Source organism: Neoarius graeffei, chromosome 2 (assembly GCF_027579695.1).
Source record: "Neoarius graeffei isolate fNeoGra1 chromosome 2, fNeoGra1.pri, whole genome shotgun sequence".
Lineage (NCBI taxonomy): Eukaryota > Metazoa > Chordata > Actinopteri > Siluriformes > Ariidae > Neoarius > Neoarius graeffei.
This window is the reverse complement of record NC_083570.1, coordinates 4,168,137-4,239,617: the sequence shown is the minus strand read 5'-3', so window position 1 is coordinate 4,239,617 and position 71,481 is coordinate 4,168,137. Positions and strand designations below refer to the sequence as shown.

Sequence of the window (71,481 nt, the reverse complement as noted above, 5' to 3'; positions counted from 1 at the left end):
TTCTTGAGATCTCGAATTAGTTGTGTTGTTTTCTCGACATCCTGAAATAATTATGTCGTTATCTCAGGATAACAAGGTGAATAAAAAAAAAAGGATTATATGAAGGGTCTCTCTCGGCTTCCGAGGTACCGGTATATATTCTCAAATCACTTGTCTCTTTTTTGTTTCTGTTTAACATACCATTCTGACAGTTTGGCCATATTGCTGTGTTGAACAGCCTGTTGCACCTTCCATTAAATTGTTCACTATTCTTGCTTTATTTATTCAGTTGTGGGAAATAGTTAGTAAGGTTGATTCTGACCGAGGCTATGTTGAGGTCACATATCTACTTTTTAAGTTCATGCTATAGTGCATACAATTTTAGAGATATAGCCTACATGTGGGCGGCACGGTGGTGTAGTGCTTAGCGCTGTCGCCTCACAGCAAGAAGGTCCGGGTTTGAGCCCCATGGCCAGCGAGGACCTTTCTGTGTGGAGTTTGCATGTTCTCCCCGTGTCCACGTGGGTTTCCTCCGGGTGCTCCGGTTTCCCCCACAGTCCAAAGACATGCAGGTTAGGTTAACTGGTGACTCTAAATTGACCGTAGGTGTGAGTGTGAATGGTTGTCTGTGTCTATGTGTCAGCCCTGTGATGACCTGGCGACTTGTCCAGGGTGTACCCTGCCTTTCGCCTGTAGTCAGCTGAGATAGGCTCCAGCTTGCCTGCGACCCTGTAGAAGGATAAAGTGGCTAGAGATAATGATAATGATGATGAGCCTACATGTGCATATGCATTCTTCTTGGTGTTCTCACAAACAGGTGAAATAAATCAGTTTAAATTTGGCCTATGGACATAGCCTGGCCTATTCTCAGCCATTACAAAATCTGTTGTCTGACCATAATTTAACTGATCTGTATACCACTATGCTACTAGATAACAAAAATGCCTGCTTGTTTTATTTCATGTGAGATGTTGATAAATGTGAGCTTCAACAAAATGATAGAGCACCTCTCTGAGTGTCACGTTTACGTAAAAAAAAGGTGTGCGTGCACGAGCATGGTCACGCGCAAAAGTGTCCCGGTTTCAGACTAGAGAAATCTGGTCACCCTATACTACAGTGGTGCTTGAAATTTTGTGAACCCTTTTGAATTTTCTAGATTTCTGCATAGAAAAAGTGTAGTGGTGCTGTGGAAGACGGCTGCCTCTCCAGTAGCTCTGTAGTTTTTAGTTCTTTAAACCTCTTTTTTCCACCTTTTTACATTTCTGCTCTTCTTATGAAGACATAGTGTTTTTCTTCATATCACATGGATATTTTTAACTTTAACACGCAACCAGGAGCCAGTTTTCTTGCTTATTCGAGAAAGGAACTGCTGGCCGTGAAAACAATGGGACGAGCCAGGATATGACACCCCATCCCGGTGGAGCTGAGGAGGAGACCCAGTGGCTGCAAAGCCAGGGCTAAGCTGAAGGCTAGGCTAGTGGACAACCGGCGGTGCTGCAAACCATCCAATCCCTCCGTTATTATGGGGAATGTGAACTCGCTGCTGAACAAGGTCGACGAGCTATCCGCACTGAACAACCAGCGGATTTACCAGGGGAACAGCTTATTTATCTTGATGGAGACATGGCTAACACATCTCGTACCGGATGCTAACGTGGACCTGCGGGGATTCACTGTTGTGAGAGCTGACAGAGACACTAAAGCATGCGGGAAAGGCAAAGGTGGGGGACTCAACATTTATGTGAACAACCACTGGTGTAACCCGGGACATATCTCTGTAAAGACAATCTTATGTTGCCCAGACTTGGAGCTGCTAGCCATTAGCCTGCGGCCATATTATCTGCTGAGGGAGTTCAGTCACGTGATCACCACCTGTGTTTACATCCCTCCAAGGGCAGACGCAGCTGCTGCATGTGAGAGGATTCACTCTGTCACAGCAAGGCTGCAGACACAGCACCCTGAGGCATTTATGATCGTTTCTGGGGACTTTAATCATGCTACTTTGGACTCTACTTGGGCTGCTTTTTACCAGGCTGTGGACTGTCCAAGTAGGAGCAATGGAACAACTGACTTGCTGTATGCTAATGTGAGGGATGCATACAGAGTCACACCCATCCCCCACTAGGGAAGTCTGACTACAACCTGGTTCGTCTACAGCCGAAGTACACCCCCCTGGTCCAAATTAGCTCCATCAGGAGGTGGTCCCCTGAAATGGAAGATGCCCTCAGAGACTGTTATGACACCATGGACTGGGATGTGCTGCTTAGCCCACACTGTGAGGACATAGAGGGCCTGACACACTGTCTGACGGATTAGCTCAACTTCTGTGCAGATGTGGTCTCCCCTGCTAAGACTGTACGGTGTTACCCTAATAACAAGCCATGGGTAACACAGGAAGTCAAAGCTGTCCTCAACAGGAAGAAGGCCACCTTCAGGAGCAGAGACAGGGAGGCAATGAAAGCAGCACAGCAGGACGTGAAACGTTGCGTGAGGGAAGCTAAGGACAGCTACAGGAGAAAGGTGGAGCAGAAGCTGAAGGAGAACAGCATGAGGGAGGTCTGGGAAGGTGTGAAAACCATCACAGGCCACAACACAAAGACCAGAGTCGTTGAGGGGACAGTGGAGAGGGCAAACGAGCTGAATGACTTCTTCAACCGGTTCAACCACCCACCCTCCCCCTCACTGCAGCCATCTCTCCCTCTTCCCTCAACACACCTCCCCCCAGTCATTGCAGCAGCCTCCCCCTCCCCCCACCTCAACACAGACTCCTCCATGCATTACTGCAGACCAGGTCAGAGGTCAACTGAGGAAGCTTCACCACAGGAAAGCAGCAGGCCTGGACAAGGTGTGTCCCTGACTACTGAAGACCTGCGCTGCTGAACTGGGTGAACCACTCCAATGCATCTTCAACCTCAGCCTGCAGCAGGGGAGAGTACCCACCCTCTGGAAGACATCATATATTGTTCCAGTTCCCAAGAAGAACCAGTCCAGCTAGCTGAATGACTTCCGACCGGTGGGACTCACTTCACATCTGATGAAGATGTTGGAGCGGCTCTTCCTCAGCCTCTTCAGACCCCAGGTGTAACATGCCCAGGACTGTCTGCAGTTTGCATACCGGGCAGGTGTTGGTGTGGAAGATGCCATCCTCTACCTGCTACACCGAGCCCACTCGCATCTGGATCAGGGAAATGGCACAGTGAGGATCCTCTTCTTGGACTTCTCGAGTGCCTTCAACACCATCCAGACCCTTATGCTTCAGGACAAACTGAACAGGATGTGAGTGGACCCCTGCCTGGTCACCTGGATCTCCAGCTACCTCACCAGCAGGCCACAGTACATCAGGCTGAAGGACATCATGTCTGGCACTGTGATTAGCAGCACTGTAGCACCCCAGGGCACAGTGCTGGCCCCTCTTCTCTTCACCCTGTATACCGCAGACTTCTGCTACAACTCAGAGCTGTGTCATGTTTAGAAGTTCGCCGATGACAAAGCCATTGTGAGGTGTATCAGGGACAACAGAGAGGAGGAGTAGAGGAGCCTGGTGAGGGACTTTGCTGTTTGGTGCAACAGGAACTATCTGCAGCTCAACACCTCGAAGACCAAGGAGCTGGTCATCGATTTTGGGAGGTCCAGACCAAGGTCATTACCAGTTCTGATCGAGAGAGTCGAGGTGGAGGCTGTGGATTCCTACAAGTACCTCGGGCTGTGGCTGGACAGCAAGCTGGACTGGACTTGCAACACCAACCAATTGTACAGGAAAGGACAGAGCAGGCTATACTTCCTGAGGAGGCTGCAGTCCTTTAACATCTGCAGGAAACTCCTGTGGATGTTCTATCCGTCTGTGGTCACCAGTGTCCTGTTTTACACCGTGGTGTGCTGGGGGGGCAGCACATCCAAGAAGGACACATCCAGGCTGGACAAACTGATCAGGCGGGCCAGCTCTGTGGTTGGCATGAAGCTGGAGTCTCTGGTGACAGTGGCAGAGAAGAGGTCTATGGACAAACTACTGAACATCACGGATGATGCCAGTCACCCTCTGCACACCGTCATCAGCAACCAGAGGAGCCTGTTCAGCATTCTGTGACAGAATGCTCCTTCCCAAGTGCAGGACTAACAGACTTAAAAACTCCATTGTCCCTCACGCCATCAGACTGTACAACTCCTCTCGGGGGGGGGACAGGAGGACAGAGGACGGGAAGGAGCAGTAGCCTAGCTTGACAAAAAGCAATACTGGACAATGTGCAATAAAAATGTGCAATACCTCTCCTGCTGGACTTTTTTCAAATCTTTTTTTAATATATATGTATATGTAAATACTTAATTTATTTATCTAGAAGTTTTCTAAAGACTAAATTTATCTAGAAGTTCTCTCTTTTTTCTATTCTGTTCTCTGTTTATCCTATAATGATGCTACTGAAATTTTAATTTCCCTGAGGGAACCCTCCCAAAGGGATCAATAAAATTCTAATCTAATCTAATCTAATCTAATCTAATCTAATCTAATCTAATCTAATCTAATCTAATCTAATCTAATCTAATCTAATCTAATCTAAATATGACCTGAAACATCATCAGATTTTCACACAAGTCCTAAAAGTAGATAAAGAGAACCCAGTTAAACAAACAAGACAAAAATATTATACTTGGTCAATTATTTATTGAGGAAAATGATCCAATATTACATATCTGTGAGTGGCAAAAGTATGTGAATGTTTGCTTTCAGTATCTGGTGTGATCCCCTTGTGCAGCAATAACTGCAACTAAACATTTGCGGTAACTGTTGATCAGTCCTGCACACCGGCTTGGAGGAATTTTAGCCCATTCCTCCATCCAGAACAGCTTCAACTCTGGGATGTTGGTGGGTTTCCTTACATGAACTGCTCGCTTCAGGTCCTTCCACAACATTTCGATTGGATGAAGGTCAGGACTTTGACTTGGCCATTCCAAAACATTAACTTTTTTCATTTTTAACTATTCTTTGGTAGAATGACTTGTGTGCTTAGGCTTGTTGTCTTGCTGCATGACCCGCCTTCTCTTGAGATTCAGTTCATGGATAGATGTCCTGACATTTCCCTTTAGAATTCGCCACTATAATTCATTGTTCCAGCAATGATGGCAAGCCGTCCTGGCCCAGATGCAGCAAAACAGGCCCAAACCATGATACTACCACCACCATGTTTCACAGATGGGATAAGGTTCTTATGCTGGAATCCAGTGTTTTCTTTTCTCCAAACATAACGCTTCTCATTTGAACCAAAAAGTTCTATTTTGGTCTTATCTGTCCACAAAACATTTTTCCAATAGCCTTCTGACTTGTCCACATGATCTTTAGCAAACTGCAGATGAGCAGCAATGTTCTTTTTGGAGAGCAGTGGCTTTCTCCTTGCAACCCTGCCATGCACACCATTGTTGTTCAGTGTTCTCCTGATGGTGGACTCATGAACATTAACATTAGCCAATGTGAGAGAGGCCTTCAGTTGCTAAGAAGTTACCCTGGGGTCCTTTGTGACCTCGTCGACTATCACACGCTTTGCTCTTGGAGTGATCTTTGTCGGTCATGCACTCCTGGGGAGGGTAACAATGGTCTTGAATTTCCTCCATTTGTACACAATCTGTCTGACTGTGGATTGGTGGAGTCCAAACTCTTTAGAGATGGTTTTGTAACCTTTTCCAGCCTGATGAGCATCAGCCATGCTTTTTCTGAGGTCCTCAGAAATTTCCTTCGTTCATGCCATGATACGCTTCCAAAAACGTGTTGTGAAGATCAGACTTTGATAGATCCCTGTTCTTTAAATAAAACAGGGTGTCCACTCACATCTGATTGTCATCCCATTGATTGAAAACACCTGACTCTAATTTCACCTTCAAATTAACTGCTAATCCTAGAGGTTCACATACTTTTGCCACTCACAGATATGTAATATTGGATCATTTTCCTCAATAAATAAATGACCAAGTATAATGTTTTTGTCTCATTTGTTTAACTGGATTCTCTTTATCTACTTTTAGGACTTGTGTGAAAATCTGAAGATGTTTTAGGTCATATTTATGCAGAAATATAGAAAATTCTAAAGGGTTCACAAACTTTCAAGCACCACTGTAAATGACTTAGCATTTGTATCCAAAAAACTGTTTACTTTAGTATTTGCAGGCAACACAAACCTGTTTATGTCCCACTGAAATTTTGATGTCCTAGTTAGCTCCATGAATTCTGAAATGAGTGGGGTAAAAAAGTGGTTTTGAGCAAACAAACTGTCCTTAAATATAAAAAAAAAACAAATTTCATCATCTTTGTGGGAAAAAGTAAAAAATAGTGTCATAAAAATGCCAGAATATATATTGACAACATACAGAGACACGCTTCTTAGGTGTTTTAATAGATGAAAAACTTGCATGGAAAAATCATGTTGAGCTCATTAGCAAAAAGATAGACAAAAATATCGGAATAATACGAAAGGTTGGAAATTTACTATCACAAAAAACACTTATGATTCTATACTACACCTAGATTTGCCCATACCGAACATACTGTAATATTATATGGGCAAGCACTTATCCAACAACGCTAAAGCCACTGCTCTTACTACAGAAACGCTTTATTAGGATCGCTTCAAATGTGTCATATACATTCCCTTCAACAAATTAGTTTCATGACTTAAAAGGATTAACAATATATGACATTAACAAATTACAGATTAGTCTTTTTGTTCACAAAATCATCTATGGAAGTTGATGTTTACCAGCACATTACAGAGAAAGTATTATATATAACTCAGATATCCACAAACACAACACAAGACAGTGCAATAACAAGACCAATTCGAACCAAATCTAATCAGCGACAGTTTACTTTAATGTATAGACGACCCTTTGGATGGAGTAGTCTAAAAAAAAAAACAATTACAAAACAGTATGTCGCTGCCCCTTTTCAAGAAGCAACTGCTAAAGGAAATCTTGAATAATCCAGCTACAAAATTACACTGATCTCATTCCAAATCCTTGTTATCGATTAATTGTTCATAATTGATGATGTTTTCATGCTTAATTTTAGATTTGTTCAGTAAGTTGATCTGAAGCTTATTCCTATCATTTTATTCAGCAAATCGATGTCATCATTGGGGCGGCACGGTCGTGCAGTGGTTAGCGCTGTCGCCTGACAGCAAGAAGGTCCGGGTTCGAGCCCCGTGGCTGGCGAGGGCCTTTCTGTGTGGAGTTTGCATGTTCTCCCCGTGTCCACGTGGGTTTCCTCCGGGTGCTCCGGTTTCCCCCACAGTCCAAAGACATGCAGGTTAGGTTAACTGGTGACTCTAAATTGACCGTAGGTGTGAATGTGAGTGTGAATGGTTGTCTGTGTCTATGTGTCAGCCCTGTGATGACCTGGCGACTTGTCCAGGGTGTACCCCGCCTTTCGCCCGTAGTCAGCTGGGATAGGCTCCAGCTCGCCTGCGACCCTGTAGAACAGGATAAAGCGGCTAGAGATAATGAGATGAGATAATGAAAAGTATATATTGATTTCACAATGTAAATATTATTCCTGTGCATTAGATAGTTTACATAGAAGGTTCTTTTTTTATCATTGCGATGGTGAAGACCACTGAGTGAAAATGTGTGTAATTAAACTATACACCTACTGTATATTGCACAACTTCTGGTGAACAACCTCTCAATTCACTATCATACTGCGCAGTTTATTTCGTTGTGCAAGACAGTATATGGTTCTTTTTCACTGTGGCGGGGGGCGTGGTCAAATGCCAGTTGGTGAGTGGAGCACGAGCCCGGTGAAGATGCTGTGTGTGTGTGCACAGTGTAAATCTCTTCCCCTGGCTGAAATCATGTCGGTGCAGTGGCACACAGTTTATTTTGAAATTGCTGAAAAGCGTGTTTTGTGTTAAGTGACAGTTTAAAAAATAAAAACTAAAGTGACATTGATCCCGCCTGCCTGTTTCAGTGTCCACTATATCAGCGAAGCCGTTACATTCATCTTTTTGATTTTTGTGTTTGCTGTTATTATTTTGGTCCTGTGTTTCCTTTCCTTCGCAATACAGAGTCTTTTCTTCCCACTTTCTGTTACTGTAGTCGGTCTTCCATGTTTCATGCGCACACTCACGTCTTCCATTGTTCTCTCAGGTTGCAAATTTGTATCCCACAACAGGGAAATCCCAACACCTCATGCACGACACAGCATGTTGGATAAAGTCACGGTGAGGCAAGAAAAAATGGCGGAGAATTTAGGGCCACATGGCTCTAAATTCATTAATTGTTCTTTTAGGAAAAAAAAGTAATAAAATTTGAAGTCTGAATCTCGAATTCAGTAGCTTTCGGTCCACTAAAATAATTGGGTATCAGGGAAAATTCTATTTATGGCCTAAATTCGAAAAATCTGAAAGGCAGTCTACTTTAATTATTATACATTTACATGATACATGTTTTAACTTAAATATTAAAATGAATGTTTTGTGCAGCTGGATTGTGTTCTAGTGAAACAGACGACTGAACAACAACGTGCAGGAATTTTACAGAAAACACTCCACACTTTTTTTTTTTTTTACTATGGATCACACAATCTCACAGCAGAACCATAATGCCAGTAGAACGCGAACCCAGGAACTTTGCCGAACCCAAACCCAGTGAATAGAGGCTGAGTGAATGTGGTGTAGACTCTGTGGAGGAGCTTCATTGCATCAGAGACGCTGTAGAAGGACAGAGTTCCTGCACTGTGATCCACATACACTCCTATTCTGGAGGGTGATGGAAATTTGAGCTCAGTCTTAATGTTGTTGTGCCAGAAAGAGAAAGAAGAAGAACACCGCAAACTCCAGGACTGATTGTTGCCTCCAAACCTACACTCATTACCCTGTCCTTTCCTGCTGATGTCTTTATATGAGACTGATATGTCCACACCACCAGCCCCGCTCCACTCCACCTCCCAGTAACAGCGTCCACACACACTCTCCTTACACAACACCTGCTCCCAGTAATCAAATCTCTCTGGATGATCAGAGTAACCCTGCTCCCTCCCACTGTCATTCACCGCTCTGTTCTTCTCAGACAGAATGAGGTGACGATGTACCGTGTTGGGATCCAGAGTCAGATAACAGAAATCTAAAATAAAAGAGAAAAACAAACTGAACAATGTGAACATGTTGGGTTTAATTCACACAGTATATTTATGTGAAGTGTGTGTGTTAGATGTACATTTCAGAAACTCTTCTCTGCTCTGTGGTTCTGGTTCTGAAATGATCTGAACTGCTGCAGCTGTGGAGAGAAAAATAGAAACATGAGTTTGTGTAAAATATGGAAAGAGTTTAAAGTGATCCAGTCAGTTTATTCATTTTAAATCAGTGTTTTAGTTCAAAGTGTCGGGTGAATAAAGTGTCTGCAGAAAAGAAAGCAGGAGCATCGCTAAGAAATAACACATCACTGTGTTTCTCCAGCAGGAACAGCTCCTCTTACCATGTGGAGGGATTTTGTTGAATTCCTCCTCACAGAATTCCTCGAGTCTCTTTTTCAGATCTGAGAGAGAATTCCTCACTCCATCAAATGAGAGATGCTGACGGACAGTGATGCTGGATGTGAGAAAATCTGGTCTTTGGAAGAGAAGAGACCGACTTCCAGAAGCTAAAACCTACAGAAAGCAAATGAAATGTAAAACCCACTTGTGATGTCAGACAGGGACATTTATTGTTCCCTTAATGAGAGGTGTTTTAGAGAGTGTGTGAGGAACAGCTGGCTCTGTAGATCAGACAGTGAGTGTTACCTGGAGGAAATGGATGTGATCACGTGTGTGTGAAAGCTGCTCCAGCTCAGTGACTCTCCTCTGAAGATCAGCAATCTCCTGCTCCAGTTGCTCCAGGAGTCGTTCAGCTCGACTCAGTTCAGCCTTCTCCTGATCTCTGATCAGCTCCGTCACCTCCCAGCGCTTTTTCTCCATGGAGCTGATCAGCTCAGTAAAGATCCTCTCACTGTCCTCCACTGCTGTCTGTGCACTGAGCTGTAAGGGCACACATACACACAAGATTTAAAGCTCATCTATCATTCCCTCTCTTACTGGGACTGTAAATGACTCGTTGTCCATGTTGTGTGTGTTTCTAGGAGCAGCTCTGTCTCTGCTCACTGCTCACCTTTATAGTGTTCACAGCCTGTTTCAGCTCCTGCACCTTCTTCTGCTTCTCCTGGATTCTCTGCTGGGATTTCATCTGCTCCTCCTCTAACTCACTCTGAGGACAAATAAAATACATTCAGCTTTTTATACAGTACGAGCGAACTGGTTCCATATTAATGTCAGTTCACAGTACATTCATGTTTCTTACAGCTGTGAATGTTATGTACTGTGTGTGTTTTTTCTTGTTTTTGGCAGTGTGGGTGTGGTCAAGCACCAGTTAGTGAATAGAGGGTGGGGCCAGGGAAGGTGAGTGGCAAAGTGATCTCACCTGTTGGTAACTGATGTGTGGGTGTCTGTTTTGCAGGAATGACAGAGTCATGAAAAAGAGGGGGAGAGCGAAGAAGTGGTTGTCTCCTGACTGGAGAACATGTATATATGTGTGACAAGACATAATGTTAAAGCTGAAAAGCCAAACTGACAAATAAAAGAGACTGTGTTCAACACCATTTCCCGCCTGTCTGCACTTCAGTATTCCACCCACCTCAGGGACATATAACAGTGGTGCCGAAAGCCAGGAATACTGAAGTTAACCACCAGTGGATTCCTCCCCGCTCAAGAATGTCACCTATGCCCTTGCTGCTACCCAAGAAAGTCAGTACCAAGCCCTGATCACCCTCCGCAAGGAGCAAGAGCAGCGCTGAATCCAATCGAAATGTTGTGGAAGGACCTGAAGCGAGCAGTTCATGTGAGGAAACCCACAAACATCCCAGAGTTGAAGCTGTTCTGTATGGAGGAACGGGCTAAAATTCCTCCAAGCCGGTGTGCAGGACTGATCAACAGTTACCGCAAACGTTTCGTTGCAGTTATTGCTGCACAAGGGGGTCACACCAGATACTGAAAGCAAAGGTTCACATACTTTTGCCACTCACAGATATGTAATATTGGATCATTTTCCTCAATAAATAATTGACCAAGTATAATATTTTTGTCTCATTTGTTTAACTGGGTTCTCTTTATCTACTTTTAGGACTTGTATAAAAATCTGATGTTGTTTTAGGTCATATTTATGCAGAAATATAGAGAATTCTAAAGGGTTCACAAACTTTCAAGCACCACTGTAGCTGAATGAACACTAACCCCACCGCCACACCCCAAAATCTAGTGAAAAGCCTTCCGAGAAGGGTGGAGCTCATTATAACAGCTTTGTTTGTTTGTTTTGCCAAAATATTCTCTGCGTGTGTGAAATGTTGAAATGTTGAGTAACTGGTCTGACCAGATTACGACTCTCACCGAAGAGAGATTTAACACTGTTAACCAGAACACATACAATTTTAATCAGTTTTTACAGAATCCTTCTGATTGATTTGGAGGTGGAAGATTTTACATTGTACAGTGTCTGTGAATTCTTTTATCTCCATTTTAAACCCTGAGGTCACCCAAGAGTGTCCCTTTTGTTCTCCGAGAGAAACTGTTTTTTATGTCTTTTTACATTGCGTCAGGTTGCAGTCACTGTTTTATTGGTTGGGGGACATTTTAAGATCATTTGATATGAATTTTACCTTTCAGCTTTTTATTTTTGGTTTTAAATATGTCCGGAGAAACAAATCCATGTGTCAGCTGGTTACTGTTAACCCTGGCCAGGCCAAAATGGCAATCTACTGAAGTAGAAAAAACAAAATGGCACAAAACACAGACTGTGACCCTGAGAGAATTCTGTCCAGACTGACTAAATCCAGAGTTTTGATTGATTTTATTTTTTTTAAGAGTATGGGTGATATGGAAATGTTTAAGACAGTGTGGTGTTGTGAGGAGGCTCTGTGCTCGGTAGTGGAAGAAGAACTTTGTTTTACACAAAACCTGCATTGCAGAATCACTGCAATAACTTAACTCACACTGTGCACTGTTATATTTAGCCAAATTTATTTAAAATGCTTTATTAAATATTTATTTATTAATTCACATTAATTTTATTATCTAATGCGACTTTTGTAAAAAATAAAGGATCATAAAAAGTAAAAAAAAAAAAGTGTGTGTGTGTTCACCTGCCTCGCCCTGTCACAGGCGTTGGCTGAAATGTTCACTAACTGGTTTGACCAGATTACGACCATTACTGAAGATAAATTTAACACTCTGTTCACCAGAACACAGACAATTTTAATCAGCTTTTACAGAATCCTTCTGATTGATACAAACATTGAAATTAAAGTTCAAATCATATCACTGACTAAAGCACCTGTTTCTAGATGGGAAACTATAATTAAGATGATTTAATTCTGGAAAGATTTCTAGTTCTCACCTGTTTCTCAGCTCTTTCTACTGTGGCTGTGACGGTGTCGTGACCTTTGTGACGATCCATTGTACACAAATAACAGATGCAGGCTTGATCAGTCTGACAGTAGATCTCAATCAGCTTGTTATGTTCAGAGCAGATCTTCTCTTGGAGTTTTGCTGAGGCTTCAATTAATGTGTGTGTTTGCAAAGTAGGGTCTTCAAGATGAGGTTTCAGATGAGTTTCACAATAAGAAAATACACAGATTGGACAGGACTTGATGGCTTTGTGTTTTCTCCCGGTGCAGATATCACACTCCACATCTCCAGGTCCAGCATAACAGTGAGCAGGAGAAGCAGCTTGGACTTCAGTCTTCTTCAGTTTCTCCACCACTTCATCCAGCATGTTGTTTCTGCGTAGAACAGGCCTTGTCGTGAAAGTGTCTCTGCACTGAGGACAGCTGTAGACGCCCTTCTGATCCTCCTGATCCCAGCAGCCATTAATACACACCTTACAGAAACTGTGACCACAGGGGATAGTCACCGGACCCTTCAGGAGATCCAGACACAGTGGACACATGAACTGGTCCTGAGCTACTGAAATACTGGCCTCAGCCATTTTCCTAAAATCGCACTGAGAGAGAGATCAGTTTTGTTTTGTCTGAAAGGAGTGACTTCCTTATTCTGTGTGTGTGAGACAAAGGGGAGAGAGAGACAGAGTGATAGAGAGAGGAGGAGCACAAACACAAAGAGGTCATTAACACTCCTCTATTAACCATTTCATCTGTCTTCAGTGCAGAAATATAACCCATGTAGCCGCACTGATTAGGATTAATTTCATGAAATACACATGGATAATGATGGCCAGATGAAGCTTCAGGAAACACTGAAGCCCATCCATAACTGCTTATCCTGTGCAGGGTCGTGGGTAAGCTGGAGCCTATCCCAGCTGACTATGGGTAAGAGGCGGGGTTTACCCAGGACAAGTCGCCAGGCCATCACAGGGCTGACACACAAACAACCATTTACACTCCCATTCACACCTACGCTCAATTTAGAGTCACCAGTGAACCTAACCTGCATGTCTTTGGACTGTGGGGGAAACCGGAGCACCCGGAGGAAACCCACGCGGACACGGGGAGAACATGCAAACTCCGCACAGAAAGGCCCTCGCCGGCCCCGGGGCTCGAACCCGGACCTTCTTGCTGTGAGGTGACAGCGCTAACCACTCCACCACCGTGCCGCCCTGCAATCACAAGATTCATTAGTGTAATGAGTCTCTGATATTTAATGAAATTAATATCTAATAAATAATAATAGCTGATATCTGTCAAGCCAAAATGACCATTCATTTATTTCTAAAACAGCTACAAACAAGATGTGTGTTATTTTGCAGTTTGTATCTACAATACTTAATGAAGTAATATTACTACTGATACTACAAATCTCTGTTTTACACAAGTTTTCCACACAAATGAAGATAAAGAACCCACTTAATGACCTAAAACCCTGATTTGGAACAGAGTGTGTGAGGGTTTCTGAAATACATGAGGGTGCAGATCCACTGAGAGCTCTGTAAACCTGTCAGAGAGTTTATGATGGAAGATTTCAGGAAATAAAAGACAGAGATGAGAATTGTGTGAACAGTAGTTTCACCAGCAGAGGGACAAATGAGCAGTAGTGAAAATGCCCAAATGCCATTATCTGTCTTTAAGCACTTTAAAAATAGAGATTTTTGGTGATTTTGTGTAAATTTTGGCACCTTTTAGTGAGTCTGTGCTGTTAAAATCACTGTAGCGGCGAGTGTTTGTGTGTATTCGGTACATTAGTGATGTTTAAAGCTTGTTGGTGCCTAATGCTAACCGGTTAGCCTGTGTGAGTAGAATGGTGATGTATGATGGAGTGCAGTAGCTTTACATGGTGAACATTTTACAGTCTCTCTGTCACTAGTATTGGGAGTTATTGCTAAAGATAATATAGTTCATAAATCTGAATGAACTGAATCTTGTGTTAATTATTTTTATTTCAGTTGTTTTCCATGAGTGTGAATGTGTATGAGGAGAAAATTAGTAGCAGGAGTGGAGTAAAGTCTTTAACTGAGTTTATAAAACACTATAAAGCACAAACAAATCTCCAAACTTTTATTGCCTGCATTTTCATTTCTATCATTACAATGAGCTCTTTATAAATCTTAAAGATACAAATCATTTTTTTTTCCTTTTCACTGGATATCAAGTCAATTATTCTTGTTTCTGTGCTTTAATTGTATTTAAAACTTCCAATCAAATCCATTTTAGTAAAATGTAGAGCTGCAACTACAGATTATTCTGATATTCAATTCATCTGTCAACTATTTTTCATTAATTGATTATTTGTATTAAAAATGAATAAACAATATTTAAAATATATATTTGCAGCATTTTAATCAGCTCTAGTACAGAACTCTTTCTGAACTCGGCTGAATTAAATAACAGTTCACTAACTACAATACAACCTTCCTGACATTTATCAGATAATCTCTAACAGGATCAGAATATTATCAAGTGCTCACATCAGCCGAATGAGAGTCAGACTCACGCAAGGTGATGGTATTATGTATAACCCTGTTTCTAAAAAGTTTGGACACTGTAAAATATAAATAAAAACAGAATGTGATGATTTGCAAATCTTGGAAACTTTATATTTCATTGAAAATAGTACAAAGACAACATATCAAATGTTGAAACTGTGAAATTTTATTGTTTTTTTGAAAAATATACACTCATTTTGAATTCAATGCCAGCAACATATTTCAAGAAAGTTCAAGAAAGAACAAGAGCATGTTTACCACTGTGTTGCATCACCTCTACTTTGAACAATACTCTGTAAACGTTTGGGAACTGAGGAGACCAAGTGCTGTAGTTTTGGAAGTGAAATGTTGTCCCGTTCTTCCCTGATATACAATTTCATTAGCTCAACAGTTCGGGGTCTCCTTTTGTCATGTTTTTCGTTTCCTAATGCACCAGATGTTTTCAGTAGGAAACAGGTCTGGACTGCAGCAGGCCAGTTTAGCATCGACTCCTTTACTCTGAAGCCATGCAGTTGTAATATGTGCAGATTGCAGTTTATCCTGCTGAAATTAGGAAGATCTTCCCTGAAAGAGATGTCATCTTAATGGCAGCATGTTGCTCTGAAACATGTTTATATCATTCAGCATTAATGATGCCTTCCCAGATGTACAAGCTCCCCATGCCATGTGTACTAATGCCCCCTCATACCGTCACAGATGCTGGCTTTTAAACCATGCACTGATAACAAGCCGGATGGTCCCTCTCCTCTGTAGCCTGTAGGACGTGGTGTCCATGATTTCCAAAAAGAATTTCCAATTTCTCTTTGTCAGAATAGAGGAGAGTTTTCCCCTTTGCATCAGTCCAATAAAGTAAAAGAGCTCAGGGCCAGAGAAGGCGGCAGTGTTTCTGGATGGTGTTTGTATCTGGTTTTAACTGGGATTTGTGGATGCAGTGATGAACTGTTTTCACAGACGATGGTTTTCAGAAGTGTTCCTGAGCCACAACATGGAACTTAATGTGTTGTATGAAAACTGAAACTTGCAAATTAGATAATTTGAGCTTTATGAGGTGCTGCACAGAATTGTTACCAAATTATAAAAGAATCATTATTATCGTTGTAATGCTGGAGTGAGTGTTTATACAGGATAAATTGTGATGCATTTAACTCAATTTCATTTCCTGACGTCAGTCTCGAAAAAAATTTGTGGGGGGTTTTGTGTGTGTGTGTGTGTTTTCAGATGGACATTTCAGAAAACCTTCTCTGCTTTTTGGCTGTGGTGGTGAACTCATCTGCTGAACTGCTGCTGCCGTGGAGAGAAACAGAAATAAAGACAAAAGCATCATCAGGTTGTCTAAAAGTTGGAAAAAGGTAAAGGTGATCGTTCATTAATACATTTTTAAGCAGTATTTTAGTGAAAGTATTTTGGTCAGGGGAGCAAACTGGCTACAAAAATGAATCAGGAATAAATAAACCTCTGAGCTAGTCCTCATGCTAATGTAATGCAGATCAAGTAATCAAGTTTATTGATTGATGGGGCATAAAGGCATATGGCTGTTGCTGAGCAAGTAAAGTAAAAACAAAATACTGTGTTTCTCCAGCAGGAACAGCTCCACGTACCATGTGGATGGATTTGGTTGAATTCCTCCTTACAGAATTAACCTCGTTGGATTTTGTTCAATTTCTTTTAAATGAAGTCCTAAGGAAAGGTACAAATATTAGCCCCACCCTTAAATCACCATCAGTCCACCCCTACACCTGAACATCATTAAATTTTCATACAAATTGAGTTGTGTGAAATGTTAGAAATTTGCAAATCTGACACCGTATCAGTTAGAATGTCTGGGTTTCTAATTCCATTAGAGATAATCATTCATTTTTACTGCAAATGAATAACTTTAAACAATGATGGCAGATGAAGCTTCATGAAACACTGAAGCTTTCCAGCTAATTGCGTTGAAATGGTTCATTTTTTCAGGCTTCACTTCTTCACGAGAGAAACCTGCTGGTCAAACTATTAATCATATAATCATCTAGACAATACACAGGCTGGTGCACAGCAGTTCATCAAACCAGTCTGATATAAAGATACGTTCGTAAGTATATTCTAAATATCGATATTTTGAAGAATGTTGAATTTCTGGAATTTCTTTTCCTCCTTATACACATCCGTTTGTCCCAATTGTGTTTGGAGGTATGTTTTAAAAGTATAAGTTTAAAATTGCTGATGTTTCTCAGAACTAACTGGAAGTCACTGTTGTAATCTGTGTGTAAGGTAAACCCTATTTTGAGTGCTTCTCATTGTAGGAGGTTCACGAGTCTGACTCAAGGCGCATAAAACTGGATGCTATAAATCTTACAATGTCACAGGATCAGTTAATTTTTCAGTACTCCACTCAGTTATTGATCCTCTGCTTGTGTAATTTTGTGTAAATGTGTGTGTTCCATGAGTGGAAGTGGTCTGTCCCAGAATAAAACTCCTCACGAATGCATGAACAGTCGCAGATTGGGATACTACGTGCAGCCTTTCATTGACAATTTATCAGGATGAATGGAGGGTCAACCTCAGTCCCGACCTTTCCTTGGAGATGGACTGTGTGGGTTAGATGCACATTTCAGAAACTCTTCTCTGCTCTGTGGTTCTGGTCCTGAAATGATCTGAACTGCTGCAGCTGTGGAGAGAAAAATAGAAACATGAAAACACCATCCTTCCAAGGGCAGACGCAGCTGCTGCATGTGAGAGGATTCACTCTGTCACAGCAAGGCTGCAGACACAGCACCCTGAGGCATTTATCATCATTTCTGGGGACTTTAATCACGCTACCTTGGACTCTACTTTGGCTGCTTTTTACCAGGCTGTGGATTGTCCAACTAGGAACAACAGAACCATTGACTTGCTGTATGCTAATGTGAGGGATGCATACAGAGTCACACCCATCCCCCCATGAGGGAAGTCTTACCACAACCTGGTTCTTCTACAGCCAAAGTACACCCCCCTGGTCCAAAGGCAGCCTGCAACAACTAGCTCCAGGTGGTCCCCTGAAATGGAAGATGCCCTCAGAGACTGTTATGACACCATGGACTGGGATGTGCTGCTTAGCCCACACTGTGAGGACATAGAGGGGCTGACACACTGTCTGATGGATTAGCTCTACTTCTATGCAGACATGGTCTCCCCCGCTAAGACTGTACGGTGTTACCCTAATAACAAGCCAAGGGTAACACAGGAAGTCAAAGCTGTCCTCAACAGGAAGAAGGCCGCCTTCAGGAGCAGGGACAGGGAGGCAATGAAAGCAGCACAGCAGGAGGTGAAACGCTGCGTGAGGGAAGCTAAGGACAGCTACAGGAGAAAGGTGGAGCAGAAGCTGAAGGAGAAGAGCATGAGGGAGGTCTGGGAAGGTGTGAAAACCATCACAGGCCACAACACAAAGGCCAGAGTCATTGAGGGGACAGTGGAGAGGGCGAATGAGCTGAATGAATTTTTCAACCGTTTCAACCCCCCACCCTCCCCCTCACTGCAGCCAGCTCTCCTTCTTCCCTCAACACACCTCCCCCCAGTCATCATAGCAGCCCCCTCCTCCCCCTCCCCCCACCTCAACACAGACTCTTCCATGCATTACTGCAGACAAGGTCAGAGGTCAACTGAAGAAGCTTCACCCCATAAAGCAGCAGGCCTGGACAAGGTGTGTCCCCGACTACTGAAGACCTGCACTGCTGAGCTGGGTGAACCAGTCCAATGCATCTTCAACCTCAGCCTGCTGCTAGGGAGAGTACCCACCCTCTGAAAGACATCATGTATTGTTCCAGTTCCCAAGAAGAACCGGCCCAGCGAGCTGAATGACTTCCGACCAGTGGCACTCACTTCACATCTGATGAAGACGTTGGAGCGGCTCTTCCTCAGCCTCCTCAGACCCCAGGTGCAACATTTCCAGGACTGTCTGCAGTTTGCATACCGGGCAGGTGTTGGTGTGGAAGACGCCATCCTCTATCTGCTACACCGAGCCCACTCGCATCTGGATAAGGGAAATGGCACAGCGAGGATCCTTTTCTTGGACTTCTCGAGTGCCTTCAACACCATCCAGATCCTTATGCTTCAGGACAAACTGAACAGGATGCGAGTGGACCCCTGCCTGGTCACCTGGATCTCCAGCTACCTCACCGACAGGCCGCAGTACATCAGGCTGAAGGACATCACATCTGACACTGTGATTAGCAGCACCGGAGCACCCCAGGGCACTGTGCTGGCCCCTCTTCTCTTCACCCTGTACACCGCGGACTTCTGCTACAAGTTGGAGCTGTGTCACATTTAGAAGTTCACCTATGACACAGCCATCGTGGGGTGTATCAGGGACAACAGAGAGGAGGAGTATAGGAGCAGGGTGAGGGACTTTGCTGTTTGGTGCAACAGGAACCATTTGCAGCTCAACACCTCGAAGACCAAGGAGCTGGTCATTGACTTTGGGAGGTCCAGACCAAAGTCACGACCAGTTCTGATCGAGGGAGTCGAGGTGGAGGCTGTGGATTGCTACAAGTACCTCAGGCTGTGGCTGGACAGCAAGCTGGACTGGACTTGCAACACCAACCAATTGTACAGGAAGGGACAGAGCAGGCTATACTTCCTGAGGAGGCTGCGGTCCTTTAACATCTGCAGGAAACTCCTGTGGATGTTCTATCAGTCCATGGTCGCCAGTGTCCTGTTTTACACTGTGGTGTGCTGGGGGGACAGCACATCCAAGAAGGACACATCCAGGCTGGACAAACTGATCAGGTGGGCTGGCTCTGTGGTTGGCATGAAGCTGGACTCTCTGGTGACAGTGGCAGAGAAGAGGACTATGGACAAACTACTGAACATCATGGACAATGCCAGTCACCCTCTGCACACCGTCATCAACAACCAGAGGAGCCTGTTCAGTGACAGAATGCTCCTTCCCAAGTGCAGGGCTAACAGACTTAAAAACTCCTTTGTCCCTCACGCCATCAGACTGTACAACTCCTCTCTGGGGGGAGGAGGGGTAACAGGAGGACAGAGGACGGAAAGGAGCAGTAGCCTAGCCTGACAAAAAGCAATAATGGACAATGTGCAATACCTCTCCTGCTGGACTTTTTTCAGATCTTTTTTAAATATATTTGTATATGTAAATACTTAATTGATTTATCTAGAAGTTTTCTAAAGACTTAAATTATCTAGAAGTTCTCTGTTTTTTCTATTCTATTCTCTGTTTATCCTATAATGATGCTCCTGAAATTTTAATTTCCCTGAGGGAACCCTCCCAAGGGGATCAATAAAGTTATATCTAATCTAATCTAATCTAATCTAATCTAATCTAATCTAATCTAATCTAATCTAAATATGACCTTAAACATCATCAGATTTTCACACAAGTCCTAAAAGTAGATAAAGAGAACTCAGTTAAACAAACGAGACAAAAATATTATACTTGGTCATTTATTTATTGAGGAAAATGATCCAATATTATATATCTGTGAGTGGCAAAAGTATGTGAACCTTTGCTTTCAGTATCTGTTTTGACCCCCTTGTGCAGCAATAACTGCAACTAAACGTTTGCGGTAACTGTTGATCAGTCCTGCACACCGGCTTGGAGGAATTTTAGCCCGTTCCTCCATACAGAACAGCTTCAACTCTGGGATGTTGGTGGGTTTCCTCACATGAACTGCTCGCTTCAGGTCCTTGCACAACATTTCCAGTGGATTAAGGTCAGGACTTTGACTTGGACATTCCAAAACATTAAATTTATTCTTCTTTAAGAATAAAGTTAAAATAAAGTGCTTAAGGTAAAAAAAAATTTTTTTAAAAAGTGCTTAGGGTCATTGTCTTGCTGCATGACCCACCTTCTCTTGAGATTCAGTTCATGGACAGATGTCCTGGTCCTGACATTTCCCTTTAGAATTCGCCGCTATAATTCAGGATGCATTGTTCCATCAATGATGGCAAGCCATCCTGGCCCAGATATAGCAAAACAGGCCCAAACCATGATACTACCACCACCATGTTTCACAGATAGGATAAGGTTCTTATGCTGGAATGCAGTGTTTTCCTTTCTCCAAACATAACACTTCTCATTTAAACCAAAAAATTCTATTTTGGTCTTATCTGTCCACAAAACATTTTTCCAATAGCATTCTGACTTGTCCACATGATCTTTAGCAAACTGCAGATGAGCAGCAATGTTCTTTTTGGAGAGCCGTGGCTTTCTCCTTGCAACCCTGCCATGCACACCATTGTTGTTCAGTGTTCTCCTGATGGTGGACTCATGAACATTAACATTAGCCAAGGTGAGAGAGGCCTTCAGTTGCTAAGAAGTTACCCTGGGGTCCTTTGTGACCTCACTGACTATCACACGCCTTGCTCTTGGAGTGATCTTTGTTGGTCGACCACTCCTAGGGAGGGTAACAATGATCTTGAATTTCCACCATTTGTACACAATCTGTCTGACTGTGGATTGGTGGAGTCCAAACTCTTTAGAGATGGTTTTGTAACCTTTTCCAGCCTGATGAGCATCAACAGCACTTTTTCTGAGGTCCTCAGAAATCTCCTTTGTTCATGCCATGATACACTTCCACAAACATGTGTTGTGAAGATCAGACTTTGATAGATCCCTGTTCTTTAAATAAAACAGGGTGCCCACTCACACCTGATTGTCGTCCCATTGATTGAAAACACCTGACTCTAATTTCACCTTCAAATTAACTGCTAACCCTAGAGGTTCACATACTTTTGCCACTCACAGATATGTAATATTGGATCATTTCTCTCAATAAATAAATGACCAAGTATAATATTTTTTGTCTCATTTGTTTGACTGGGTTCTCTTTATCTACTTTTAGGACTTGTGTGAAGATCTAAAGATGTTTTAGGTCAGATTTATGCAGAAATATAGAAAATTCTAAAGGATTCACAAACTTTCAAGCACCACTGTAAATAACTTAGCATTTGTATCCAAAAAAACTGTTTACTTTAGTATTTGCAGGCAACACAAACCTGTTTATGTCCCACTGAAATTTTGATGTCCTAGTTAGCTCCATGAATTCTGAAATGAGTAGGGTAAATAAGTGGTTTTGAGCAAACAAACTGTCCTTAAATATATTTAAAAAAAACCAAATTTTATCATCTTTGTGGGAAAAAGTAAAAAATACTGTCATAAAAATGCCAGAATATATATTGACAACATACACAGATGCTTCTTAGGTGTTTTAATAGATGAAAAACTTGCATGGAAAAATCATGTTGAGCTCATTCGCAAAAAGATAGACAAAAATATCGGAATAATATGAAAAGTTGGAAATTTACTATCACAAAAAACACTTTTATGATTCTATACTACACCTAGATTTGCCCGTACCGAACATGCTGTAATATTATAAGGGCAAGCACTTACACAACAACGCTTAAGCCACTGCTCTTACTACAGAAACGCTTTATTAGGATCGCTTCAAATGTGTCATATACATTCCCTTCAACAAATTTGTTTCATGACTTCAAAGTATTAACAATATACGACATTAACAAATTACAGATTAGTCTTTTTGTTCACAAAATCATCTATGGAAGTTGATGTTTACCAGCACATTACAGAGATAGCATTATATATAACTCAGATATCCACAAACACAACACAAGACAGTGCAATAACTTAAGACCGATTCGAACCAAATCTAATCAGCGACAGTTTACTTTAATGTATAGAGAACCCTTTGGATGGAATAGTCTAAAAAAAAATTACAAAACAGTACGTCGCTGCCCCTTTTCAAGAAGCAACTGCTAAAGAAAATCTTGAATAATCCAGCTACAAAATTACACTGATCTCTTTCCAAATCCTTGTTATCGATTAATTGTTCATAATTGACGATGTTTTCATGCTTAATTTTAGTTTTGTTCAGTAAGTTGATCTGAAGCTTATTCCTATCATTTTATTCAGCAAATCGATGTCATCATTGTTATTTTACCATGAATTCATGTATTTGCTTGTAGCAAATTATATGTTTGTTTCCCCGGCAATCTATTGATCAATTACTTTAATTATTAACTTTTTTATGCTTTATATAAGTTGACCTTAATATTGTCATTTTTATCTTAATAAGAGGAGGCTCTTGAAAAACCATCAAGTTTCAGGCCTCCCCTGCATGTCTTAGTATTTGGTATATTTTGTTAAGCCAATTTTGTTCTTGTATGTGCAATAAACAATAAACACTGAGCGTGTTCTAGTCAATATTCGTTAGTCATAATGAAAAGTATGTCATGATTTCACAATGTAAATATTATTCCTGTGCATTAGATAGTTTACATAGAAGATTCTTTGTTTATCATTGCGATGGTGAAGACCGCTGAGCGAAAATGTGTGTAATTAGACTATACACCTACTGTATATTGCTCAACTTCTGGTGAACAACCTCTCGATTCACAAACATACTGCGCAGTTTATTTCGTTGAGCAAGACAGTATACGGTTCTTTTTCACTGTGGTGGGGGGCATGGCCAAGTGCCAGTTGGTGAGTGGAGCACGAGCCCGGTGAAGGTGGTGTGTGTGTGTGTGTGTGTGTGTGCAATGTGAATCTCTGTCCCTGGCTGAAATCACATCTGGGCAATGACACAGTTTATTTTGAAACTGCTGAAAAGCATGTTTTGTGTTAAGTGACAGTTTAAAAAATAAAAACGAAAGTGACATTGATCCCGCCTGCCTGTTTCAGTGTCCACTAGATCAGCGAAGCCGTTACATTCATCTTTTTGATTTTTGTGTTTGCTGTCATTTATTATTTTGGTCCTGCGTTTCCTTTCCTTCGCAATACAGAGTTTTTTCTTCCCACTTTCCGTTACTGTAGTCGGTCCTCCATTGTTCTCTCAGGGTACAAATTTGTATCCCACAATGGGGAAACCCCACCACCTCATGCACGACATAGCATGTTGGATAAGGTCACGGTGAGGCAAGAAAAAAATGGCGGAGAATTTAGGGCCACGTGGCTCTAAATTCATTAATTGTTCTTTTAGGGGAAAAAAGTAATAAAATTTGAAGTCTGAGTGTCGAATTCAGTAGCTTTCAGTCCACTAAAAAAATAATTGGGTGTCAGGGAAAATTCTTTTTATGGCCTAAATTAGAAAAATCTGAAAGGCAGTCTACCTTTAATTATTATACATTTATGGTGGTGTAGTGGTTAGCACGGTCGCCTCACAGCAAGAAGGTTCTGGGTTCGAACCCAGTGGCCGGTGAGGGCCTTTCTGTCTGGACTTTGCATGTTCTCCCCATGTCTGCATGGGTTTCCTCCAGGTGCTCCAGTTTCCCCCACAGTCCAAAGATATGCAGTTAGGTTGACGTAGGGCGGCCTTGGGCTGAGGTGCCCTTGAGCAAGGTACTGAACCCCTGACTGCTCCCCGGGTGCTCTGGGCTGCCCACTGCTCTGGGTGTGAGTGTGTTCACTGCTTCAGATGGGTTAAATGCAGAGGATGAATTTCACTGTACTTGAAGTGTGCATGTGACGAATAATAATAATAATAAAACATTATACATGTTTTAACTTAAATATTAAAATGAGTGTTTTTCTGCAGCTGGATTGTGTTCTAGTGAAACAGACGACTGAGCAACAATGTGGCAACATGCAGGAATTTTACAGAAAACACTACACACTTTTATTCTCGATCACACAATCTCACTGTAGAACCAGGAGACCAGTAGAACGCGAACCCAGAAACTTTGTAGACCCCAAATCCAGCGTATAGAGGCTGAGTGAATGTGGTGTGGACTCTGTGGAGGAGCTTCATTGCGTAAGAGACGCTGTAGAAGGACAGAGTTCCTGCACTGTGATCCACATACACTCCTATTCTGGAGGGTGATGGAACTCTGAGAACAGTCTCAATGTTGTCGTGATAGAAAGAGAGAGAAGAAGAAGAAGAAGAAGCACACCGCAAACTCCAGGACTGATTGTTGCCTCCAAACCCACACTCATTAACCCGTCCTTTCCTGCTGATGCCTTTATATGAGACTGCTATGGACACACCACCATCACCGCTCCACTCCACCTCCCAGTAACAGCGTCCACACACACTCTCCTTACACAACACCTGCTCCCAGGAATCAAATCTCTCTGGATGATCAGAGTAATGCTGCTCTCTCCCACTGTCATTCACCGCTCTGTTCTTCTCAGACAGAATAAGGTGACGATGTGTCGTGTTGGGATCCAGAGTCAGATAACAGAAATCTAAAATAAAAGAGAAAAACCAAACTGAACAATGTGAACATGTTGGGTTTAATTCACACAATATATTTATGTGAAGTGTGTGTGTGTGTTAGATGTACATTTCAGAAACTCTTCTCTGCTCTGTGGTTCTGGTCCTGAAATGATCTGAAATGCTGCAGCTGCGGAGAGAAAAATGGAACCATGAGTTTGTGTAAAAGATGGAAAGAGTTGAAAGTGATCCAGTCAGTTTATTCATTTTAAATCAGTGTTTTAGTTCAAAGTGTCGGGTGAATAAAGTGTCTGCAGAAAAGAAAGCAGGAGCATCGCTAAGAAATAACACATCACTGTGTTTCTCCAGCAGGAACAGCTCCTCTTACCATGTGGAGGGATTTTGTTGAATTCCTCCTCACAGAATTCCTCGAGTCTCTTTTTCAGATCTGAGAGAGAATTCCTCACTCCATCAAATGAGAGATGTTGATGGACAGTGACACTGGATGTGCGAAAATCTGGTCCGATAAGTTGAGGAGACTGACGTCCAGAAGCTAAAACCTACAGAAAGCAAATGAAATGTAAAACCCACTTGTGATGTCAGACAGGGACATTTATTGTTCCCTTAATGAGACGTGTTTTAGAGAGTGTGTGAGGAACAGCTGGCTCTGTAGATCAGACAGTGAGTGTTACCTGGAGGAAATGGATGTGATCGTGTGTGTGTGAAAGCTGCTCCAGCTCAGTGACTCTCCTCTGAAGATCAGCAATCTCCTGCTCCAGTTGCTCCAGGAGTCGTTCAGCTCGACTCAGTTCAGCCTTCTCCTGATCTCTGATCAGCTCCGTCACCTCCCAGCGCTTTTTCTCCATGGAGCTGATCAGCTCAGTAAAGATCCTCTCACTGTCCTCCACTGCTGTCTGTGCACTGAGCTGTTAGGACACACACACACACACACACACACACACACACACACACACACACACAAGATTTAAAGCTCATCTATCATTCCCTCTCTTACTGGGACTGTAAATGACTCGTTGTCCATGTTGTGTGTGTTTCTAGGAGCAGCTCTGTCTCTGCTCACTGCTCACCTTTATAGTGTTCACAGCCTGTTTCAGCTCCTGCACCTTCTTCTGCTTCTCCTGGATTCTCTGCTGGGATTTCATCTGCTCCTCCTTTAACTCACTCTGAGGACAAATAAAACACATTCAGCTTTTTATACAGTACGAGCGAACTGGTTCCATATTAATGTCAGTTCAAAGTACATTCATGTTTCTTACAGCTGTGAATGTTATGTATTGTGTGTGTTTTTTGTTGTTTTTTGGCAGTGTGGGTGTGGTCAAGCACCAGTTTGTGAATAGAGGGCGGGGCCAGGGAAGGTGAGTGGCAAAGTGATCTCACCTGTTGGTAACTGATGTGTGGGTGTCTGTTTTGCAGGAATGACAGAGTCATGAAAAAGAGGGGCAGAGTGAAGAGGTGGTCGTCTCCCGACTGGAGAACATGTATGTATGTGTGACAAGACATAATGTTAAAGCTGAAAAGCCAAAGTGACAAATAAAAGAGACTGTGTTTAACACCATTTCCTGCCTGTCTGCACTTCAGTATTCCACCCACCTCAGGGACATATAACAGTGGTGCCGAAAGCCAGGAAGACTGACGTTAACCACCAGTGGAGTCCTCCCCACTCAAGAATGTCACCTATGCCCTTGCTGCCACCCAAGAAAGTCAGTACCAAGCCCTGATCACCCTCCGCAAGGAGCAAGAGCAGCGCTGAATCCAATCACAATGTTATGGAAGGACCTGAAGCGAGCAGTTCATGTGAGGAAACCCACCAACATCCCAGAGTTGAAACTGTTCTGTACGGAGGAACGGGCTAAAATTCCTCCAAGTCGGTGTGCAGGACTGATCAACAGTTACCGCAAACATTTAGTTGCAGTTATTGCTGCACAAGGGGGTCACACCAGATACTGAAAGCAAAGGTTCACATACTTTTGCCACTCACAGATATGTAATATTGGATCATTTTCCTCAATAAATAAATGAGCAAGTATAATATTTTTGTCTCATTTGTTTAACTGGGTTCTCCTTATCTACTTTTTGGACTTGTGTGAAAATCTGATGATGTTTTAGATCATATTTCTGCAGAAATACAGAAAATTCTAAAGGGTTCACAAACTTTCAAGGGCCACTGTAGCTGAATGAACACTAACCCCACCGCCACGCCCCAAAATCTAGTGAAAAGCCTTCCGAGAAGGGTGGAGCTCATTATAACAGCTTTGTTTGTTTGTTTTGCCAAAATATTCTCTGCGTGTGTGAAATGTTGAAATGTTGAGTAACTGGTCTGACCAGATTACGACTCTCACCGAAGATGGATTTAACACTGTTAACCAGAACACATACAATTTTAATCAGTTTTTACAGAATCCTTCTGATTGATTTGGAGGTGGAAGATTTTACATTGTACAGTGTCTGTGAATTCTTTTATCTCCATTTTAAACCCTGAGGTCACCCAAGAGTGTCCCTTTTGTTCTCCGAGAGAAACTGTTTATGTCTTTTTACATTGCTTCGGGTTGCAGTCACTGTTTTATTGGTTGGGGGACATTTTAAGATCATTTGATATGAATTTTACCTTTCAGCTTTTTATTTTTGGTTTTAAATATGTCCGGAGAAACAAATCCATGTGTCAGCTGGTTACTGTTAACCCTGGCCAGGCCAAAATGGCAATCTACTGAAGTAGAAAAAACAAAATGGCACAAAACACAGACTGTGACCCTGAGAGAATTCTGTCCAGACTAACTAATTACAGAGTTTTGATTGATTTTAATTTTTTTAAGAGTATGGGTGATATGGAAATGTTTAAGACAGTGTGGTGTTGTGAGGAGGCTCTGTGCTCGGTAGTGGAAGAAGAACTTTGTTTTACACAAAACCTGCATTGCAGAATCACTGCAATAACTTAACTCACACTGTGCACTGTTATATTTAGCCAAATATATTTAAAATGCTTTATTAAATATTTATTTATTAATTCACATACATTTTATTATGTAATGCTACTTTTGTAAAAAAAAATAAAGGATCATAAAAAGTAAAAAAAAAAAAAAAGTGTTTGTGTTTTCACCTGCCTCGCCCTGTCACAGGCGTTGGCTGACATGTTCACTAACTGGTTTGACCAGATTACGACCATTACTGAAGATAAATTTAACACTCTGTTCACCAGAACACAGACAATTTTAATCAGCTTTTACAGAATCCTTCTGATTGAGACACACATTGAAATTAAAGTTCAAATCATATCACTGACTAAAGCACCTGTTTCTAGATGGGAAACTATAATTAAGATGATTTAATTCTGGAAAGATTTCTAGTTCTCACCTGTCTCTCAGCTCTTTCTGCTGCGGCTGTGACGGTGTCGTGACCTTTGTGATTTTCCATCATACACAAATAACAGATGCAGGTTTGATCAGTACGACAGTAGATCTCAATCAGCTTGTTATGTTCAGAGCAGATCTTCTCTTGGAGTTTTGCTAAGGCTTCAATCAATGTGTGTTTTTTCAAAGTAGGGTCTTCAAGATGAGGTTTCAGATGAGTTTCACAAAATGAAGCCACACACATCAGACAGGACTTGACAGCTTTGTGTTTTCTCCCGGTGCAGAAATCACACTCCACATCTTCAGGTCCAGCGTAACAGTGAGCAGGAGAAGCAGCTTGGACTTCTGTCTTCTTCATTTTCTCCACCACTTCATCCAGCATGTTGTTTCTGGATAGAACAGGCCTTGGAGTGAAAGTGTCTCTGCACTGAGGACAGCTGTAGACACCCTTCTGATCCTCCTGATCCCAGTGGCCATTAATACACACCTTACAGAAACTGTGACCACAGGAGATAGCCACCGCATCCTTCCGGAGATCCAGACACAGTGGGCACCTGAACTGGTCCTGAGAAAGCTGATCTACTGAAATACTGGCCTCGGCCATTTTCCTGAAATCGCAATGAGAAAGAGATCAGTTTTGTGTTGTCTGAAAGGAGTGACTTCCTTCTTCTGTGTGTGTGTGTCTGTGTGTATGTGACAGAGGGGAGAGAGAAAGAGAGAGAGAGAGAGAGAGAGAGAGAGATAGGAGGAGCACAAACACAGAGAGATCACGAACACTCCTCTATTAACCATTTCATCTCTCTTAAGTACAGAAATATAACCGCACTGATTATGATTAATTTCATTAAATACACATGGATAATGATGGCCAGATGAAACTTCAGGAAACACTGAAGCCCATCCATAACCGCTTATCCTGTGCAGGGTCATGGGTGAGCTGGAGCCTATCCCAGGTGACTATGGGCGAGATGCGGGGTTCACCCTGGACAAGTCGCCAGGTCATCACAGGGCTGACACAAAAAGACAAGCAATCATTCACACCTACGGTCAATTTAGAGTCACCAGTTAACCTAACCTGCATGTCTTTGGACTGTGGGGGAAACCGGAGCACCCGGAGGAAACCCACGCGGACACGGGGAGAACATGCATACTCCTCACAGAAAGGCCCTCGCCGGCCACGGGGCTCGAACCCAGGACCTATGACTCTCTGATGTTTAATGAAATTAATATCTAATAAAGAATAAGAGCTGATATCTGTCAAGCCAAAATGACCATTCATTTATTTCTAAAACGGCTACAAACAAGACGTGTGTTATTTTGCAGTTTGTATCTACAAACCATAATGATGTAATATTACGACTGATACTACAAATCTCTTTTTTACACAGTTTTTCCACACAAATGAAGATAAACAAACCACTTAGTGACCTAAAACCCTGATTTAGAACAGAGTGTGTGAGGGTTTCTGAAATACATGAGGGTGCAGATCTACTGAGGGCTCTGTAAACTTGTCCGAGAGTTCACAGCAAGAAGGTCCTGGGTTCGAGCCCCGTGGCCGGCGAGGGCCTTTCTGTGTGGAGTTTGCATGTTCTCCCTGTGTCCGCGTGGATTTCCTCCGGGTGCTCCGGTTTCCCCCACAGTCCAAAGACATGCAGGCTAGGTTAACTGGTGACTCTAAATTGACCGTAGGTGTGAATGTGAGTGTGAATGGTTGTCTGTGTCTATGTGTCAGCCCTGTGATGACCTGCCGACTTGTCCAGGGTGTACCACGCCTTTCGCCCGTAGTCAGCTGGGATAGGATCCAGCTCGCCTGCGACCCTGTAGAACAGGATAATGCGGCTAGGGGTAATGAGATGAGATTAGAATGTGATGATTTGCAAATCTTGGAAACTTTATATTTCATTGAATATAGTACAAAGACATCATATCAAATGTTGAAACTGTGAAATTTTACTGTTTTTTTTTTAAATATATACACTCATTTTGAATTCAATGCCAGCAACATATTTCAAGAAAGTTCAAGAAAGTGGTGTCCATGATTTCCAAAAAGAATTTCCAATTTCTTTTTGTCAGACAAGAGGACAGTTTTCCACTTTGCCTTCGTCCAAAAAAGTAAAGGAGCTCTGGCCCAGAGAAAGCAGCAGTGTTTCTGGATGGTGTTTGTATCTGGTTGTAGCTGGGATTTGCGGATGCAGTGATTAACTGTGTTCAGAGACGATGGTTTTCAGAAGTGTTCCTGAGCCACAACATGTAACTTCATGTTGTATTAAAACTGTAACTTGGAAATTAGATGATTTGAGCTTTATATGGTGCTGCACAGAATTGTTACCAAATTATAAAAGGATCATTATTATAGTTGTAATGGTCTAGTGCAGTGGTTTTCAAAGTGGGGGCCACGGCCCCCTGGGGGGCCGCCAGGGGGTGCTGGGGGGGGGGGGGGGGGGGTGCTCAGAAAGTTGGAGGGACGATAACAAAAATTGCGAAAAAAATATATTTTTAAATAATTATTATTAAATGTATTGTAATTAGTTTTTTAATCATTATTATAAAATATAATTATTATAAATAATAATACATCATATCGAAACATTGTTTGCCATGCTCATCTCTCCGATTGCCTGTGACGTTGCAGTTTGCGCCATTTATCAAGCTGCTTTGCTCCTCGAGCTAGCGTATTGCTAGCGCAAAATAGACAGGTTTTTGAAGAAGAGACCGAAGGAACAAGCCAACAGCTCTGCGAGGCACTGGTCACAAAAAGGATGGATAACGAGTTGAATCAGGTACTACAGGAGGTTATACAAGTAGTGAATTTTATTAAAGCCCGTCCCATGAAACACAGACTGTTTACCCTGCTTTGTAATGAGATGAGCTCTCATTTTGAGGGGCTGCTGCTTCACTCGAACGTGCGCTGGCTGTCACGGGGCGCAGTTTTGAACCGTGTCTATGAGCTGCGGAGGGAGGTTGCAGAGTTCCTCTCATCTGAAAAGCATCAGCCGGCAGATCGGTTCACCGATGCAACCTGGATCCGCAAACTTGCATACATGTCAGACATTTTCCAGCATCTAAATGTACTGAATCAAAGCATGCAAGGACGTGACATGTACATACTCCAGGTGCAAGACAAAGTGCATGCTTTTTCCAAAAAGATCATGCTGTGGTCAAACAAGCTCCAGGAGGGAGTTACAGAAATGTTCCCACTACGTACTTCACCAGGAGCTGCTGTCATGTGGTGATTTGGGCTCCGTCTCTCCATTGATCCAGTCCCACCTGGAGCACCTCCAAGGATATTTCAAAGACTATTTCCCTGACCTCGAAAACACACATTTAAACTGGGTTAGGAACCCCTTTGCCCCCGGTGTCGGTTCTAGTCTGGACTTAAAGTTAGAGGAGGAGCTGATTGAGATGACAAACTCAGGGGATTTAAAAATGGACTTTGAGGCTCTTCCCCTGTCTAACTACTGGCTACATGTAAGAAAGGACGATCCAAGCTTGGCTGACAAGGCATTGAAATGCCTTCTCCCTTTTGTAACAACCTACTTGTGTGAGTCTGGCTTTTCAACTTTAAAGGTACTCAAAACCAAACATAGAGCACGTCTACATGTGGACAATGACATGCGTATGGCACTGACGGAGATTAAGCCCAGGGTTGACAAACTATGTAGGAGCCACCAAGCCGATCCCTCCCACTAGTGTAAACCGTCTGACACTCCCAGACACACACACACAAAATTGAGAGTGGTTTGATTTCTTTTGTGCTGTTCTTATCAACAGTTTGTTGAAAAGTTTATTGTTCAGTGCGAAAATATTTGTGTTGAAAACATGTTAGTTAATAATATTCTTATGCTAAACAAATGTAACAATTATTGAATACTGAATAAAAGTAAGAGAAAACATTCTAAATGTTGATGTTTCTTTCCATATTTTGTAGCATTGTCTGTGGATTTGCAAAGGGGGTCCCTGGCCAGAAGCTAATGCTGTTTGGGGGGCCTTGGCATGGAAAAGTTTGGGAACCCCTGGTCTAGTGAGCGTTTATACAAGATAAATTGCGATGCATTTAACTCAAACAATTTCATTTCCTTAAGTCAGTCTCGAAGAAAACTTTTGTCTTTTGTTTGTGTGTGTGTGTTCAGATGGACATTTCAGAAAATCTTCTCTGCTTTCTAGCTGTGGTGGTGAAATCGTCTGCTGAACTGCCGCAGCTGTGGAGAGAAACGGAAACAAAGACAAAAGCATCATCAGGTTGTCTAAAAGTTGGAAAAAGGTAAAGGTGATACAGTTTGTTAATTCATTTTAAATCAGTATTTTAGTGAAAGTATTTTGGTCAACGGAGCAAACTGGCTACAAAAATGAATCAGGAATAAATAAACCTCTGAGCTAGTCCTCATGCTAATGTAATACAGATCAAGTAATCAAGTTTATTTATTGATGGCTGTAACAGTTCCTGATGTGGGTGGAGCACAGAAGCACGGCAGGCGAGAGTTGATGTTCACATACATACATTTTATTGTCCTTATTTTGGCTTTTCAGCTTGCTTGCTTGCTTGCTTGCTTGATTGATTGATTGATTGATTGATTGATTGATTGATTGAATCATTCATTCATTCAGTCAGCCAGTCACACACACATGTTGGGGCCGGGGATCCCCTTTTCTCTGCTCTCCCCCTCCTTCTATGCTCAATCCCTGTGACAAACAAACAAACACACCCACATACATTAATGGACACCAGGTGTAATGATTTAGCCACTTACCTTCCCCGACCCCGCCCTCCATTCACAAACTACCACTTGGCCATGCCCCCGTTGCCACATACCCCCACTGTCCGACTCAGGCCGGGGAGCCGTCCGGCCTGAAGCAGACTCCCCCTGATGGGACAGGGAGTCCGCCACCACTATCTGTGCCCCCAGCCTGTGGACCACCTCAAACTTAAACAGCTGGAGGGCAGGTGATCAGCACATTGGTATCCTTCATGCGGTGGAGCCACTAGAGGGGCGCATGGTCCGAACAGAGAGTGAAAGAGTGACCCAGCAGGTAGTATCAGAGGACGAGGACTGCCCACTTGATGGCAAGGCACTCTTTTTCGATGGTGCTGTACTTTCTTTCACGCATCGAGAGTTTATGGCTGATGTACAGCACGGGGTGCTCCTCACCCTCCACCTTCTGGGACAAAATGGGCCCCAGCCCTCTGTCTGATGTGTCAGTCTGTAAAATAAAGTGGAGAGAGAAGTCAGGGGAGTGCAAAAGTGGCCCCCACACAGTGCAGCTTTTACCTTAGAGAATGCCTGTTGGCACTGCTCCGTCCACTGGACCGGATCAGGAGCCCCCTTTTTAGTGAGATCAGTTAAAGGGCTGGTGATGTCTGAATAATTAGGTATAAACCTACGATAATAGCTAGCCAGCCCCAGGAACTGTCTCACCCCCTTTTTGGTCTTGGGCCTCAGGCAGGCTGCAATTGCTGCAGTCTTGTTAATTTGGGGACGCACCTGCCCATGACCCAATGGAACCCCAGATACCGTACTTCCACCCGCTCAATTGCACACTTTTTTGGGTTAGCTGTGAGGCCCGTTCGCCTCACCTCATAGTCGACATTCCCGACTCGCCGTGTGACCTCGAAGGGTCCTTTCCACTTCATGATTAATTTAGAACTCGACGTGGGCAATAATATGAGTACTTTGTCTCCTGGCATGAACTCTCTAAGGCACATGCCCCTGTCATACAGACGGCTTTGACGTTCTTGTGCCTGCCGCAAATTTTCCTGGGTTAAGTGCGTGAGTGTGTGGAGTTTTGTGCACAGGTCAATTACATGCGTCCTCACTTACAAATTTCCAAATTATGTTCTTGAGTGTTTGGTTAAATCGCTCCACTAAGCCATCCGTTTGTGGGTGATAGACACTGGTGTGGATAGACTTAATCCCCAGTAACCCATACAGTTCGCGCAGTGTACATGGCATAAACAGAGTGCCTTGGTCTGTCAGGATTTCTTTCAGAATCCCAACCCGGGAGATAAAGTCTCATCTCATGACTGCTCTCACAGGAAATTCCCAAGGGAATCCCCAAGAGATGGAGGAGAGGCAGGGTGCTCCTCACTCCTTGCATCACTCTGACACAGTGCTGACGTAGATGGCTCTGTGACAGCTTCCCCAGTCAATGCCACACTGGGAACTTTCTGTGACATATTTATGCAGGACCCATCTCTCAATTTGAGTTCCATTAATTCTTTAAACCCTGGCCAATCAGTTCCCAAAATTACGGAGTGGGTGAGACGAGGATTAACCCCCGCCTTAATTCTATGCATTTGGTCCCGGAATAAAATATGTACGGACACTAAAGGGTAATTGTGAATATCCCCGTGCACACATAAAACCTTCACCGCTTGTGCTCTCCCCATTGCCTCACCTTGCAACAGGCGTTGGTGAATTGAGGTCTGATTCCAACTGGAATCCACCAACTCGTGATATGTATCCTCTTGAACACTTACTGGTATGTGACCACCCAATTGGAGGCGGTCTCTGGCACATCGGGGATCCAGATCACAGCTCCCACCTCCCTGGCAGAGCTCCAACTCTGGAGATGCTCTGACTCCCCACCCCACCAGCACACCGGCCAGGCTTTCCCTCTGCACTGGCATTATGGGAGTCACTCACCTGAGGAGGAGACAACACAGACACGGAAGAGGGAGATGGGAAGACACCACGGGTGCAACGGGCCATTTGGGGAGGAGCCAGCCGCCGCCTCCATGGTACGGGAACGGGGTGGGGAGGGGAAAGAGAGCTGGGGGGGAGAAGAGAGAGCGAGCGGAGAAGCGAGGAGAGATGCCTCATCGGCCTGCCATTGGAGCTGCCTCCAGATGGTCCTCCGCCAGCTCGATGGCTCATCCCAGCGACGCCGGGCGATGACACTGGACCCATTCCACTATTCCTTCCAGAAGTCAAGAGATGAACTGTTCCAGTGCCACCAGATCAATGATCTCATCGGTGTCAAGATCTTCCACCCTCAGCCACCGCCAGCAGGCGTCCCGGAGTTGCTGGCCAAATGTAAATGTCCGGCCAGCCTCCTCCAATGACAGCGTTTGGAAGTGCTGGTGATGTTGTTCCGGGGAGCATCCGACCCGCCACAGGATGGCTTTCTTCAGGTCAGCATACACCAGTCGGCTGTCAGCAGGGAGCTGCTGTGCTGTGAGCTGTGCTTCACCAGTCAGGTGCAGGAGGAGGCATGTGGCATGCTGCTCCAGTGGCCACCCCCACGCCTTGGCTGCTTGTTCGAAGAGGGCGAGGAACGCTTCCAGATCATCCTGCGGGCCCATCATCATGAGGGTGCCGGAGCAGTGATGGTCAATGCCCCTGCTGACGCAAGCAGATGCCATAACTCATGGTGATCTTCCTGCTGGGCCAGCATCAAGGCTTTGAAGCATTGCTGTGGCAGCAGGGGCATGGTCAAGCATCGGTCTGTGACCAGAGGGCAGAGTCAGGGAAGGTAAGTGGCAGAATCACTACACCTGATGTCAATTAACCTGTGTTTGTGTGTCTTCCCCAGAGACCGTGCCCTATAGAAGGAGAGAGAGAGCAGTGGAAGGGAGCTCTCTCCCCAACCAGATGACTAATGTGTGTGTGCATGTCTGTGTGGCTGGGAGATTGTGTTCGACTGAAAAGAGTCACAATAAAGAGTTTTGACAACTCAGTTCGGGCCTGCCGTACTTCTGTGCTCCACCCACCCACTCAAAGTCCTACAGTGGGGCCGAAACCAAGGAAGGAGCACAGAGGAGAACAGCCCCATGGAGTCCTCCCCCTTCGTGGACCTGATCCACACCCTCGCCACGGCCAAACAGAGCCAGCACCAGGCACTGGTTGCCCTCCAAAAGGAGCAAGCGCAAAGGTTCGAGGCCCTGGTGCTGGTGCAACAGGAAGATCGTCAGGCGTTCCGGCACCTCCTCTCGTCAGCGGGGTCCACCACCTCCACCGCCGCGGGCCCTCCCCACCTCACCCTAACGAAGATGGGCCCGCATGATGACCCCGAGGCCTTCCTAGCGCTCTTCGAGGAAGCAGCAGAGGCCTGGGGCTGGCCGGTGGAACAGCGCGTGGCGCGACTCCTCCCCCTGCTAACAGGCGAGGCGCAGCTGGCTGAACTACAGCTCCCCGCCGACAGCCGGCTGGTCTACGCGGACCTGCACCGGGCCGTCCTCCAGCATGTGGGGCGCACCCCAGAACAACAACGCCAGCACTTCCGCGCTGTACACCTACAGGAGGTCGGCCGCCTGTTCGTGTTTGGCCAGCAACTCCGGGACGCCTGCCAGCGGTGACTCAGGGCTGACAACCGTGACGCCGAGGGAATCGTCGATCTGGTGGCACTGGAGCAGTTCATCGCCCGACTTCCCGAAGGGACCACGGAGTGGGTCCAGTGCCATCGCCCGGCATCGCTAGATCAGGCCATCGAGTTGGTGGAGGATCATTTGGTGGCTGTTCCCATGGTAGGATCGCAGATCTCCTCTTCTCCGCTCTCTCTCTCTCCCCCTCCCCTTCTGTGTCTCGTCCTCGCCCCATTCCCCCACCGCAGATGCGGGCACCTGCCCCACCCCAGCTGGCCTGCCGCGCCCATGGTGCCCTCCCGTTTCCCGCTTCCATGTCTGTCTCTCCCCCCCTCAGGTGAGTGAGCCCCAGAGCACCGGTGCAGAGAGAAAGCCCGGGCCGGGTTGCTGGTGCTGTGGGGAGCCAGGGCCTTGCTACAGCCCTTTCGTATTCTGATTTCTTGATTCTCCTGCTGGTATTGTTTTGTGTTTGTTTGTCTAGATTTCTGTTCAATTTTTGCCCCTGTTTTACCTGCCTGTTCTTCTGGATTGTGTTTTTTGCTTCCTCTGCCTGGGTTTCCCTTGTCCCTGTTTTCTTCAGTTTTTGTGAAGATTTTCTGTCTTGTTTTTGTCTCTGACCATGCCTGCCTGCTCTTCTGTGTTTTGACCTCTTGGCCTGTTCTTTGACCTCTGATTTTTGCCTGAGCCCTATTGTACCTCTGCCCTGTTCTTCATTAAAGAAGTTATTTTCTGTACACTGCCTGTTGAGTCTGCTTTTGGGTCCTCACTTCACCTCAGCTCGCCATTTCTGACAAAAAGTACTGTAGATAAAGAGAACCCAGTTAAGCAAATGAGACAAAAATATTATACTTGCTCATTTATTTATTGAGAAATGATCCAATATTACAGATCTGTGAGTGGCAAAAGGGCGGCACGGTGGTGTAGTGGTGAGCGCTGTCGCCTCACAGCAAGAAGGTCCTGGGTTCGAGCCCCGTGGCCAGCGAGGGCCTTTCTGTGTGGAGTTTGCATGTTCTCCCCGTGTCCGCGTGGGTTTCCTCCGGGTGCTCCGGTTTCCCCCACAGTCCAAAGACATGCAGGTTAGGTTAACTGGTGACTCTAAATTGACCGTAGGTGTGAATGTGAGTGTGAATGGTTGTCTGTGTCTATGTGTCAGCCCTGTGATGACCTGGCGACTTGTCCAGGGTGTACCCCGCCTTTCGCCCGTAGTCAGCTGGGATAGGCTCCAGCTCGCCTGCGACCCTGTAGAAGGATAAAAGCGGCTAGAGATAATGAGATGAGATGAGATGAGATGAGTGGCAAAAGTATGTGAACCTTTGCTTTCAGTATCTGGTGTGATCCCCTTGTGCAGCAATAACTGCAACTAAATGTTTCCGGTAACTGTTGATAAGTCCTGCACACCAGCTTGGAGGAATTTTAGCCCGTTCCTCTGTGCAGAACAGCTTCAACTCTGGGATGTTGTTGGGTTTCCTCACACGAACTGCTCGCTTCAGGTCCTTCCACAACATTTCTATTGGATTAAGGTCAACAAAACTGGGCGCTGGGTGAGATGGCTGCCTCTCCAGTAACTCTGTCGTTTTTAGCTCTTTAAACCTCTTTTTTCTACCTTTTTTGGTCTTCTTACAAAGATAGTGTGTTTAACTATATAACGTGGATATATTTAACTTTAACACGTAACCAGGAGCCAGTTTTCTCTCTTATTCGAGAGAGGAGCTGCTGGCCCTGAAAACAATGGGACGAGCCGGGATACGACACCCCATCCCAGCGGAGCTGAGGAGGAAACCCAGGGGCTGCAAAGCTGGAGCTAAGCTAAAGGCTAGGCTAGCGGACAACTGGCAGTGCTACAAACCATCCATTCCCTCCGTTATCATGGGGAATGTGAACTTGCTGCCAAATAAATTCGTGAGCTTTCCGCTCTGAACAACCAGTGGATTTACCAGGAGAGCAGCTTATTTATCTTTATGGAGACAGACCTTGTACCGGATGCTAATGTGGACCTGCGGGGATTCACTGCTGTGAGAGCCAACAGAGACACTAAAGCATGAGGGAAAGGCAAAGGTGGGGGACTCATCATTTATGTCAACAACCGCTGGTGTAACCCAGGATATATCTCCGTAAAGACAGCTTTATGTTGCCCGGACTTGGAGCTGCTAGCTGTTAGCCTGCAGCCATATTATCTGTTAAGGGAGTTCAGTCACGTGATCACCATCTGTGTTTACATCCCTCCGAGGGCAGCCGCAGCCACTGCATGTGAGAGGATTCACTCTGTCACAGCAAGGCTGCAGACACAGCACCCTGAGGCATTTATAATCATTTCTGGGGACTTTAACCATGCTACATTGGACTCTACTTTGGCTGCTTTTTACCAGGCTGTGGATTGTCCAACAAGGAACAACAGGACAAGTGACTTGCTGTATGCTAATGTGAGGGATGCATACAGAGTCACAGCCATCCCCCCACTAGGGAAGTCTGACCACAACCTGGTTCTTCTGCAGCCGAAATACACCCCCCTGGTTCAAAGGCAGCCTGCAACAACTCGTTCCATCTGGAGGTTGTCCCCTGAAATGGAATATGCCCTTAGAGACTGCTATGACATCATGGACTGGGATGTGGTGCTTAGCCCACACTGTGAAGACATAGAGGGGCTGACACACTGTCTGACAGATTACCTCAACTTTTGTGCAGATGTGGTCTCCCCCACTAAGACTGTACGGTGTTACCCTAATAACAAGCCATGGGTTACACAGGAAGTCAAAACTGTCCTCAACAGGAAGAAGGCCTCCTTCAGGAGCAGGGATAGGGAGAAAATGAAACCAGCACAGCAGGAGGTGAAACGCTTCATGAGGGAAGTTAAGGACAGCTACAGGAGAAAGGTGGAGCAGAAGCTGAAGGAGAACAGCATGAGGGAGGTCTGGGAAGGTGTGAAAACCATCACAGGCCACAATACAAAGACCAGAGTCATTGAGGGGACAGTGGAGAGGGCGAATGAGATGAATGACTTCTTCAATCGGTTCAACCAGCCCACGTCCCCTGCACCCTCTCTCTCACTGCAGCCATCTCTCCCTCTTCCCTCAACACACCTCCCCCCAGTCATTACAGCAGCCCCCTCCTCCCCCACCTCAACACAGACTCCTCTATGCATTACTGCAGACCAGGTCAGAGGTCAACTGAGGAAGCTTCACCCCAGGAAAGCAGCAGGCCCGGAAAAGGTGTGTCCATGACTACTGAAGACCTGCGCTGCTGTCCTGGGTGAACCACTCCAACACAACTTCAACCTCAGCCTGCAGCTGCAGAGAGTGCCAACCTTGTGGAAGACATCATGTATCGTTCCAGTTCCCAAAAACAATTGGCCCAGTGTGCTGAACGACTTCCGACTAGTGGCACTCACTTCACATCTGATGAAGACGTTGGAGCAGCTCTTCCTCAGCCTCCTCAGACCCCAGGTACAACATGCCCAGGACTGTCTGCAGTTTGCATACTGAGCAGGTGTTGGTGTGGAAGACGCCATCCTCTACCTGCTACACTGAGCCCACTCGCATCTGGATAAGGGAAATGGCACAGTGAGGATCCTCTTCTTGGACTTCTCGAGTGCCTTCAACAGCATCCAGCCCCTACTGCCTCAGGACAAACTGAACAGGATGCGAGTGAACCCCTGCCTGGTCACCTGGATCTCCAGCTACCTCACTGACAGGCCACAGTACATCAGGCTGAAGGACACCACGTCTGACACTGTGATTAGCAGCACTGGAGCACCCCAGGGCATGGTGCTGGCCCCTCTTCTCTTCACCCTGTACACCGCGGACTTCTGCTACAACTCGGAGCTGTCACATTCAGAAGTTTGCCGATGACACAGCCATCGTTGGGTGTATCAGTGACGACAGAGAGGAGGAGTAGAGGAGTCTGGTGAGGAACTTTGCTGCGTGGTGCAACAGGAACCATCTGCAGCTCAACACCTCGTAGACCAAGGAGCTGGTCATTGACTTTGGGAGGTCCAGACCAAGGTCACAACCAGTTCTGATCGAGGGAGTCGAGGTTGAGGCTGTGGATTCCTACAAGTACCTCGGGCTGTGGCTGGACAGCAAGCTGGACTGGACTTGCAACACCAATCACTTATACAGGAAGGGACAGAGCAAGCTATACTTCCGTAGGTGGCTGTGGTCCTTTAACATCTGCAGGAAACTCCTGTGGATGTTCTATCAGTCTCTGGTTGCCAGTGTCTTGTTTTACACCGTGGTGTGCTGGGGGGGCAGCACATCCAAGAAGGACACATCCAGGCTGGACAAACTGATCAGGCGGGCCGGCTCTGTGGTCGGCATGAAGCTGGACACTCTGGTGACGGTGGCAGAGAAGAGGACTATGGACAAACTATTGAACATCATGGCCGATGCCAGTCACCCTCTGCACACCGTCATCAGCAACCAGAGGAGCCTGTTCAGTGACAGAATGCTCCTTCCCAAGTGCAGGACGAACAGACTCAAAGACTCCTTTGTCCCTCACACCATCAGACTGTACAACTCCTCTCTGGGGGGAGGAGGGGTAACAGGAGGACAGAGGACGGGAAGGAGCAGTAGCCTAGCCTGACAATAAGCAATACTGGACAATGTGCAATATAATGTGCAATATAAAGTGCAATATCTTTCCTGCTCCCCCCACATAAATACTTAATTTATTTTAATTTATCTAGAAGTTTTCTCTATTTCTTTTCTCTGTTTATCTGTAATGATGCTGCTGGAATCTGAATTTCCCTGAGGGAACCCTCCCAAAGGGATCAATAAAGTTTTATCTAATCTAATCTAATCTAATCTAATCTAATCTAATCTAATCTAATCTAATCTAATCTAATCTAATCTAATCAGTCCCCCCAGGATTTCGCGGGCCTTTTTTGTGATTGTTGCAGGCTAAAATGTCTGTTGTTGCAGGGGGGTTTCCAAAAAATTGCGATGAAAGTTGCGGTGTTTTTTAGGTTTTTGTTGCGATTACATTGCGGGAGGAAGTGAAAGTTGCGAGAAATTGTTGCGATTTTCTCTTTTTGTGATTAAAATTGAGTGATATGTTAAATATTGTTATTACTGAAAAACTATTGATTAAAAAACAAAGACACTGAGAAATGGTCCTATAAACAACTTTACCAATATAAAAGATTACCAGGACTACAAAAATACAGAAAAATAGGCTTTACTTATCCAAATGCACCTGTTGGTTCAAAAGTTAAAGTGCATAGAACCTCAGAGCACAACATGAAGTTACCTTAAAATATAATATAAATGCCTCAGCTTTCATGTAAGAGAAAAAACTATTAATACTAGTCCTGTGTGCAGGCAGTCTCTCCTGAAGACTAAATTAAACAATAATTATAAACTAATATAATAAATGGCTCAGGCTTCATAGAATAAAAAAAAAAACAATTTGAACAGAATCTCACAGTATGATGCTGAAGCTGCCTAAACCATGGAAAATAAAATACCATTTTGGCAAAAATGTTGGCCTCCATTCATTTCTTGTATTAAGTAAAAAAATAATGTAAAGTGCACACAGTCCTTCACTGTAAACATAACACACTTTCACTAACAGAATTTAAGCCTACTGTATATAAACACTGACTTGCACATGCTGCTTCTCTTGAACGCATAGTACACGGAAGTAAGGCGGAAGGTAGTTTGTCGATGTCACCTCAAGACGATGCCAGTGATTGGTCAAATTTGCAGGAAAGTTGCGGTGACTGGATATAATTGCAACACCGCCCTGAATTCGCAGGGATTGGTTGAATTTGCGTTGAAGTTGCAAATCGCAACATCGCAAAATCCTGGAGGGTCTGTCTAGTCTAATCTAATCTAATCTAGGTCAGGACTTTGAGTTGGCCATTCCAAAACATTAACTTTATTCTTCTTTAACCATTCTTTGGTAGAACGACTTGTGTGCTTAGGGTCGTTGTCCCTGCATGATCCGCCTTCTCTTGAGATTCAGTTCATGGACAGATGTCCTGACATTTTTCTTTAGAATTCGCTGGTATAATTCAGAATTCATTGTTCCATCAATGATGGCAAGCCGCCCTGGCCCAGATGCAGCAAAATGGGCCCAAACCATGATACTACCACCACCATGTTTCACGGATGGGATAAGGTTCTTATACTGGAATGCAGTGTTTTCCTTTCTCCAAACATAACGGTTCTCATTTAAACCAAAAAGTTCTATTTTAGTCTCATCCATCCACAAAACATTTTTCCAATAGCCTTCTGGCTTGTTCACGTGATCTTTAGCAAACTGCAGACAAGCAGCAATGTTCTTTTTGGAGAGCAGTGGCTTTCTCCTTGCAACCCTGCCATGCACACCATTGTTGTTCAGTGTTCTCCTGATGGTGGACTCATGAACATTAACATTAGCCAAGGTGAGAGAGGCCTTCAGTTGCTAAGAAGTTACCCTGGGGTCCTTTGTGACCTCGCTGACTATTACACGCCTTGCTCTTGGAGTGATCTTTGTTGGTCGACCACTCCTGGGGAGGGTAACAATGGTCTTGAATTTCCTCCATTTGTACACAATCTGTCTGACTATGGATTGGTGGAATCCAAACTCTTTAGAGATGGTTTTGTACCCTTTTCCAGCCTGATGAGCATCAACAACGCTTTTTCTGAGGTCCTCAGAAATCTTTTGTTCGTGCCATGATACACTTTCACAAACATGTGTTGTGAAGATCAGACTTTGATAGATCTGTGTTTTTTAAATAAACCAGGGTGCCCACTCACACCTGATTGTCATCCCATTGATTGAAAACACCTTACTCTAATTTCACCTTCAAATTAACTGCTAGAGGTTCACATACTTTTGCCACTCACAGATATGTAATATTGGATCATTTTCCTCAATAAACAATTGAACAAGTATAATATTTTTGTCTCATTTGTTTAACTGGGTTCTGTTTATCTACTTTTAGGACTTGTGTGAAAATCTGTTGATGTTTTAGGTCATATTTATGGAGGAATATAGAAAATTCTAAAGGGTTCACAAACTTTCAAGCACCACTGTATATAATGATGTTGTCTAAGTAGGCAATGGCATAGGCAGCATGTGGATGGAGAATTTTGTGCATGAGCCACTGGAATGTTGTGGGAACGCTGAATAACCCGAAAGGAAGCGTGACAAATTGGTGTAAGCCAAACTTTGTGGAAAACGTAGTTTTTTTCTCTGGATAGAGGAGTCAAGGGGATCTGCCAATATCCCTTTGTCAAATTCAGTGTCACATAAACTGAGTAGCACCTAATCAACTGAGCAACACGTCAATGCAATGCATTGGGTTAGAGTCAAATTTAGACACCATGGTGACTTTCCTATCGTCATGGCTGCAGCCAGCTATGAGGCCACCAAGGTCCGGACCTCGGTCATTTTTAAGAGCTGAAAATACATTTGTACACTAAATATTCAACTGGATAAAAAAATAAAGAATAACATTAAACGCCTCCGTAAAAAGTGCATTGTTAATTATGTTAAACGTTGATTCTGTCTTCTGTGTCTGTTTCGTGCGTGCGGCTCTGAGACCAAGAACACAAAAACGAATGAGACTTGGGGGAGTGAAAGCAGTGCAGTAGACATGGTTTTTTTTCATGGTAACTATCAGTCCACTTTTATGAAGCTGTTAAATTTACATTTTCAAAGCAGTGCAGTTTTGTCCTCATTGCTTGGGCAAGATCACACCATTAAACAAGCTTAAATTATTCTTACTCTTGCCACATACATGATTTTTTGTTTTCAAAACTAATGATATTCAGTTCAAACACCATTAAAAGTAATTTCAGGAATAGATCTCTTGTGTGACATGTAATTCAACCCTCTCATTTAAATATGTTGAAATTTTTTCAGCGCGCGTTTTGCGTGCACATCACGGATCTCTGTGATTTTAAAATGCTGGCTACGGCCCTGCCTATAGTCCACACAGAACTGGACTGACCCGTCGGTCCTGGGGACCAAGACCACCAGTGTGCTCCAATTACTGTGGGACTCCTTGATTATTCCCATTTCGAGCATTGCCTTGAGTTCATCCCAAACCATCACTTTCTTGTGTTCGGGCAAGTGGTTTGGGTGGCAATGCACTATCACCCCTGGTGGCATCTCAATGTGGTGTTCTATGAGGTGAGTGTGGCCAGGAAGGGGCAAGAACATGTTGGAAAACTCCACTTGCAACTTGGCAACCTCCGTGAGTTGGGCTGATGAGAGGTGGTCTCCACAGGGGACTAGAGTGGCTCGAGTGGTCACTATTTTTTTTACATCCGGCCACAGCTCTGTCCTCTCTGGAACAACTGATGCCAATGCCATGGGGACCCACTCATTCCAAGGTTTTAGTAGGTTGAGGTGGTATATTTGTAGTGCTCTGCCCCTATCCATTCACCTCACTCCATAGTCGACATCCCCGATTTGCCGTGTGACCTCAAAGGGCCCGTGACAGCGATAAATTTTGAGGTCAAAGTGGGCAATCATACAAGCACTTTATCTCCCCCTGTGAATTCTCTAAGACACGCACGCCTGTTGTACAGCCAGGCCTGACATTCTTGTGTCTGCCATAAATTCTCCTGGGTTAAGTGACTGAGTGTGTGGAGCTTTGCATACAGGCTGAGAACATACTGAATTTCATTTTTACTGTTTGAAGGTCCCTCCTCCCAATTTTCCCACAGCACATCCAAAATGCCACGAGGCTTGCACCCATATAATAATTTGAATGGGGAGAATCAAGCAGAGGCTTGTGGGACCTCTTGTACTGCAAATAACAGGGACTTGAGACATTTATCCCAATTACATTTGTCTTCACTTACAAACTTCCAAATTTTTAAAGTTTTTAAAGGAGATACGCAGAGCCATGACCTCACTTTTTATTTATAAATGCCTGCAACCTCAAGAATGGCATAGTAATAGTTTTAAGCGTTAACAATAAATATGATATACGTACATACATGCGTTCTCTAATCGGGAGACGACCACCTCTTCGCTCTCCCCCTTTTTTCACTACTCTGTCATTCTTGCAAAACAGACACACACACACACAGACACACACACACACACATGAGTTACCAACAGGTGAGAACAATTTGCCACTCACCTTCCCTGGCCCCACCCTCTGTTCACAAACTGATGCTTGACCACACCCTCATTGCCACAAAAAAAAACAAAAAAATCCACACAAAATAAAACACACAGAGAACAGAACATTCACAGCTGTAAGAAACATGAATGTACTTTGAACTGACATTAATATGGAACCAGTTCGCTCGTACTGTATAAAAAGCTGAATGTATTTTATTTGTCCTCAGAGTGAGTTAAAGGAGGAGCAGATGAAATCCCAGCAGAGAATCCAGGAGAAGCAGAAGAAGGTGCAGGAGCTGAAACAGGCTGTGAACACTATAAAGGTGAGCAGTGAGCAGAGACAGAGCTGCTCCGAGAAACACACACAACATGGACAACGAGTCATTTACAGTCCCAGTAAGAGAGGGAATGATAGATGAGCTTTAAATCCTGTGTGTGTGTGTGTGTGTGTGTGTGTGTGTGTGTGTGTGTGTGTCCGAACAGCTCAGTGCACAGACAGCAGTGGAGGACAGTGAGAGGATCTTTACTGAGCTGATCAGCTCCATGGAGAAAAAGGGCTGGGAGGTGACGGAGCTGATCAGAGATCAGGAGAAGGCTGAACTGAGTCGAGCTGAACGACTCCTGGAGCAACTGGAGCAGGAGATTGCTGATCTTCAGAGGAGAGTCACTGAGCTGGAGCAGCTTTCACACACACACGATCACATCCATTTCCTCCAGGTAACACTCACTGTCTGATCTACAGAGCCAGCTGTTCCTCACACACTCTCTAAAACACCTCTCATTAAGGGAACAATAAATGTCCCTGTCTGACATCACAAGTGGGTTTTACATTTCATTTGCTTTCTGTAGGTTTTAGCTTCTGGACGTCGCTCTCCTACATTGAACAGACCATCATTTCACACATCCAGCGTCACTGTCCATCAACATCTCTCATTTGATGGAGTGAGGAATTCTCTCTCAGATCTGAAAAAGAGACTCGAGGAATTCTGTGAGGAGGAATTCAACAAAATCCCTCCACATGGTAAGAGGAGCTGTTCCTGCTGGAGAAACACAGTGATGTGTTATTTCTTAGCGATGCTCCTGCTTTCTTTTCTGCAGACACTTTATTCACCCGACACTTCGAACTAAAACACTGATTTAAAATGAATAAACTGACTGGATCACTTTAAACTCTTTCCATCTTTTACACAAACTCATGTTTCCATTTTTCTCTCCACAGCTGCAGCAGTTCAGATCATTTCAGAACCAGAACCACAGAGCAGAGAAGAGTTTCTGAAATGTACATCTAACACAGACACACACACACTTCATATAAATATACTGTGTGAATTAAACCCAACATGTTCACACAGTTCAGTTTGTTTCTCTCTTTTATTTTAGATTTCTGTTATCTGACTCTGGATCCCAACACGGCACATCGTCGCCTCATTCTGTCTGAGAAGAAAAGAGAGGTGAGAAACAGTGGGAGAGAGCAGCGTTACTCTGATCATCCAGAGAGATTTGATTCCTGGGAGCAGGTGTTGTGTAAGGAGAGTGTGTGTGGACGCTGTTACTGGGAGGTGGAGTGGAGCGGTGCTGGTGGTGTGTCCATATCAGTCTCATATAAAGACATCAGCAGGAAAGGACTGGGTAATGAGTGTGGGTTTGGAGGCAACAATCAGTTCTGGAGTCTGTGGTGTTTTTCTTCTTCTCTTTCTTTCTGGCACAACAACATTAAGACTGATCTCAGAGTTCCATCCCCCTCCAGAATAGGAGTGTATGTGGATCACAGTGCAGGAACTCTGTCCTTCTACAGCGTCTCTGACACGATGAAGCTCCTCCACAGAGTCCACACCACATTCACTCAGACTCTATACGCTGGGTTTGGGTTCTTTAAAGTTTCTGGGTTAGCGTTCTACTGGTTTTCTGGTTCTACTGTGAGATTGTGTGATCCATAGTAAAAAAAAGTGTGTTTTTTTTTCTTTTTTATGTAAAATTCCTGCACGTTGCCACGTTGTTGGTCAATCGTCTGTTTTATTCGAACACAATCCAGCTGGACAAAAAACAGTCACTTTATTATTTAAGTTAAAGCATCTCATCTCATTATCTCTAGCCGCTTTATCCTTCTACAGGGTCGCAGGCAAGCTGGAGCCTATCCCAGCTGACTACGGGCGAGAGGCGGGGTACACCCTGGACAAGTCGCCAGGTCATCACAGGGCTGACACATAGACACAGACAACCATTCACACTCACATTCACACCTACGCTCAATTTAGAGTCACCAGTTAACCTAACCTGCATGTCTTTGGACTGTGGGGGAAACCGGAGCACCCAGAGGAAACCCACGTGGACACAGGGAGAACATGCAAACTCCACACAGAAAGGCCCTCGCCGGCCCCGGGGCTCGAACCCAGGACCTTCTTGCAGTGAGGCGACGACACTAACCACTACACCACTGTGCCGCCCCTAAGTTAAAGCATGTATAATGTAAATGTATAATAATTAAAGGTAGACTGCCTCTCAGATTTTTTTTTAATTTAAGCCATAAAAATAATTTTCCCTGACACCCAATTCTTTTTTAGTGGACCGAATGCTACTGAATTCGAAACTCGGACTTCAAATTTTATTACTTTTTTTCCCTAAAAGAACAATTAATGAATTTCGAGCCATGTGGCCCTAAATTCTCTGCCATTTTTTTCTTGCCTCACCGTGACCTAATCCAAGATGCTATGTCATGCATAACATGGCAGGGTTTCCCTGTTGTGGGATGCAAATTTGCAACCTGAGAGAACAGATCAGACATCCTGTCACTCCTTCAATCAAACTTTAAAGATTTTTTTCTCTACTCGGGCTCATGTCTGAAACGGGTGGGTTATACAGGAAATTCACGAGGTTATACAAAAGTCGAGTTTAGGAAAGTGTATTAGTGGCGTTACAAATGTAGTGGAGGGTTCATATTCCAAAAGCTATTACTTCTGATCACTACGTTTGGCAAAAACATGAGCAAATACAAAAATCAAAAAGATGAATGTAACGGCTTCGCTTATATAGTGAACACTGAAACAGGCAGGTGGGCTCAATGTCACTTTAGTTTTTATTTTTTAAACTGTCACTTAACACAAAACACGCTTTTTAGCAGGTTCAAAATAAACTGTGTGCCACTGCACCAACGTGATTTCAGCCAGGGGAAGAAATTCACACTACACACACACACACACACACATAGCACCTTCACCAGGCTTGCATGCCATTCACAAACCGGTGCTTGACCACGCCTTCGCTGCCACAGTGAAAAAGAACCGTATACTGTCTTGCTCAATGAAATAAACTGCACAGTATGATAGTGAATCGAGAGGTTGTTCACCAGAAGTTGTGCAATATAGGTGCATAGCCTAATTACACACATTTTTGCTCAGCGGTCTTCACCATCGCAATGATAAAAAAAGAATCTTCTACGTAAACTATCTAATGCACGGGAATAATATTTACATTGTGAAATCAATACATAATTTTTGTTCTGAATAATTGGCTAGAATACACTCAGTGAAAAAAGGACTTCAACAAGATGAGTGACCAGGTTCAAGTTCGCCTCAGAAAGATACATATTCAAGCTAATTGCAGCATGTTCTTCACTAATTACAATATTTACGATAGGGAGAAACAGACTAACCAGCATTTGAGGTGTAGGGTCCACTGGCTCCATCATATTTTCTGTCACAACTTGAATACTGAAGTTGCAATGTGAATATTATTGAGATTAGCTCATCATCTCATGGCAAAATGACGTAACTGGGTCAGTGCATGGTCAATGAAAACCTGCGCAGGCGCACACTGGACTTCCTCTGTCTGCTTGACTGCGCGAAGCGAGTGATTTCTTGCACATTATTTGCGAGGAATCCCCTCAAAATAAATAACTTACCAGCCACAAAATGGCCTGGGTTTATATATATATATTACAGAAATAACCATATATCACAATGACCAAATTTGAGAGAGAACTAAATTTCAGCGATTTTATGAAATCAAAAGGCCGTCTACTTTTAAAAAGGGAATGTTAAAAATTAACTGTCAGACAAGAAACTCAAATTTTAAAAAGAAAATGATCTCTCATGACTTTAGCATAATAAATTTCTATTTGTTTCATATTCAGCAGCCTCTCATTAAATAACTAATAAACAGTAATAAAGCCAGAACAGAACAACATTTTAAGGTCACACTATATAAAAATAAAACACACTACAACCCCGCGTTAATCAAGTCCTTGGGGGACGTCCAAATAGTTTGTTATCCAGAAAAGTTCGTAATACTGAAATGGACCCCCTTTTCAAGTCATGTTTGGAATTCTGAGATTGATTGTATCCTAGTCATAATTCTAAGCAGGAACGATGTCAGCTCATGAGCTTTATAAAACCCAAGCTTAAAATGTAATTACCATATATATAATCAACCTTCAAGCTTAGATTTGTGAGTTGGGGCTCAAGAAAGATAAAAAGCATTTTTATGCACGAATAGCCAAGTTAATGAAAAAACTCTTGCTTTTGGTGGAACATCTTCACCCACTGCACCTCATCCCCTTTAGAAGAGGGGTGGGTGTGCAGCAACTGCAGAATATCCACTTTTTAAAAAAAGTAATTAGATTTTCTTTGTTAAATTACACATTTTTGATCTGTTTATTAGTTGTCCTAGATTATGTGGTGTGGCGTTTTCTCTGTGTAAGTCCTGATGAATGAGCTGTAAATGTAGAAATGCTAACTCATTAGAATGAGTGTATACACATGTTATAACTGTAGCTGTACTTCTGTCAGAGTTGCTGTTGTAGAAAAGGGAGATTGTGAATAAGTGATTCTCACAGCAATGTTGCCTCTTCAGTAACTTTTTCACAAATGAAAATCATTGACACTGCATCCTCCAGGCTAAAGAGTATAGGGACTGTCCATCCAGCTTGTTATCAGTGCACAGTTCAAAAGCCAGCATCTATGATGGTATGTGGGTGCATTAGTGCACATGGCATGGGTAGAGTGCACATCTGGGCAGGCACCATTAATGCTGAATTATATTTACAGTTTTTGGAGCAACATCCAGATGATGTCTTGTTCAGGGAATGCCTGGCTTATTTCAGCAAGTCAAAGTCAAACCGCATTCTGCATGGATTACAACTGCATGGCTCAGTCATAAAAGAGTATGGGTGCTAAACTGGCCTGCCTGAAATCCAGATCTGTCTCCCACTGAAAACATCTGGCGCAGATTAAACAAAACAGAAAACTTGATGAAGGAGCAACTGAAAGTATATATCAGGGAAGAATGGGACAACATTTCACTTCCAAAACGACAGCAGTCTCTTCAGTTCCCAAACATTTACAGAGTGTTGTTAAAAGTAGAGGTGATGGAACACAGTGGTAAACATGCCCCGTTCTTTCTGGAACTTTCTTGAAACGCGTTGCTTGCATCAAATTCTAAATGAGTGTATATTTAAAAAATAAACAAAAAAATTCTCTGCATCAACATTTGATATGTTGTCTTTGTACTATTTTCAATGAAATACAGCATTTCCATGATTTGCAAAGAATCACATTCTCTTTTAATTTATATTTTACAATCTACAAACATTTCTGGAAACATTGTATATAATAATCTCACCTTGCATTAGTCTGAATGGCTCATTTGGCTGATGTGAGCACTTGATAATATTCTGATCCTGTTAGAGACTATCTGATAAATGTCAGTCAGGTTGTATTGTAGTTAGTGAACTGTTATTTAATTCAGCCAAGTTCAGAAAGAGTTCTGTACTAGAGCTGATTAAAATGCTGCAAATATATATTTTACATATTGTTGTATTAAAAATGAATAAACAAATCAATTAATGAAAAATAGTTGACAGATGAATTGAATATCAGAATAATCAGCAGTTGCAGCTCTACATTTTACTAAAATGGATTTGATTGGAAGTTTTAAATATAATTAAAACACAGAAAAAAGAATAATTGACTTGATATCCAGTGAAAAGGGAAAAAAACATGTTTTGTATCTTTAAGATTTATAAAGAGCTCATTGTAATGATAGAAATGAAAATGCAGTCAATAAAAGTTTGGAGATTTGTTTGTGCTTTATAGTGTTTTATAAACTCAGTTAAAGACTTTACTCCACTTCTGCTACTAATTTTCTCCTCATACACATTCACACACATGGAAAACAACTGAAATAAAAATAATTAACACAAGATTCAGTTCAGTAAGGGATGCCGTCAAGCTGAAGAAGGAGTCCTATCGGGCCATGTTGACCTCCGGGACTCCTGAGGCAGCCGACGGGTATCGGCAGGCCAGGCGTGCTGCAGCTCGGGCAGTTGCGGAGGCAAAAACTCGGAACTGGGAGGAGTTCGGGGAGGCCATGGAGAAGGACTATCGGTCGGCCTCGAAGAAATTCTGGCAAACCGTCCGGCGCCTCAGGAGGGGGAAGCTGTACTCTGCCAACACTGTTTACAGTGCAGGTGGGGAGCTGTTGACCTCGACTGGGGACATTGTCGGGCGGTGGAAGGAATACTTTGAGGATCTCCTCTTTCATCTCAGAAATATTGCAAAGATAAGAAATTTAATGTCATTGCATGATGCAGAAAAACTAGTCCATGCTTTCGTTACCTCCAGGTTGGATTATTGTAATGCCTTACTGTCTGGATGTTCCAATAAGTGCATAAACAAGCTCCAGTTAGTTCAAAATGCAGCAGCAAGAGTCCTTACTAGAACTAGAAAATATGACCACATCACGCCTGTCTTATCCACACTGCATTGGCTCCCAATCAAATTTCGTATTGATTATAAAATACTACTATTGACCTTTAAAGCACTAAATGGTCTCGCACCACAGTACCTGAGTGAACTTCTGCTCCTCTATGACCCACCACGCCTACTTAGATCAAAAGGTGCAGGCTATCTGCTGGTACCTCGTATAGTGAAAGCTACATCAGGGGGCAGAGCCTTTTCTTACAAAGCCCCACTGTTATGGAACAGCCTTCCAAGTAATGTTCGGGAATCAGACACAGTCTCAGCATTTAAGTCTAGGCTGAAAACATATCTGTTTAGTCAAGCCTTTTGTTAATGGTGTTTATGAGGTAAAGGAGTAGATCTGGAGGGTCCTCAGACATAGAGTGTTTTGGTAAACTGGGATGTATGGATGCTGTCAGTCCCCACTCGCTTGCTCACTCGAGTTTGTTGACGGTGTGGTGGCTGGCTGCTTTATGTCCTGGGCCTCCCTCATGCCTGTGTTACCTTCTGGCTCTCTCCTTTTAGTTATGCTGTCATAGTTAGTTGCCGGAGTCCCTGCTTGCACTCGGTGCAATATGTATACTGTTCCTACTTATTCAAGTGACATTGGGCATACCTAAACACCTGTGTTTTCTTTCCCTCCCCCCCACCCCAAATCTGTCCCTCTGAGTTACATGGAGTCAACAGGAAATCTTTTGGTGGAGACGGTGGACACCTCGACTGGCTATCGTAGCCTGCAGGGAATCGGCCGTCAGACATTCTGTCGCATGTCCCAGACCCGGTGAAATGTAACTGAATTGTCTTGGCCAGCCCTAAGGGTCCCATCTGCATCTCATCATTGCTGAGGAGTGTGCTCCCATCACCCAATCAAGCATCCAGCCAGAGCAGGTCATGATATATTTTACCATATTAACATGCCATTGTGTGTTATGCCTGATGAGCCTACCACACAGATTTAATACTTGTCATTTTTAGGGCATACCTAACAACGTGTTTTCTTTCTCTCTCTCTCTCTCTCCCCCCCCCCATCTGTCCCTCTGGGTTACATGTTGGGCCTGGGATTGGGATGCTGGCCTCTTCTGCCCCTCGGACCTGCTTGATCCATCCTGGTGCCCTGTGTCTGGTCGGAGTTTTATCGCCCCACTCCTGTGAAGGACGGCCGCATGAGGACAGTTGAGGGTTATACCTGTTAAAACTGTTAATATTATAGTCAGGCTGTCTGTTGTTGCCCAAATGAGGATGGGTTCCCTTTTGAGTCTGGTTCCTCTCGAGGTTTCTTCCTCATGTCGTCTGAGGGAGTTTTTCCTTGCCACCGTCGCCACAGGCTTGCTCATTGGGGATAGATTAGGGATAAAATTAAAGCCGCAAGCGGCCTCGACGGGCCCTCGCGCCAGCGGCCAAGGGGGGCGGGGGCATGCGTCCCCGCGAAAAACCTTCCACAGCTTCTTCGGCAAGAGACATTACTCCCACAATGGCGACAAAGCACAGAATTGGACACAGAGTACATGGTGCGCTGAGATGTTGTCATGGACAGAACATTTTATGCCATGGCTTCCCAACCAAATTAATGTATTTACCTCATCAGTCACCAAGCTATAGCTACATAGGATTGTCTTCTGTTAGACATCTATTAGTCTGTATGTAAAGCTACAACACTTGCTCCCGACTGCCTACCCATTCCCCACAAGTCATGTGTGTTTAAGGCAACCAAAACAACATACTCCTGGTGCCTCATGATTGTAAACACCTCTCCTGCAACTGCTACAGCGCAATGAGCGCCCCCAGTGGTGAAAGTTCACCAAATTTGGTATACATGTCAAGGGACCTATGAAGAGTTGTTGTGTGAAGTTTGATCAAGTTTGACCAATCAGAAGCCGAGATAAAAATTGTTGCCTGAAAACAGCGCCCCCAGTGGCAAAAGTTCGCAAAATTTGGGAGATATGTCAGGTGACCTGTTAAGAGTGTGCGTATCAAGTTTGATCAAGATTGAGTAAATAGAAGATGAGATATTGATTTTTGAAGAATAAATGTTTTGGTTTTTCCCATGTCAGTAGGTGGCGCTATGCTGTACATGAGCGATTATGAGTTGGAAAAATAAGTGTCTACAACAGCAACATACTCTCACAAGGTAGTGGTGTGAAGGAAAAGCATTATGGAATTATTTACCAAAAACCCGTTTTGGAGCAATTGCGTCGGCCAAAAACAGCGCCCCACATGGACGAAAATTCCCAAAAAGTGGTATACATGACATGGGAGGTAGTAAGAGGGTGGCCGTGAAGTTTGACCAAATTTGAGGAAAGATTGGAATTTTTGCCCAAAAATAGCGCCCCCAGTGGCGAAATATCACAGAAATTGGGTAGCATGTCAGAAGCCCAATGAGTGATTTGCGTGTGAAGTATGAGCAGTTTTGAGCAATTAGAAGATTTGTTATGAATTTTTAAGCATGTAAAATTTTGCATTGAAAATTGATTGACGTATAACTTCTGAACGGCTTATCCTACGTGAAACGTATTTAGTAACTTTTGTCAGCCATGTCTGTAGATGAAGGCTATCAATTTTGGTGACATTCCTATGAACGGCCTAGGAGGAGTTGCGCCGTCTTCGTGGCCATGCATTTCGCACAAAAGTGAAATTACCTCACTTCCTGTTGGGCGTGGCTAATGCATTGGCAATACATTTTTGTCCGGCTTAGGGAGATACATATGCGTCCCAAATGGCATGCCACTACTACAAACTACATGGCACCCAGGCACCTTTATGCGGGAGGCCAAAATCACAACGACTTAGGGGGCGCTAAAGAGGCCCTGAGGCCCGGCTGGATCTGGGCTTCTGGTTCTCAGTAGCGGTGGCAGTCTAAGAAAAAGGAGCCAAATTTCGTGCGTTGTCGACCATGGCAAGCGCCCCAATAAGGGTCTTGTAAAGAGTTTGCTTGCCAAGTTTGACAAATCAGAAGCTGCAATATCATTTTTGCCATAACCAGCACCCCCAGGGGCGAAAGTGCACAAAATTTGGTGTATATGTCAGGTGAGCTATGAAGAGTTTGGGTATGAAGTTTGATGACAATTGAGTAAATAGAAGATGAGATATAGATTTTTGAAGAATAAATTTTTTGGTTTTTCCCATGTCAGTAGGTGGCGCTATGCTGTACATGAGCGATTATGAGTTGGAAAAATAAGTGTCTACAACAGCAACGTACTATCACAAGGTAGTGGTGTGAAGGGAAAGCATTATGGAATTATTTAACAAAAACCCGTTTTGGAGCAATTGTGTCGGCCAAAAACAGCGCCCCCCATGGACGAAAATTCCCAAAAAGTGGTATACATGACATGGGAGGTAGTAAGAGGGTGGCCGTGAAGTTTGACCGAATTTGAGGAAAGATTGGATTTTTTGCCCAAAAATAGCGCCCCCAGTGGCGAAATATCACAGAAATTGGGTAACATGTCAGAAGCCCAATGAGTGATTTGCGTGTGAAGTATGAGCAGTTTTGAGCAATCAGAAGATTTGTTATGAATTTTTAAGCATGTAAAATTTTGCATCGAAAATTGACTGACGTATAACTTCTGAACGGTTTACCCTACGTGAAACGTATTTAGTAACTTTTGTCAGCCATGTCTGTAGATGATGTGTATCAATTTTGGTGACATTCCTATGAACGGTCCAGGAGGAGTTGCGCCGTCTTCGTGGCCATGCATTTCGCACAAAAGTGAAATTACCTCACTTCCTGTTGGGCGTGGCTAATGCATTGGCATTACATTTTTGTCCGGCTTAGTGAGATACATATGTGTACCAAATGGCATGCCACTACTACAAACTACACGGCACCCAGGCACCTTAAAGCGGGAGGCCAAAATCACAACGACTTAGGGGGCGCTATAGAGGCCCTGAGCCCCGGCCAAGTTTGGGCTTTTGGTTCTGAGTAGCGGTGGCAATTCTCGGAACTGGTGCCAAATTTGGTGCGTTTTCGCCCATGGCAAGCGCCCCGAAAATGGCCCAACAGCGGAGAAAAATAAAGAAGAAGAAGAAGAAGAAGGAAGAATAATAATAGTGAACTCTTACAAGAACAATAGGGCCTTCGCCCTATAGGGCTCGGGCCCTAATTAGCTCATGTTTTAAGTCGTTCAAATTCTGTAAAGCAGCTTTGCGACAATGTTTATTGTTAAAAGCGCTGTACAAATAAATTTGATTTGATTTGATTTGATTTGATCTCCTCAATCCCACCGTCATGTCTTCCACTGAGGAGACTGAGGCTGATGACTCAGAGGTGGACTCGTCCATTACCCAAGCCGAAGTCACTGAGGTGGTTTGCAAGCTCCTCGGTGGCAAGGCACCGGGGGGGTGGATGAGATCTGCCATGAGTATCTCAAGTCTCTGGATGTTGTGGGGCTGTCTTGGTTGACACGCCTCTGCAACATCGCGGGGCGGTCGGGGAACATTTCTGGAAACATTGTATATAATAATCTCACCTTGCATTCGTCTGAATGGCTCATTTGGCTGATGTGAGCACTTGATAATATTCTGATCCTGTTAGAGATTATCTGATAAATGTCAGTAAGGTTGTATTGTAGTTAGTGAACTGTTATTTAATTCAGCCAAGTTCAGAAAGAGTTCTGTACTAGAGCTGATTAAAATGCTGCAAATATATATTTTACATATTGTTGTATTAAAAATGAATAAACAAATCAATTAATGAAAAATAGTTGACAGATGAATTGAATATCAGAATAATCAGCAGTTGCAGCTCTACATTTTACTAAAATGGATTTGATTGGAAGTTTTAAATATAATTAAAGCACAGAAACGAGAATAATTGACTTGATATCCAGTGAAAAGGAAAAAAAAACATGATTTGTATCTTTAAGATTTATAAAGAGCTCATTGTAATGATAGAAATGAAAATGCAGTCAATAAAAGTTTGGAGATTTGCTTGTGCTTTATAGTGTTTTATAAACTCAGATAAAGTCTTTACTCCACTTCTGCTCCTAATTTTCTCCTCATACACATTCACACTCATGGAAAACAACTGAAATAAAAATAATTAACACAAGATTCAGTTCATTCAGATTTATGAACTATATTATCTTTAGCAATAACTCCCAATACTAGTGACAGAGAGACTGTAAAATGTTCACCATGTAAAGCTACTGCACTCCATCATACATCACCATTCTACTCACACAGGCTAACCGGTTAGCATTAGGCACCAACAAGCTTTAAACATCACTAATGTACCGAATACACACAAACATTCGACGCTACAGTGATTTTAACAGCACAGACTCACTAAAAGGTGCCAAAATTTACACAAAATCACCAAAAAATCTCTATTTTTAAAGCGTTTAAAGACAGATAATGGCATTTTGGCATTTCCACGACTGCTCATTTGTGCCCTCTGCTGCTGAAACTACTGTTCACACAATTCTCATCTCTGTCTTTTATTTCCTGAAATCTTCCATCATAAACTCTCTGACAGGTTTACAGAGCTCTCAGTGGATCTGCACCCTCATGTATTTCAGAAACCCTCACACACTCTGTTCCAAATCAGGGTTTTAGGTCATTAAATGGTTTCTTTATTTAGGGTGACCAGATGTCCCAGTTTTACCGGGACAGTCCCGATTTGGGGTTGTGTGTCCCGAGTCCCGACAAAAGTCTGTCGGGACACGGATATGTCCATGTTTTCACCACTCACGACGTTTGCGACTGAGCAGCATGGGAATCATTAGCGGAGAAATGTCTGCATTTACTATTTTGATGAATTGACAGGAATCGCAAACTTTCCTGGTTACTGCCCCCTGGCCCTGTGGCATGGGTGTTTATTTAGCCACATTATTCCAGACAACAGAACGTGTTGCCATGCAACAATAAAATAAACATTAACTGGCGCGAATGTTCTTTGTCTAGCAGCTAGCAGCAGTAATGCCGCAGCAATTATGCTGAAAAGAAAATGTACCTTTTCCAAAGGTTTACAGGGCACCTACCCCTTCCTCCGAGAGGTGCAGAACAATGTGCACGAAGCCTACTGCACACACTGTAAGTGTTTTGTTCTTGTACTGAGTTGGGTAGCCTATGTTGCAAATGCTGTGCGCCCCTGTGGGGGCTTTCCTTGGGCTGTCGCCCCTCTCCTCCTTTACTGCTGTTTTGTTTGAGTGTATATTTACGGAAGCCGCGAGAGGCCCTTCATATAATCTTTTTTTATTCACCTTGTTATCCCGAGATAATGACATAATTAATTCAGGATCTCAAGAAAACAACACAACTAATTCGAGATTGTTAGGGTTTTGCTGGGATTTGAACCTGGTTCGTTGGTGTGATGATCCAGCAAACCCCCACTAGGCCACCAGGGGAATGACTCAAATGCAGAGGCGTGAGGCAGAAGTAGAAAAAGTAACAAAAGGTTTATTTATACTATGTACACTATATACAATCCAGGGCAAAAAAAAAAAACAAAGAGTATAATTCAAAAAGAAAAAGGCAAAAATGCAAAAGCTCAGAAGATCCACAAAACACAGTACAAAGGAAACTGGAGATAAACATAACAGCACAAAGACTCCGTGACAAGAGGACTGAACTCAGGGGTATAAATACACAAACTAATTAAGGACACAGGTGAAGATAATTAGGACTAACAGGCAATTAACAAAAAAAAACACAAAACACAGGAACAGTGGCGGCCTCTAGAGGCCAAAATAAATATGACACGAAAAGGAAATAACAGCGGCCTCTAGAGGCCAAAACAGTCCAAGTCCTAACAGGACCCCCCCCCCTAGGAGCGTCTCCTGACGTTCCCAGGGCGATCCGGATGGGCCGAATGGAAGTCCCGACACAGTTCTTTATCCAGGACATCCCGAGCAGGAACCCAGCAGCGCTCCTCAGGACCATAGCCCTCCCAGTCCACCAGATATTGCAACCCACCGCGGACCCGGCGGGAGTCAAGCAGGCGATGCACAGTGAACACAGTCTGCCCCTGGAAGATGCGGGGGGGTGGGGGGTTCCTAGGGGCAGGGGCATACGTAGACGTCAGTACAGGCCGCAACAGGGAAACATGGAAAGTGGGGTTGATCCTCAGAGTCCGGGGCAACTGGAGCCGGTAGGAGACAGGGTTCACCCTGCGCACCACCTTGAAGGGGCCAATGTAACGAGGAGCAAGCTTGCGGTTCTCCACCCGCAGCGGAAGGTCCTTAGTGGACAGCCAAACCCGCTGCCCAGGGCGGAAAGTGTGTGCAGGTCTTCTATGGCGGTTGGCCTGAGTCTGGTTGGTTCTGGAGGTCTGTATGAGGGTCTTCCTGACCTTGCTCCAGGTCTTGCGACACCGTCTCACATATTGGTTGACCGAGGGCACCCCCGCGTCCTCCTCCTGGTCCGGGAACAGAGGTGGCTGGAACCCGAATTGGCACTGGAATGGTGACAGCTTGGTGGCCGATGACTGCAGGGTGTTGTGGGCGTACTCCGCCCATGGCAGCCAGGTGCTCCACGATGTCGGGTTATCCATAGCCAGGCCTCGCAGGGTGGTTTCCAGGTCCTGGTTGAGCCTCTCCGTCTGACCATTGGACTGTGGGTGAAACCCAGAGGAGAGGCTGGCAGTGGCTCCGATGACCTTGCAGAACCCGTGCCACACTCGGGAGGAGAACTGGGGCCCTCGGTCTGAGACGATGTCCTGTGGAAGACCAAAGACTCGGAAGACATGATTAAATATAAGTTTCGCTGTTTCAAGAGCAGAGGGGAGTTTGCACAGAGGTATGAAGCGGCAGGCCTTGGAGAATCTGTCAACAATGACCAAAATGACCATGTTACCTTGTGACTCAGGGAGACCCGTGATGAAGTCGACTGCCACGTGGGACCAGGGACGCCAGGGAATGGTCAGAGGATGCAGGAGACCCTGGGGATGCTGTCGTGGGTTCTTGGTTCTGGTGCAAACCTCACAGGACAGGACAAATGACCTTACTTCCTGCTCCATGTTAGGCCACCAGAAGCGTCTTTTCAGGAAGTCCAGGGTCCTCCGAGCTCCCGGGTGGGCGGTGAGAGGGGAAGAGTGACCCCACTGGAGAACCTTGGCCCGGGCTTGATGTGGGACGTACAAGAGGCCCGGTGGCCCCGTCCCAGGACCGGGGTCCTGGCGTTGGGCTCGTCGAACAGCCTCCTCAATACCCCAGCGGACAGGGGCCACAATCCGGGACACTGGGATAATAGGCCCGACTTCATTCTCCCTGTTAGTGACAGAGAACAGCCTGGACAGTGCGTCAGGTTTGGTGTTCTTGGAGCCGGGACGGTACGAGAGGGTGAAGTCAAACCGACTGAAAAACAGGGCCCACCTAGCCTGTCGAGGGTTCAGTCTCTTGGCTTGCTGGAGGTACTCCAGGTTCTTGTGGTCAGTCCAAACCAGGAATGGATGTTGCGCTCCCTCCAGCCAGTGCCTCCACTCCTCAAGGGCCAGTTTGACCGCTAGCAGTTCTCGATCCCCCACATCGTACCGGGACTCTGCAGGACTCAGGCGGTGGGAGAAGTAAGCGCAGGGGTGCAGCTTTCCTTCCGAACGTTGAGAGAGTACCACGCCGACACCACTGTCCGAGGCGTCCACCTCCACGATGAATGGTTGGGAGGTGTCCGGGAGGACCAGAATGGGTGCCGTGCAGAAGCGGGCCTTGAGGTCTTTGAACGCCTTTTCTGCCTGAGGAGACCAGCCATAAGATCCACCTGTCCCTTTGGTGAGGTCTGACATGGGTGCTGCTGCAGAACTGAAGTTCCTGATGAACTTGCGGTAGAAGTTAGCGAATCCTAAGAACCGCTGAACCTCCTTAACGGACTTGGGAGTAGGCCAGTCCCGGACGGCCAGGGTCTTGGCAGGGTCCATTTGGAGTTGGCCTGTCCATACAATAAATCCCAGAAAGGAGACCTCGGGAACATGAAATTCGCATTTCTGGGCCTTGGCGAACAGATTGTTCTGTAGCAGCCTCTGGAGAACCTGGCGGACATGGTGGCGGTGCTCCTGCATGGTCTTGGAAAAGATAAGGATGTCATCGAGGTAGACAAAGACGTACAGGTTAATCATGTCCCTTAAGACGTCGTTGATTAGGGCCTGAAAAACAGCTGGTGCGTTGGTGAGTCCGAAGGGCATCACCTGGTATTCGTAGTGCCCAGACGGGGTGTTAAAGGCAGTCTTCCACTCGTCTCCCTGTCGGATACGGATGAGGTGGTATGCGTTCCGTAGGTCCAACTTGGTGAAGACGGTGGCGCCTTGGAGCAGGTCGAAAGCAGTGGACATCAGCGGAAGGGGATATCGGTTGCGCACAGTGATCTTGTTCAGGCCCCTGTAGTCAATACATGGTCGAAGCCCCCCATCCTTCTTGCCGACAAAGAAGAAGCCGGCACCAGCAGGTGAGGTGGAGGGTCGAATGAACCCAGAGACCAGGGCGTCTTTGAGGTATTCCTCCATAGCCTTGCGTTCTGGCTGAGAGAGGGAAAACAGTCTGCCACGAGGAGGGGTAGTCCCAGGGAGCAAGTCGATGGCACAGTCGTAGGCCCGGTGCGGAGGAAGAACGGCGGCCCTGCTCTTGCTGAATACCTCCTTGAGATCCCAGTACTCTGTGGGAACTTGAGATAACTCGGTGAGATCAGGGGGCTCGGCAGGAGACACAGGAGAGCTAGAGAGCAGACAAGAGGCATGGCATGCAGGGCCCCATTCCACAACCTGGCTTGTTACCCAGTCTATGCGAGGGTTGTGGCGAGTAAGCCAAGGAAGGCCTAGAATAACTGGGAACTCAGGTGAAGGAATCAGGTGCAGGGATATTTCTTCCTTGTGACCTTGAGACTGGAGGAAGACTGGAGAAGTAACTTGAGTGACTCTTCCGTCACCTAACGCTTGGCCATCGAGGGCAGACACAGACAGAGGGACTTCAAGAGGTGCAGTAGGTATATTGATGCTTTGGGCGAAGTGAATATCCATAAAGTTCCCAGCCGCCCCTGAGTCTATCAAAGCTTGACAAGAGTGGACAGACTCACCCCAGGAGATGGAGACCGGGATGTAGATTCCTTGGCCAGGGAGTCCGGGAGAGAGGGTAGGCCCCGTCACAACCCTCCCTCGGCTGGACGGGGCGGTCCTTTTCCCAAGAGTTCGGGACATGATGCTCGGAAGTGACCAGGCTTGCCACAGTAGATGCAGCACTTGTCCCTCCTTCTGCGCTCCCTCTCAGATGCGGAGAGGCGAGTACGACCCACTTGCATGGGTTCTGGACAGTCACTGAAGGAGGTAGACAGTCTCCAGTTAGAGGTAGGGAGGCTGGGGGGGCTCAAGGCTTGGTGGCGTTCTCTCATCCTGTTGTCCAGACGAATAGCATGTGAGATGAGGGTTTCGAGGTCACTTGGGCATCCAATAGAGGCCAGACCATCCTTGATGGGGTCAGACAGACCATGGTGGAAGGCTGACACCAGGGCAGTCTCGTTCCATCCACTTACTGCTGCGAGTGTTCGGAACGAGATGGCGTAATCTGCGACGCTTCCTCCTTGCCGGATGGACATGAGCTTTCGGGCTGCGTCGGTACTGATGTCTGCCTGATCGAAGACCCGAAGCATCTCTTCAGAAAACAGCTGGAAATCAAAGCACTCAGGTCCCTGTCTTTGCCAGATAGCAGTAGCCCAGGCTCGCGCCTTACCAGCTAATAAGGTGATCACAAAGGCAATCTTGCGGCGATCCGTAGTGTAGGTGGTAGGCTGAAGCTCAAAGGTGAGTTGACACTGGGTAAGGAACTCTCGGCACTCACTGTGCTTGCCGTCATACCTCTGTGGTGCAGGAAGGCTGGGTTCGCGAGGTGAAGAAGGCAGCATGGCAGGAGGCACTGGAGCAGGAGTGGGAGCTGGATCAGGAGCAGGAACTGGATCAGGAGCAGGAGAAGCAGGCAGAGATGTCAGCTGTGCCAGGGTTTTCCCAATTTGCTGAAGTAGTTCCTCGTGGCGAGCAAGGGCCTCACGTTGGCTGGTGAGCGTACGTCCATGAGCGTCCATGGTCGCTCCGAAGCGTGTCAAAGCTGCCATAATTCCCTGAAGGTTAGCCGGGTAGACAGCTGAAGCAGCCTCTGCCGAGTCGGTCATGACGGAGTCTTTCTGTTAGGGTTTTGCTGGGATTTGAACCTGGTTCGTTGGTGTGATGATCCAGCAAACCCCCACCAGGGGAATGACTCAAAAGCAGAGGCGTGAGGCAGAAGTAGAAAAAGTAACAAAAGGTTTATTTATACTATGTACACTATATACAATCCAGGGCAAAACAACAAAAAAAAAAAACAAAGAGTATAATTCAAAAAGAAAAAGGCAAAAATGCAAAAGCTCAGAAGATCCACAAAACACAGTACAAAGGAAACTGGAGATAAACATAACAGCACAAAGACTCCGTGACAAGAGGACTGAACTCAGGGGTATAAATACACAAACTAATTAAGGACACAGGTGAAGATAATTAGGACTAACAGGCAATTAACAAAAAAAAACACAAAACACAGGAACAGTGGCGGCCTCTAGAGGCCAAAATAAATATGACACGAAAAGGAAATAACAGCGGCCTCTAGAGGCCAAAACAGTCCAAGTCCTAACAGAGATCTCGAGAAAACAAAACCGTTATTCCGAGATCTCGAGAAAACAAAACAATTATTTCATGATCTCATCTGGATCACTGTATCTCTGTCGGTAGAGAGGAAGCCGGGCCAGTCTTCTGCGGAGGTGCCACGGACTAATTTTGAAATTATCCCTTATTAAAAGACTTAATGCAATCTCTCCCTGTGTCAACCCCTGATCAAAATATTGCCTTATTAGGTGATCGATTATTCCAGACATTCTAATGACCAAAGTTGCGTCTATACAGAATGAGAAATAGCCCCAAAGTCAGCATATCACAAGTCTCTTGGCGCACCTGAATGAACCATTTCTCAGCTGTTTACTCGAGATCATGAAATAATTGTTTTGTTTTCTTGAGATCTCGAATTAGTTGTGTTGTTTTCTCGACATCCTGAATTAATTATGTCGTTATCTCGGGATAACAAGGTGAATAAAAAAAAAGGATTGTATGAAGGGTCTCTCTCGGCTTCCGAGGTACCGGTATATATTCTCAAATCACTTGTCTCTTTTTTGTTTCTGTTTAACATACCATTCTGACAGTTTGGCCATATTGCTGTGTTGAACAGCCTGTTGCACCTTCCATTAAATTGTTCACTATTGTACACATCTTCTTGCTTTATTTATTCAGTTGTGGGAAATGGTTAGTAAGGTTGATTCTGACCGAGGCTATGTTGAGGTCACATATCTACTTTTTAAGTTCATGCTATAGTGCATACAATTTTAGAGATATAGCCTACATGTGGGCGGCACGGTGGTGTAGTGGTTAGCGCTGTCTCCTCACAGCAAGAAGGTCCGGGTTTGAGCCCCGTGGCCAGCGAGGGCCTTTCTGTGTGGAGTTTGCATGTTCTCCCCGTGTCCGCGTGGGTTTCCTCCAGGTGCTCCGGTTTCCCCCACAGTCCAAAGACATGCAGGTTAGGTTAACTGGTGACTCTAAATTGACCGTAGGTGTGAATGTGAGTGTGAATGGTTGTCTGTGTCTATGTGTCAGCCCTGTGATGACCTGGCGACTTGTCCAGGGTGTACCCTGCCTTTCGCCCGTAGTCGGCTGAGATAGGCTCCAGCTTGCCTGCGACCCTGTAGAAGGATAAAGTGGCTAGAGATAATGATAATGATGATGAGCCTACATGTGCATATGCATTCTTCTTGGTGTTCTCACAAACAGGTGAAATAAATCAGTGTAAATGTGGCCTATGGACATAGCCTGGCCTATTCTCAGCCATTACAAAATCTGTTGTCTGACCATAATTTAACTGATCTGTATACCACTATGCTACTAGATAACAAAATGCCTGTTTGTTTTATTTCATGTGAGATGTTGATAAATGTGAGCTTCAACAAAATGATAGAGCACCTCTCTGAGTGTCACGTTTACGTAAAAAAAAGGTGTGCGTGCACGAGCATGGTCATGCGCAAAAGTGTCCCGGTCTCAGACTAGAGAAATCTGGTCACCCTATACTACAGTGGTGCTTGAAAGTTTGTGAACCCTTTTGAATTTTCTAGATTTCTGCATAGAAAAAGTGTAGTGGTACTGTGGAAGACGGCTGCCTCTCCAGTAGCTCTGTAGTTTTTAGTTCTTTAAACCTCTTTTTTCCACCTTTTTACTTTTCTGCTCTTCTTATGAAGACATAGTGTTTTTCTTCATATCACATGGATATTTTTAACTTTAACACACAACCAGGAGCCAGTTTTCTTGCTTATTCAAGAAAGGAACTGCTGGCCCTGAAAACAATGGGACGAGCCGGGATATGACACCCCATCCCAGTGGAGCTGAGGAGGAGACCCAGGGGCTGCAAAGCCAGGGCTAAGCTAAAGACTAGGCTAGTGGACAACCGGCGGTGCTGCAAACCATCCATTCCCTCCGTTATCATGGGGAATGTGAACTCGCTGCTGAACAAGGTCGACGAGCTATCCGCACTGAACAACCAGCGGATTTACCAGGGGAACAGCTTATTTATCTTGATGGAGACATGGCTAACACATCTCGTACCGGATGCTAATGTGGACCTGCGGGGATTCACTGTTGTGAGAGCTGACAGAGACACTAAAGCATGCGGGAAAGGCAAAGGTGGGGGATTCAACATTTATGTGAACAACCACTGGTGTAACCCGGGACATATCTCCGTAAAGACAATCTTTTGTTGCCCAGACTTGGAGCTGCTAGCCGTTAGCCTGCGGCCATATTATCTGCCGAGGGAGATCAGTCACGTGATCACCATCTGTGTTTACATCCCTCCAAGGGCAGACGCAGCTGCTGCATGTGAGAGGATTCACTCTGTCACAGCAAGGCTGCAGACACAGCACCCTGAGGCATTTATGATCATTTCTGGGGACTTTAATCATGCTACTTTGGACTCTACTTTGGCTGCTTTTTACCAGGCTGTGGACTGTCCAAGTAGGAACAATGGAGCAATTGACTTGCTGTATGCTAATGTGAGGGATGCATGCAGAGTCATAGCCATCCCCCCACTAGGGAAGTCTGACTACAACCTGGTTCGTCTACAGCCGAAGTACACCCCCCTGGTCCAAATTACCTCCAACAGGAGGTGGTCCCCTGAAATGGAAGATGCCCTCAGAGACTGTTATGACACCATGGACCGGGATGTGCTGCTTAGCCCACACTGTGAGAACATAGAGGGCCTGACACACTCTCTGACGGATTAGCTCAACTTCTGTGCAGACGTGGTCTCCCCTGCTAAGACTGTAAGGTGTTACCCTAATAACAAGCCATGGGTAACACAGGAAGTCAAAGCTGTCTTCAACAGGAAGAAGGCCACCTTCAGGAGCAGAGACAGGGAGGCAATGAAAGCAGCACAGCAGGAGGTGAAACGTTGCGTGAGGGAAGCTAAGGACAGCTACAGGAGAAAGGTGGAGCAGAAGCTGAAGGAGAACAGCATGAGGGAGGTCTGGGAAGGTGTGAAAACCATGACAGGCCACAACACAAAGACCAGAGTGGTTGAGGGGACAGTGGAGAGGGCGAACGAGCTGAATGACTTCTTCAACCGGTTCAACCACCCACCCTCCCCCTCACTGCAGCCATCTCTCCCTCTTCCCTCAACACACCTCCCCCCAGTCATTGCAGCAGCCTCCCCCTCCCCCCACCTCAACACATACTCCTCCATGCATTACTGCAGACCAGGTCAGAGGTCAACTGAGGAAGCTTCACCACAGGAAAGCAGCAGGTCCAGACAAGGTGTGTCCACGACTACTGAAGACCTGCACTGCTGAACTGGGTGAACCACTCCAATGCATCTTCAACCTCAGCCTGCAGCAGGGGAGAGTACCCACCCTCTGGAAGACATCATATATTGTTCCAGTTCCCAAGAAGAACCAGTCCAGCGAGCTGAATGACTTCCGACGGGTGGGACTCACTTCACATCTGAGGAAGATGTTGGAGCGGCTCTTCCTCAGCCTCCTCAGACCCCAGGTGTAACATGCCCAGTACTGTCTGCAGTTTGCATACCGGGCAGGCGTTGGTGTGGAAGACGCCATCCTCTACCTGCTACACCCAGCCCACTCGCATCTGGATCAGGGAAATGGCACAGTGAGGATCCTCTTCTTGGACTTCTCGAGTGCCTTCAACACTATCCAGACCCTTATGCTTCAGGACAAACTGAACAGGATGTGAGTGGACCCCTGCCTGGTCACCTGGATCTCCAGCTACCTCACCGGCAGGCCGCAGTACATCAGGCTGAAGGACATCATGTCTGACACTGTGATTAGCAGCACTGGAGCACCCCAGGGCACAGTGCTGGCCCCTCTTCTCTTCACCCTGTATACCGCAGACTTCTGCTACAACTGAGAGCTGTGTCACGTTTAGAAGTTCGCTGATGACACAGCCATTGTGGGGTGTATCAGGACAACAGAGAGGAGGAGTATAGGAGCCTGGTGAGGGACTTTGCTGTTTGGTGCAACAGGAGCTATCTGTAGCTCAACACCTCGAAGACCAAGGAGCTGGTCATTGATTTTGGGAGGTCCAGACCAAGGTCACGACCAGTTCTGATCGAGGGAGTCGAGGTGGAGGCTGTGGATTCCTACAAGTACCTTGGGCTGTGGCTGGACAGCAAGCTGGACTGGACTTGCAACACCAACCAATTGAACAGGAAAGGACAGGGCAGGCTATACTTCCTGAGGAGGCTGCAGTCCTTTAACATCTGCAGGAAACTCCTGTGGATGTTCTATCAGTCTGTGGTCACCAGTGTCCTGTTTTACACCGTGGTGTGCTGGGGGGGCAGCACATCCAAGAAGAACACATCCAGGCTGGACAAACTGATCAGGCAGGCCAGCTCTGTGGTTGGCATGAAGCTGGAGTCTCTGGTGACAGTGGCAGAGAAGAGGTCTATGGACAAACTACTGAACATCACGGATGATGCCAGTCACCCTCTGCACACCGTCATCAGCAACCAGAGGAGCCTGTTCAGCATTCTGTGACAGAATTCTACTTCCCAAGTGCAGGACTAACAGACTTAAAAACTCCATTGTCCCTCACGCCATCAGACTGTACAACTCCTCTCTGGGGGGGGGGTAACAGGAGGACAGAGGACGGGAAGGAGCAGTAGCCTAGCTTGACAAAAAGCAATACTGGACAATGTGCAATAAAAATGTGCAATACCTCTCCTGCTGGACTTTTTTCAAATCCTTTTTTAATATATTTGTATATGTAAATACTTACATTATTCATCCAGAAGTTTTCTAAAGACTAAATTTATCTAGAAGTTCTCTCTTTTTTCTATTCTGTTCTCTGTTTATCCTATAATGATGCTACTGAAATTTTACTTTCCCTGAGGGAACCCTCCCAAAGGGATCAATAAAATTCTAATCTAATCTAATCTAATCTAATCTAATCTAATCTAATCTAATCTAATCTAATCTAATCTAATCTAATCTAAATATGACCTGAAACATCATCAGATTTTCACACAAGTCCTAAAAGTAGATAAAGAGAACCCAGTTAAACAAACAAGACAAAAATATTATACTTGGTCATTTATTTATTGAGGAAAATGATCCAATATTACATATCTGTGAGTGGCAAAAGTATGTGAACGTTTGCATTCAGTATCTGGTGTGATCCCCTTGTGCAGCAATAACTGTAACTAAATGTTTGCGGTAACTGTTGATCAGTCCTGCACACCGGCTTGGAGGAATTGTAGCCCATTCCTCCGTACAGAACAGCTTCAACTCTGGGATGTTGGTGGGTTTCCTCACATGAACTGCTCGCTTCAGGTCCTTCCACAACATTTCCAGTAGATTAAGGTCAGGACTTTGACTTGGACATTCCAAAACATTAAATTTATTCTTCTTTAAGAATAAAGTTAAAATAAAGTGCTTAGGGTAAAAAAAAAAAATTAAAAAAGTGCTTAGGGTCATTGTCTTGCTGCATGACCCACCTTCTCTTGAGATTCAGTTCATGGACAGATGTCCTGGTCCTGACATTTCCCTTTAGAATTCGCCGCTATAATTCAGGATGCATTGTTCCATCTATGATGGCAAGCCGTACTGGCCCGGATATAGCAAAACAGGCCCAAACCATGATACTACCACCACCATGTTTCACAGATAGGATAAGGTTCTTATGCTGGAATGCAGTGTTTTCCTTTCTCCAAACATAACACTTCTCATTTAAACCAAAAAATTCTATTTTGGTCTTATCTGTCCACAAAACATTTTTCCAATAGCCTTCTGACTTGTCCACATGATCTTTAGCAAACTGCAGATGAGCAGCAATGTTCTTTTTGGAGAGCCGTGGCTTTCTCCTTGCAACCCTGCCATGCACACCATTGTTGTTCAGTGTTCTCCTGATGGTGGACTCATGAACATTAACATTAGCCAATGTGAGAGAGGCCTTCAGTTGCTTAGAAGTTACCCTGGGGTCCTTTGTGACCTCACTGACTATCACACGCCTTGCTCTTGGAGTGATCTTTGTTGGTCGACCACTCCTGGGGAGGGTAGCAATGGTCTTGAATTTCCACCATTTGTACACAATCTGTCTGACTGTGGATTGGTGGAGTCCAAACTCTTTAGAGATGGTTTTGTAACCTTTTCCAGCCTGATGAGCATCAACAACACTTTTTCTGAGGTCCTCAGAAATCTCCTTTGTTCATGCCATGATACACTCCCACAAACATGTGTTGTGAAGATCAGACTTTGATAGATCCCTGTTCTTTAAATAAAACAGGGTGCCCACTCACACCTGATTGTCGTCCCATTGATTGAAAACACCTGACTCTAATTTCACCTTCAAATTAACTGCTAACCCTAGAGGTTCACATACTTTTGCCACTCACAGATATGTAATATTGGATCATTTCTCTCAATAAATAAATGACCAAGTATAATATTTTTGTCTCATTTGTTTGACTGGGTTCTCTTTATCTACTTTTAGGACTTGTGTGAAGATCTAAAGATGTTTTAGGTCAGATTTATGCAGAAATATAGAAAATTCTAAAGGGTTCACAAACTTTCAAGCACCACTGTAAATAACTTAGCATTTGTATCCAAAAAAACTGTTTACTTTAGTATTTGCAGGCAACACAAACCTGTTTATGTCCCACTGAAAATTTGATGTCCGAGTTAGCTCCATGAATTCTGAAATGAGTGGGGTAAATAAGTGGTTTTGAGCAAACAAACTGTCCTTAAATATAAAAAAAAAACAAATTTCATCATCTTTGTGGGAAAAAGTAAAAAACACTGTAATAAAAATGCCAAAATATATATTGACAACATACAGAGACACGCTTCTTAGGTATTTTAATAGATGAAAAACTTGCATGGAAAAATCATGTTGAGCTCATTAGCAAAACGATAGACAAAAATATCGGAATAATATGAAAGGTTGGAAATTTACTTTCACAAAAATTATGATTCTATACTACACCTAGATTTACCCGTACCGAACATATTATATGGGCAAGCACTTATCCAACAATGCTAAAGCCACTGCTCTTACTACAGAAACGCTTTATTAGGATCTCTTCAAATGTGTCATATACATTCCCTTCAACAAATTAGTTTCATGACTTAAAAATATTAACAATATACAACATTAACAAATTACAGATTAGTCTTTTTGTTCACAAAATCATCTGTGGAAGTTGATATTTACCAGCACATTACAGAGAAAGCATTATATATAACTCAGATATCCTCAAACACAACACAAGACAGTGCAATAACTTAAGACCGATTCGAACCAAATCTAATCAGCGACAGTTTACTTTAATGTATAGAGAACCCTTTGGATGGAATAGTCTAAAAAAACAATTACAAAACAATACGTCTCTGCCCCTTTTCAAGAAGCAACTGCTAAAGAGAATCTTGAATAATCCAGCTACAAAATTACACTGATCTCTTTCC

The 71,481-nt window shown here is 44.4% G+C and overlaps 4 protein-coding genes and 1 long non-coding RNA gene across 5 annotated transcripts in view; 2 read left to right on the top strand and 3 right to left on the bottom strand.

Annotated features, from left to right (window-relative positions):
* Positions 1–7,331: 7,331 nt before the first annotated feature.
* On the bottom strand, positions 7,332–13,062 carry LOC132877882 (tripartite motif-containing protein 16-like). Its single transcript, XM_060913624.1, has 6 exons — positions 12,378–13,062; positions 10,101–10,196; positions 9,737–9,970; positions 9,433–9,604; positions 9,175–9,234; positions 7,332–9,081 (listed from the first exon to the last, which is right to left on the bottom strand). The coding sequence occupies exons 1-6, from the start codon at positions 12,966–12,968 to the stop codon at positions 8,528–8,530; spliced, it is 1,707 nt and encodes a 568-aa protein (XP_060769607.1). The 5' UTR covers positions 12,969–13,062; the 3' UTR covers positions 7,332–8,527.
* A 9,253-nt stretch (positions 13,063–22,315) lies between these two features.
* Positions 22,316–29,130, bottom strand: LOC132877818 (tripartite motif-containing protein 16-like). Its single transcript, XM_060913620.1, has 6 exons — positions 28,442–29,130; positions 26,161–26,256; positions 25,765–25,998; positions 25,461–25,632; positions 25,203–25,262; positions 22,316–25,104 (listed from the first exon to the last, which is right to left on the bottom strand). The coding sequence occupies exons 1-6, from the start codon at positions 29,039–29,041 to the stop codon at positions 24,536–24,538; spliced, it is 1,731 nt and encodes a 576-aa protein (XP_060769603.1). The 5' UTR covers positions 29,042–29,130; the 3' UTR covers positions 22,316–24,535.
* Positions 26,528–27,122, top strand: LOC132879614 (uncharacterized). Its single transcript, XR_009653852.1, has 2 exons — positions 26,528–26,571; positions 26,672–27,122. It is a non-coding gene; the product is annotated as an uncharacterized LOC132879614 (long non-coding RNA).
* A 14,933-nt stretch (positions 29,131–44,063) lies between the features above and the next one.
* Positions 44,064–48,031, top strand: LOC132876095 (tripartite motif-containing protein 16-like). Its single transcript, XM_060913359.1, has 4 exons — positions 44,064–44,093; positions 46,649–46,820; positions 47,019–47,078; positions 47,180–48,031. Exons 1-4 carry the CDS (start codon positions 44,064–44,066, stop codon positions 47,734–47,736), a joined length of 819 nt encoding a protein of 272 aa, XP_060769342.1. The 3' UTR covers positions 47,737–48,031.
* Positions 48,032–70,870: 22,839 nt separating this feature from the next.
* LOC132877750 (tripartite motif-containing protein 16-like) overlaps positions 70,871–71,481 on the bottom strand; it is a 7,002-nt gene continuing 6,391 nt past the window's right edge. The window contains exon 6 of the mRNA XM_060913614.1: positions 70,871–71,481. This exon is cut by the window's right edge and continues 2,384 nt beyond it. The gene's annotated coding sequence lies outside the window, so the exon portion shown is untranslated.

Coding starts and splice junctions, on each gene's coding strand:
- LOC132877882 (XM_060913624.1), bottom strand. CDS start 12,968: ATGGCTGAGGCCAGTATTTCAGTAGCTCAGGACCAGTTCATGTGTCCA. Junction 9,605..9,736: donor ATCACATCCATTTCCTCCAG/GTAACACTCACT, acceptor TGCTTTCTGTAG/GTTTTAGCTTCTGGAAGTCG. Junction 9,082..9,174: donor CAGAGAAGAGTTTCTGAAAT/GTACATCTAACA, acceptor CTTTTATTTTAG/ATTTCTGTTATCTGACTCTG.
- LOC132877818 (XM_060913620.1), bottom strand. CDS start 29,041: ATGGCCGAGGCCAGTATTTCAGTAGATCAGCTTTCTCAGGACCAGTTC. Junction 25,633..25,764: donor ATCACATCCATTTCCTCCAG/GTAACACTCACT, acceptor TGCTTTCTGTAG/GTTTTAGCTTCTGGACGTCA. Junction 25,263..25,460: donor CAACAAAATCCCTCCACATG/GTAAGAGGAGCT, acceptor TTCTCTCCGCAG/CTGCAGCATTTCAGATCATT.
- LOC132876095 (XM_060913359.1), top strand. CDS start 44,064: ATGGCTGCAGCCAGCTATGAGGCCACCAAG. Junction 44,094..46,648: donor CCAGCTATGAGGCCACCAAG/GTCCGGACCTCG, acceptor TGCTTTCTGTAG/GTTTTAGCTTCTGGACGTCG. Junction 46,821..47,018: donor CAACAAAATCCCTCCACATG/GTAAGAGGAGCT, acceptor TTCTCTCCACAG/CTGCAGCAGTTCAGATCATT.